At 40.7% G+C, this 60,876-nt stretch overlaps 13 protein-coding genes and 1 long non-coding RNA gene across 21 annotated transcripts; 4 read left to right on the forward strand and 10 right to left on the reverse strand.

Annotated features, from left to right (window-relative positions):
- Nucleotides 1-8,456: 8,456 nt before the first annotated feature.
- LOC124188501 (multivesicular body subunit 12B-like) lies at nt 8,457-12,646 on the reverse strand. Its single transcript, XM_046581154.1, has 4 exons — nt 12,174-12,646; nt 11,658-12,107; nt 9,213-11,579; nt 8,457-9,121 (listed from the first exon to the last, which is right to left on the reverse strand). The coding sequence occupies exons 1-3, from the start codon at nt 12,469-12,471 to the stop codon at nt 11,419-11,421; spliced, it is 909 nt and encodes a 302-aa protein (XP_046437110.1). The 5' UTR covers nt 12,472-12,646; the 3' UTR covers nt 8,457-9,121; nt 9,213-11,418.
- Nucleotides 12,647-13,064: 418 nt separating this feature from the next.
- LOC124188444 (ATP-binding cassette sub-family F member 1-like) lies at nt 13,065-16,418 on the forward strand. The gene is made up of 5 exons (XM_046581083.1): nt 13,065-14,541; nt 14,599-14,803; nt 14,870-15,134; nt 15,198-15,792; nt 15,854-16,418. The coding sequence occupies exons 1-5, from the start codon at nt 13,289-13,291 to the stop codon at nt 16,338-16,340; spliced, it is 2,805 nt and encodes a 934-aa protein (XP_046437039.1). The 5' UTR covers nt 13,065-13,288; the 3' UTR covers nt 16,341-16,418.
- LOC124188458 (transcriptional protein SWT1-like) lies at nt 16,357-18,886 on the reverse strand. The gene is made up of 6 exons (XM_046581107.1): nt 17,615-18,886; nt 17,223-17,543; nt 17,069-17,154; nt 16,845-16,988; nt 16,607-16,777; nt 16,357-16,538 (listed from the first exon to the last, which is right to left on the reverse strand). The coding sequence occupies exons 1-6, from the start codon at nt 18,713-18,715 to the stop codon at nt 16,460-16,462; spliced, it is 1,902 nt and encodes a 633-aa protein (XP_046437063.1). The 5' UTR covers nt 18,716-18,886; the 3' UTR covers nt 16,357-16,459.
- A 582-nt stretch (nt 18,887-19,468) lies between these two features.
- LOC124188489 (NAD-dependent protein deacetylase sirtuin-2-like) lies at nt 19,469-21,722 on the reverse strand. 2 transcript variants are annotated; one of them, XM_046581145.1, is made up of 10 exons: nt 21,537-21,722; nt 21,145-21,317; nt 20,988-21,084; nt 20,715-20,921; nt 20,611-20,641; nt 20,411-20,535; nt 20,137-20,326; nt 19,964-20,067; nt 19,811-19,893; nt 19,469-19,748 (listed from the first exon to the last, which is right to left on the reverse strand). In XM_046581145.1, exons 1-10 carry the CDS (start codon nt 21,544-21,546, stop codon nt 19,671-19,673), a joined length of 1,098 nt encoding a protein of 365 aa, XP_046437101.1. In that variant the 5' UTR covers nt 21,547-21,722; the 3' UTR covers nt 19,469-19,670. The 2 variants fall into 2 exon arrangements, with proteins under 2 accessions (XP_046437101.1, XP_046437092.1); XM_046581136.1 differs by lacking the exon at nt 21,537-21,722 and adding an exon at nt 21,411-21,459.
- A 642-nt stretch (nt 21,723-22,364) lies between these two features.
- On the reverse strand, nt 22,365-27,813 carry LOC124188407 (nardilysin-like). Of its 6 annotated transcripts, none has more exons than XM_046581045.1 (17): nt 27,703-27,813; nt 27,533-27,605; nt 27,144-27,402; nt 26,616-27,060; nt 26,377-26,545; nt 25,932-26,317; nt 25,744-25,865; nt 25,334-25,673; nt 25,123-25,252; nt 24,778-25,045; nt 24,565-24,715; nt 24,368-24,501; nt 23,926-24,307; nt 23,715-23,851; nt 22,830-23,037; nt 22,667-22,768; nt 22,365-22,597 (listed from the first exon to the last, which is right to left on the reverse strand). In XM_046581045.1, the coding sequence occupies exons 3-17, from the start codon at nt 27,359-27,361 to the stop codon at nt 22,415-22,417; spliced, it is 3,375 nt and encodes a 1,124-aa protein (XP_046437001.1). In that variant the 5' UTR covers nt 27,362-27,402; nt 27,533-27,605; nt 27,703-27,813; the 3' UTR covers nt 22,365-22,414. The 6 variants fall into 6 exon arrangements, with proteins under 6 accessions (XP_046437001.1, XP_046436972.1, XP_046437019.1 ...); XM_046581016.1 differs by having other exon boundaries at nt 27,144-27,466; XM_046581063.1 differs by having other exon boundaries at nt 27,666-27,804.
- A 1-nt stretch (nt 27,814) lies between these two features.
- LOC124188480 (GPI mannosyltransferase 2-like) lies at nt 27,815-29,646 on the forward strand. The gene is made up of 5 exons (XM_046581126.1): nt 27,815-27,909; nt 28,011-28,109; nt 28,167-29,270; nt 29,348-29,391; nt 29,451-29,646. Exons 2-5 carry the CDS (start codon nt 28,011-28,013, stop codon nt 29,623-29,625), a joined length of 1,422 nt encoding a protein of 473 aa, XP_046437082.1. The 5' UTR covers nt 27,815-27,909; the 3' UTR covers nt 29,626-29,646.
- Nucleotides 29,647-29,789: 143 nt separating this feature from the next.
- LOC124188452 lies at nt 29,790-33,699 on the reverse strand. Its single transcript, XM_046581096.1, has 6 exons — nt 32,702-33,699; nt 31,573-32,495; nt 31,211-31,504; nt 30,957-31,146; nt 30,176-30,881; nt 29,790-30,110 (listed from the first exon to the last, which is right to left on the reverse strand). Exons 1-6 carry the CDS (start codon nt 33,123-33,125, stop codon nt 29,852-29,854), a joined length of 2,796 nt encoding a protein of 931 aa, XP_046437052.1. The 5' UTR covers nt 33,126-33,699; the 3' UTR covers nt 29,790-29,851.
- A 388-nt stretch (nt 33,700-34,087) lies between these two features.
- On the reverse strand, nt 34,088-35,497 carry LOC124188510. Its single transcript, XM_046581183.1, has 4 exons — nt 34,826-35,497; nt 34,534-34,753; nt 34,377-34,464; nt 34,088-34,306 (listed from the first exon to the last, which is right to left on the reverse strand). Exons 1-4 carry the CDS (start codon nt 35,295-35,297, stop codon nt 34,265-34,267), a joined length of 822 nt encoding a protein of 273 aa, XP_046437139.1. The 5' UTR covers nt 35,298-35,497; the 3' UTR covers nt 34,088-34,264.
- A 346-nt stretch (nt 35,498-35,843) lies between these two features.
- On the forward strand, nt 35,844-36,280 carry LOC124188519. Its single transcript, XR_006872384.1, has 3 exons — nt 35,844-35,983; nt 36,059-36,144; nt 36,205-36,280. It is a non-coding gene; the product is annotated as an uncharacterized LOC124188519 (long non-coding RNA).
- Nucleotides 36,281-37,084: 804 nt separating this feature from the next.
- Nucleotides 37,085-38,138, reverse strand: LOC124188511 (multivesicular body subunit 12B-like). The gene is made up of 3 exons (XM_046581198.1): nt 37,826-38,138; nt 37,310-37,759; nt 37,085-37,228 (listed from the first exon to the last, which is right to left on the reverse strand). The coding sequence occupies exons 1-3, from the start codon at nt 38,121-38,123 to the stop codon at nt 37,188-37,190; spliced, it is 789 nt and encodes a 262-aa protein (XP_046437154.1). The 5' UTR covers nt 38,124-38,138; the 3' UTR covers nt 37,085-37,187.
- A 389-nt stretch (nt 38,139-38,527) lies between these two features.
- Nucleotides 38,528-40,351, reverse strand: LOC124188509 (clathrin heavy chain 1-like). Its single transcript, XM_046581167.1, has 5 exons — nt 40,190-40,351; nt 39,502-39,709; nt 39,003-39,433; nt 38,820-38,943; nt 38,528-38,700 (listed from the first exon to the last, which is right to left on the reverse strand). Exons 1-5 carry the CDS (start codon nt 40,229-40,231, stop codon nt 38,639-38,641), a joined length of 867 nt encoding a protein of 288 aa, XP_046437123.1. The 5' UTR covers nt 40,232-40,351; the 3' UTR covers nt 38,528-38,638.
- Nucleotides 40,352-42,179: 1,828 nt separating this feature from the next.
- On the forward strand, nt 42,180-43,879 carry LOC124188471 (GPI mannosyltransferase 2-like). Its single transcript, XM_046581115.1, has 4 exons — nt 42,180-42,333; nt 42,397-43,500; nt 43,578-43,621; nt 43,681-43,879. The coding sequence occupies exons 1-4, from the start codon at nt 42,199-42,201 to the stop codon at nt 43,853-43,855; spliced, it is 1,458 nt and encodes a 485-aa protein (XP_046437071.1). The 5' UTR covers nt 42,180-42,198; the 3' UTR covers nt 43,856-43,879.
- Nucleotides 43,880-44,015: 136 nt separating this feature from the next.
- Nucleotides 44,016-47,687, reverse strand: LOC124188435. Its single transcript, XM_046581071.1, has 6 exons — nt 46,935-47,687; nt 45,806-46,728; nt 45,444-45,737; nt 45,190-45,379; nt 44,409-45,114; nt 44,016-44,343 (listed from the first exon to the last, which is right to left on the reverse strand). The coding sequence occupies exons 1-6, from the start codon at nt 47,512-47,514 to the stop codon at nt 44,082-44,084; spliced, it is 2,955 nt and encodes a 984-aa protein (XP_046437027.1). The 5' UTR covers nt 47,515-47,687; the 3' UTR covers nt 44,016-44,081.
- A 1,949-nt stretch (nt 47,688-49,636) lies between these two features.
- On the reverse strand, nt 49,637-59,064 carry LOC124208534. Of its 2 annotated transcripts, none has more exons than XM_046606384.1 (7): nt 58,648-59,064; nt 55,755-55,939; nt 55,363-55,662; nt 52,325-52,451; nt 51,904-52,034; nt 50,716-51,021; nt 49,637-50,627 (listed from the first exon to the last, which is right to left on the reverse strand). In XM_046606384.1, the coding sequence occupies exons 2-7, from the start codon at nt 55,791-55,793 to the stop codon at nt 50,331-50,333; spliced, it is 1,200 nt and encodes a 399-aa protein (XP_046462340.1). In that variant the 5' UTR covers nt 55,794-55,939; nt 58,648-59,064; the 3' UTR covers nt 49,637-50,330. The 2 variants fall into 2 exon arrangements, with proteins under 2 accessions (XP_046462340.1, XP_046462414.1); XM_046606458.1 differs by having other exon boundaries at nt 55,755-55,933; nt 58,644-59,064.
- Nucleotides 59,065-60,876: the final 1,812 nt, after the last annotated feature.

Raw genomic sequence — 60,876 nt, forward strand, 5'->3', positions numbered from 1 at the left:
TATTACGTTTCACGACGTTCGTCGAGGTCGGTCGTCGAGTACGAGAAATCGTCCTGTTGTACCGGGTCATCAACGGCATCTATGCTCTGGCCTTGGGTCCTAAAGAGCAGCTCACCGAACTGCTATTTATGGTGTTTTAGGCAACACGAACAAGAATAAGAAATGTTCGAATTCTAAAAATAGCTAATCAAGTTTTTATACTCCCCTAATCTACATAAAACTGGATTTCCAACTGAATCCTGAATCCGGATTTCGACCTTCGCTATAATTCATTTAGAAACCACGTCATCAAACTCCTTTAAACGCTAGTTGTTATGTATGTGCATTCCATTCACAGATTTTTTTTCAATATTTTTTTAATTTCTTTCTATAGACTTTACTTTGGTTTCAATGAAACTCGACTCTAAAATCATAAATTGCATAGTCCGGGAGGCGAACAAGTCATCCTCCTTCCAAACAGCCACACTAATATTTAACATTTCCAACCCACGGACATTTCAAAAGAAAGCTATATAGGAATGAAAATAAAGAAACACAATGGAATAACAGTAGACGACATTTCCAATGAAAACATTCAAATCACAAAAGCTGAGCCACTCAATATAATTCAAACCGTCATGAAGGCGGATGATATGCTTATATATATAGGCAGGCTATATCCGTTACTGGCATGTTTGTGCATGCCATTGGTATAACCTTCTGAAAAGATGATAAGCGATCGGACCAATCGCAGCCGCAAACCCATTCAAAAGGAGAGAGGGGCTGCAGCGAAACACAAATCAATGAAGGAAATCGATATACCCGCAAACGGAGCCGATATATCTCTCAAGGGAAATGGACGAGGATGAAGTGCTCTCGGATGTGCTGGTGCCACAGAATATCTAAAATTATGTACCGGGAGAGTTGAGCAGTAGCTATAGAGAAATAATAACAATCTACAATATTTTGCAGCATCACCTTAATCGGTCCAAGATTTTTTTTTGGTCTATTATGCGTGATACAAACACGTTTGTGTAAATTCGTCAGGAAGCCTATCGTTCATTGCACAAAGAGGAGGCCGGCATAAACACACTTGATAATAGCTTGCCCCCTTTTACCATTAGTCAAACAAATCAGACAATTGGCTATAATATTCCTTAAAATGTTTATACTACAGACATTTTGTATGCTTACATTTGATGGAATCGCGAAAGATTGAACAAAATGGGGCGAATTTTGAATTTATTTCGCTGCCATATAGCAGGATTGCAGCCACAACGAAAATTCTGCTTGGGCTGAAGCTAAGAAAATCTCAGCTGGGATAGACGTTTAGTAACGCAATTCAATAATACATACACATATATATGTATAGTAGGTACGAACGGAGATGGAAAATTATTAAGGGATAAATCGGAAATTGTAAACGCATTATTACCACTTCTATAACATATAGATATAAAGGTAAACCTTGACCTGATGGAAGAACTCGTTTTCTTAAAAAAATAACCTTCGGTCATCCAACTCCTGGAGACAACCGTCTAAAACAAACGTGTTTTTACACCAGGAAAAAGACCGAAGGACGAACGTGGATCATGACCGGACAAACCCACATGCAAGTTCAGCCAACTTCAAGTCTACTTTTGGCCTTTTGCTAATTATTTTAGACAGATGGAATCGCATAAGATTCATTCAAAATGTATTTATTTACAAGAAAATACGATGTTTGTTGTAGCCTATAATATACATTTTAAAATCCTATGCAAATCAAAAGAAACTATATGGAACCGACACTTGAATAAATTTGGCTTCGTATAAAATATTCTTGCCCTATGTTATAGAGGTCAGCGAGCTCATAGCTGCTCATAGCAACATCTCCCAGTTATTATCTCAATAGCAGGTTTGGTAGCCCCGAGATGCCACCCACTGTGGACCCTGTCACTTGTCCGTCATTTGAAAAGTAACCAAATAAAGGTAGGAGAATACAAGCATGGCATTCTAATGAACGGTTATCTCTTACATACGGGCAATGATTTCGATTCCTTTTCCCGCCTTTTCCGGCGATTTTTAATTGTAGAAATGAAATGACTTTGATTTATTCGACTTCATTATCAACAGGTTGTCCAGTAGGTTAGAACCTTTTTCAAATGTAGTAGGCACCAACGGAACTTTCGAGTAGGACATTCCCGCGACCTCAGGAACCATTAATTATGAAATTATCCAATGTAAGATTAACTTAATTTCGATTCATGGAGATAACAAAATGGCAAAATGGAAATCAATAATGTGAAAACATATCGACTCAAACCAATAATGCCCTCGTGAGTATACTAAATGTTAGATTCACATAGCAACTTCTTTGCATGTGCAGTAATGGTTCGCCTTTTATTTGATTTAGTTTGCCACTGACATGACACCCCAGCCAACCGACGGAAGGCTCGTGCAGGGTACACTCTATACACTTCGCCGAAATTCATTTAACCATTGATAATTATTTGGATGATGCGAAGAATGTCAATTGGAATTCTGCCATGTGGAACAAATACTTTTGACGACATTTCAATTGCCATGATTGTATAACCGCAGTATAATCTTCTGATAAAAGATGATAAACGATCCGACCAATCGCGGCCGTATGTCCATTCAAAAGGAGAGAGAGGATGCAGTGAAACACAAATCAATGAATGAAATCGATACACCCGCAAACGGACCCAAACGGAGCCGATATACCTCTCAATGGAAATGGACGAGGATGTTGGTATATGTGCTAGGGCGACGGAATAACATTATTTTGTACCGGAAGAGTTGAACAGTAGAGAAAATGATAACAATAAAAAATATTTTGCTTGCGTAAACTAACGCAGGCATAGGCCCTATTATATATGGATACTATACAGGTGTGAAATTGAACTGTATGCTATTAATATGCGCATTTACGTGCATGCTGGGTTCTTTTTTCACCCGACCTAATTTAATCTGGGCAGGAGAATAGAAGACATTCGATCTTGTCATCCAGTACCCGCCCAAATCCTGTCCGTATTCGATCTGTACGTATAGGCTATATTCCTTTTGAACGGGCTCCAAATTGGCGACCATCCAATAAAATGACTAATGCTTGTTTTTATTTATATTCCAATTCAATTGAGCAAAGAATTGGGAGCAGTCACTCCTTTTCTTTCTTTTTTTTTCACTTTTTTAAGGCGCAAAAAGTCCCCTTTTATTTTTTCCCATCAAGATTTCATACGTACATGCGCAAATATTGGTACACCCTGTACATTGTACAATCACGTCCTGTAGGCTCCGGCGATGATCTAGAGACGATCAATTATAATGTGAAGGACTTGTCCATCTAAAGCAAAACGTGACTTGACTCGGATTTAGACGCGGCCAGACGTCGACGTCTTTCTCTCATCACCAATAGCGACCAATACCAAGTGAAAAGAACTTTTCGCCTTTGTACTCGTTGATCTCCATATAGGGGGTCCTCTTCTTTAAGAATAGCACACATTGTAGGAGACGAGTCGATATCAAGTGAAGACCGTATTCACCCTACGCTAGACGCCTTCAGTTCCATGTATGATCGATCTGACCGTAGCTAGATGTCTCTGGCTGTGTATTACTATTTTTTAAGAAGAACTCTATCCGCTGAAACAGTATACCGCCCAACAGTTAAGTAATGCTGATGCTGCTGCGACAACGAAATGAATAATATAATCGTGAAATTGATTGGCTACTTACTGATGCTGTCAGCGTTGGAGCTCATCTTGAGTCCGATGCCGACCATCAAAACGGCAAGGACGAACAGCGTCGCCCCGACGATCCCGAAGATAAACGTCAGCCGTCTCTTGCGCTCGTCGTCTTCTTCATCGGACTCGGTCCCTCCGTCTTCTCCGAAACTGTCACATACGAATCAATGCAGAATCCAGTTATTCACCAATGAGAACAGTCAAATGCGGCTAATTCTATTTGATTCATAAATAACGCACTGTACTTTTCCCAGGCATCTCAGCGAGCCATGACATATGCAGCAGTGGCTCAACAAAGTTTAATCCACACCAGCAATGATTTAGCAATTCAACTTTTGTGTTGAATTTCGGATGTGAGATTCACGCATAAATCACGAACAATAGGAAATGAGCGTAACGGTTAAAAACTTTAAGCGGAGAAAGCAAAACAACGACAAAGCTTGACGGTGATAAGTTTTTGACCAAACGGCAGGAGCGAAAAATTCGATTGCAGCCATTCTCTCACGCTCTTATACCTATTCACCCCATACCAATTAAGTATCCCACGGTCGTCGTGACCATCTCTACTTTAAACTGACGCTCCTGTTCAACTTCTTCAATTGATATGCTACATTCAATTAGTGATGTGGAGAAACTTTGATCTGCCCTTTCATCTCAACTCGGAGAATTTCCTCAAAAAAATCAGCGAAGTGAATAACTTATCTCGAATAAGAGCCTTTGATGATTTTCTCATTCCGTTCGGAAGCGGAAAAATCGCCCGTCGAAAACGCATCATTAAAGAAAATTTCCTATTATTAAAGAACCGTAAAGAACACAACACAAAGAACCATAGACCGTTCTCCTTTCCCTTTTCAGTTCAATTGTTCCATCGAATCCCTTTTGTTCAATTAAACTGGTGCTGAATATTTCATCGTAGATCATTTTCTCCGCCAGCAAGCATATCTTGAATATTGACGGTAATACTTGGAAGCTTGCTGCTGATATTTTATTAAGACTTCCCAATAAGACTTCTGTCTGATTATATACCTGGCCCACCCCAATTCTAGATTGAATTCGTCAGATTCCGATCCGCTTTTTTAATGCCAGGTATAACTTATTATTGTCATTCGATGTACCGTCAACGAATTATTTTTCAAGCGCTACACAGCCGCCAGCGTAATTAAATTTTGACGATTGGGACGATTATGCTCTGGAATCAATACATGAGGCATTGAGACGATTATTAGAATATCAATACGCAATTGACTATGCTGCGCCCTGGATGATGGCATTCCTAAGATGATCAATCCATATGATTGCGCTATGTTATACCGTTGAATGCTGTTGGGAGACAACATCTGGTGGTTGCATGCCAAAGCAATGTCCTACGACGCGAGACGGCATTGTTGTCAGGGGGACGTGACTTTTCATGACGTATAACTGTGAGTGCTCATTCAGAGTATCATTAACCTATAAATAATACTAGAGCTTACATACACGGCTGATCCTCCTGATTTGAAATCATCAAAATCGATAGCATAATATATGCGCCCGAAAATCGAATGGTAGGTTACCTGAGTTGTTTGGACAGTGCTGCTGGTTTCTCCAACGGTATGCCGGCCTGATTTGTCTTCTTCTTGATTGGTTGTTGCCCGACGTTGCCTAGCTGCGATTGCACTGACGCTTTTGATGATCTTCTCTCTTGCTGCTTCAGTTTATTGCGCAATAAACCTCCAGCCGAAGTGTCACCGTTGGTGGCCAGCGAACTGCTGCTGCTACTACCAGCCGCACTTTTCTTGCGATTCGAATTATTTGACTGGGCGGCAGACGACGATGAGCGACGCACGGCTTGAACCGAGCCGGCCGACGCCACTGACGGTGTTGTTGATTTCGTCGACGGACGTTTGCCTCCTGCCGTCGTGCCGCTGCCGAGTGTCGATCCAGTTGATGCCGACCGCCGACGACGTGGCGGATGTTGTTGTCCCGTCACCGCAACAACAGGAGAAGCAGCAACAGCGTCAATCTTGAGCTCCTGACGTCCGTTAGCCTCGCCAAGTGCCGGCGATGAGTCGGTCTGTTGAGCAACGGCGGATGATTTCATTGTGGCCACGTGAGAGAGAATTAAGCGCACTCAGCTATCAAATTGACCGACGTGGGTGGTGAGAGGAGGATGAGCGTGACTCGTGATGCAACACACACAAGAAACAACACAAGAACAGCGGCCGCGAGGAGCTGAATAGGTCAGAAGCAGATCAAGTCCTGAGGATTACTGCCGGTGGTGCCGTGGAGCGCCAACTGGCTCCTGGGTTTCCCTGACTAACTGCGCTGTGCTGCTCCTGTTTCTATTCCCAATATCAGCACGTTGCATCTGCACGCAGCAGCATGTATATATAATGGCGAAAGAAGCAGCAGCAGCCGATTCTCCTCCACCGCCACACACACATCGTACGTAGTATCTGTACGTTATAGGTCTCGCAAACAAGGATGACGCCCCTAGTGCCGCCCGTGCACACCTTTTTCAAATCTTCAATCCCACAGGCCGGTATGTACTGTATAGCGCCTAGCTTCTTCTCTTTCCCAACGAGCGGATGGCAGTCACAGTCTGTGTGTGAGTTATACACGCAGCCAGCAGCAGCCATGTCCTCATTGTTTATGTGGAGTAGACGAACAAAAAAAAGGGGGGGGTGAGGACATTAAGGGGAGGCAACAATAGATTTCTTGTGGCACGAATCGATGGATTCACGCCATCTGTGCGGTATTTCGTCCCCGCCGCTCTAAAGCTCTTTGCCTTGACGACGCCAAGCCCAACGGCTGTTGATGGCTTCGCATCAGGTATATTGTCTCTCTTCTTAGACGAGCTGCTGCTGCTGGTGGTGGTGGTGGTGGCTAATAGGTCCGTCCTAAGGCGCAGTGTCTGCGGGCAATGAAATTGCGCCGTGGCGCAAAAGAAAAGACGGAGAGACACAAAGGGCTCAGCAAAGAAGAACGAAAGAGTCACAACAAGTCTGGCATCACTCGTTTGAGTGTTTATGGTCGAAAGGAGGAAAGAAGAAGCTCTAAGGGAGGAGGAGCGCAGTTGGAAATATATCCACCCCGGGTGCTGTATAGTCGATACAAACAAAACAAAGTCTTCTTACTATATATGTTGTTGCCTCTGCTGATGTTGCTGCGCCGCTGGATGCTGCTGCAGCGCAGAGAAGACTTTGCAATAAGCTCCAGGTTCTCTCCTCTTCGCTCCTGGCAAAAGGGAAACAATACCGGCCCCCTTTTTTCTTCTTCTCTTTCCGACGGCGTTTATTTGTCTGGAAGTAAAGCGAAACACACACAAATACGGCAAACCAAAGTTCAATTAGATATATACAACTATACACTGCAATCCAACTAGAATACTTTTGATATATATAAACAAAGGCTTGAGGCTCTTGTTGCCGAGATGTGATATTTCTATGTGTGTTTATATCTCATTGGATGTTCCATGCAGCCACAACTGCACTGGCAACAAGCGAGCGCAAAGAAAAGTGGCTGCCGTGAGTCAACAACCACCGCGCAGCTCTTTCTTCTTCCGTACGCATGCTGCTGCTGGATCATATCCAGCCAAACATTGTACAAACCTGTACAGCTGGGCGAGTAGGTGTGTACGTACCTATTAATAAGGAACCGGGAGCAACAGCATCAAACAATAACCATTCGCTGACGGATGTGACATTCTGCGAGTAAACGAAACGAAGCGGGAACCCGCGGGAACCCGTCGCCTTTCAAACGAGAGAAGCCCCAGCCGGGCGTCCTGGCCCAGCCAAAATAGTCTTGGACTATTATTATTAAAAAACATTTGTGTTGCCTTTCCCATCGAGCGATGGCTTGTGAAGCCAACGTGCAACGCAAACAAACGGAGCGGGGAAATGTATAGACTCGAAACTGCAGGTCCACGTGACGCGACGAAAGCCCGTCGACATCGACTGAGAATTACTTGAGAATTACTAAGGACAAATAACAAGCACCGCTGCTGGGCAGCTGATGCCCGTTGACAGATCCCGATCATCTCTCTTCGTCAGTCTCCTATATGGAGGCGATAAGAGCAGCTAGCAGGTTAGATTCACCAACCAGAATAGACGACACAGTCTACACAATAGGACACGTCACCGTCCAGCGCATGTTTTTGATATACACAAAGGTGAGTAAGAGCTTTTCTATGTTGCAAGCCAAATATACGTCTCGTCTGATACGCCGTATATACCGTGATTCGTGGTTTTCCCAAGGATTTTACCTGTAACACAAAGCCATATGACTGTAGTTTACTTAGAACTTACTTAATCGCCGTATACGCTTATAACATATTCTGGCTAAATACTGTTATATCGTCAGTGTCGTGCTCGTCCTAGATGCTGGATTCTTAATTCTCTCCGTTCACTGCGGAAGTGGCATGAGCTAAATCCTGCACTGGTGGAATAACATGATGGATAATTAATTATGTATACGAGTAATACGACGAGAGACATCGTTTCTATTTTCATATCCACAGAATATTTTGACAGAGTTCCTGGTATGAATAATCTATATTATTTTGGAATGACAGATAATGTATCCTATGACTGTGTAATTACTTCTGTACTAAAATATAGGTTTTAACGAACTACGAATGCAGTTTCTCATGCGCCAAGGATTTGCTTATTCATCGGCTGCTTCAGTGTAATTACAAATGCCAAACTTATTTTTTCGGTCGGAATAGCAAACAAGTAGAGCGGCAATCCATCCAAATACAACGTGAATTTTTTATTTGACAAAAGAATTTCGAAAGAGAATATGCAACAATTTCAACATTATAATGTGAGGATCGCGAGATTCAGATCAATTTAACCCAAGAATCCGTTGGCAAAAGGGTAAGCTTGACCAAAGTATCCAGGGTATCCGGTGAAAGGAGCGGTGTAAGGAGTGACGAATCGGGAACCAGTGAAGGGAGCAACTGGGGTAGTGTAGGTAGGAAATGGGGCAGGGTAAACGGCGTTATCGGGCTGTCCGTCCTGGTTCAAGTCAACGCTACTGTAAGCGAAATCGTTGAGGAACTCGGAGGGTTTGTGGACGGCAACTTGGCGTTTAGCGCGGGTGGTCTTGGCGGGAGCGGCGTTGGCGACGACGGCGGTCGCAGCCTGGGCGAATGGGTAGGTGAACGGAGCCTGGGCAAATGGGTAAGTGAACGGAGCGCCGTAAGGGTAGGGGAATCCAGTGCGGTAGTTCAAACCGGTGTAGGGGTAGTAGTTGGGCAACAGAGCGGGAGCTGTGGGGTAGACTGGGACATCAGGTTGGCCGTCCTGGTTCAAATCAACGCTCTTCGAGTACAAGTCACTCAGAAATTGAGAGTGGTATAGAGACGACCCTGGGCTAACGTATTGGGCGGAGGCGCAAGCCAAGAAGAAGCTGATGATCTGTCAATCAAATTGAAATGGATCAGTTAAATTGATTTGCAGAATATGGGAGTGTTGACAAGATTTGAATAGAGACAAAACAAGAACTTACCAAGAATTTCATGTTGTGGGATAATGCTTGTACTGGACAGACGTTGTTGTGAACAAGTGAAGAGTTAGGAGTTGGTTCCTTCTTTTATATCGTTCAAAATTAGCCAGTGGGCAATTGGACAACTCCCTTCTGGATCTCATTTGAAGGAAAACTTCCGCGTATTTTTTGCTGTATACATTTCACGGTCAACTGGAACAACTAATCTTTTCACTAGAGGATCGAAATAACCTTCAAATCTCGTTTGACTAGTTACACAAAAACCAAATCCTCTCGTTTCGTGCATGTTTCGTCTTGTATTGGACCACACCTATTTCTATTAAGCTCACTACTTGACTTAAGAATTTTGTTTGAATCCGGAAAAATCTAGAATTCAGGTGCACAAGGATTAACGAACCTATAAAATTGTACAGCGAAATATGGTCAAACGAGGCTGAATAATGGGTGTGGTTCGTGGCAAAAGGAAGAAATCACCAATGATCAACGAAGACCCATACAGAGAAAGGTTTCAAACACGCATTGTCAGTTTGAAGGTTGTTACTATTCAGGTAAAGGGCGATTTATTTCTATTTCGTTTGAATTCTGATGAAAATCTAAGCTACAATTCGTTCCTATGCACGCCAGCAATATGTCATACATAGCGAAAGTTGGATGGTTCCATTAACAATCACGATTGCTTCTTATGATGAAGTGATTTTTTTTTAAATTCTAAATCTCAAAACTTTATTCGAATCTCTTCTCATTTAAAAATTTTTTGTTCGCTACAATTCTTGTGGTCCTTATACGAATTCGTCGAAAAGAAATGGGGAAAAAAAAACAGGAAACCGGACGGTATACGTTGTACCGGTACTTGATTTCTGTACTTTGGCGACAGTAGACGGGCCGACTTTTTGGCTGTGATTCAAGAACACTCGTCTCCTTTGTCTATCGGTAGGTAGAAGAAAAATGCCAAACACTTGCTTACGACAGGAAGGATTCTAAAGGGAAGCATTGGTCCGGCTATAATCACTTCTACGGTCCATTTTGGTAAAGAAAAAAAAAAAGCATTGAGGGTTGCCAGACATTCAGCTGTGGTGACCTTATCGGTTGCCCCTTTATGATAGAAATAATGAAAAACCAATCGGTGCCGTATAGTCGATAGCAGATGGGACACAGTTTAATGGAAAACCATTCATCAGTGGCTGTCCATGAGACTAAATAAATAATCCTACATCCCAACTCCCATTATATTCCTGCAATAACGATTATCGTTACGTCTTATTTATGACTGCAGCTCCGCCCTCAATCGATCCTTCGAACATTAAAGAGGAGGTGGACATTCAACTACTTCCTGGAATCTCTCGCCAAGTCATCATCTTCGTGGGTTGTAAACGTTCGGCAAAGTGAACTCGCTCGTCATTTTCGGTCACTGCAAAAATTGGCCTAATCGATTATTTCGCTGGTGCAATTGTCGAGACAAGACAGAATCGACCAATTTAAAAAAAAAAATTCCTACAATACTATAGCCCATACTCTTCAATCTGTGATGTTTATCGTACCTCAACCAGATGCTATTGGTTTTCAGGATCTTGTATACAAAGTATGTTCAATTCAGTGTCGTACAAAGTTTCTAAAGAAACAAGGCGTTAGGAGGCTAAATGGGAGTAAACAATCGAATAAGGGTTGTATTGAGGTTGCACAATTGTGATATGTTAAACACAACAGAGCAAACAGAAGTGCGTTAGAAATTCGAACGAAAAGATCAACACTTTTGGGACACTGCGTTAGGCGTCCAAAAGCAAATGTGCGTATCTCTGCCATACGAGGCAAGAAAGATTTGGCAAATACAGAATTGAACCGTAATCCTAGAACATCTCGAATAATTCGTTGACTCGTTCTAAGAAACATACGTTGTTGGGACTTTTTTTGTTTCTGGTGGGAAAGTAGAAGCAAATTTAAAGGATAAGTAGTATTTTGGAGAGAGAAAAAGATCTTCATAAACATATGAAAGAAAGATAAGCACAGGATCTACTTGCGAGCTTACTTCAGAAAACAAACTACCTGAAAAAGAGGTATTCACGCTATAGAGCCTTTTCATGATTGGTTATTTCTATGCGAATAATTGTTGGAAACAGAAAATAATATGTGGTGAGTTATCACTGAATAGAACCAAGGAACACGCAAAGAGAGCCAGGAAGAGGTCATAACAGATACTGCTAACAGACGCTTGTCACAATCGCAGCATTGCTTCCCTCTCTGTGGCGAAAGAATATTGGTACTCAGCGTTGAGCTCTTGAGCTGTTTTGTGGGGTTTCATACCGACGTTCATCCTTGATAAATTTGATCCGCATTGCACTCGGGGTCCTAGCGAGAAAGGAACTCCTTCCAGGCCTGAATAAAAGATAAAATGTGCTTATGTCAAGCAACTGTTTGATTCAATAAAATAATTTAAAAAAATTTATTTCTGACCTGTGAAACCTGATAGTGTAGACGATGACATGACAATAAGATGATTCTTTGTGGCTGGGTTGTCATCTGGTGAGGGCTTATCATTGTTGAGAGGAGGTAATGGAGCAGGTCTTACTGGAGATTTGATTTGGGGATTGGCATTGGAAGAATTTTTTGTGTAGGGTGTAGGAGAAACAACTGGTGTAGATGAAGTGAAACCTGAATTTGTTGTGGGTTTAAGGTTGACTGCTGGTAGGGATGGAAGAACTCGATTCAACATTGGATTTGAATTTGAAGGTAGGGGAGCAGATTTGTAACACAGCACCAATCCATTGATTTCTCCACCCATGGTAAAACCTTCAGGAGCTTTCTTTGATTTACTTAGTATGATGATGTCAGTAATGGCAAGAAAGACTGAATTTTTCTCGCTCAGTCTGTAGGTTAATTGCCGCTTCCTCCAAGCTCTTTGCTCTGCAAACAAATATGTTGTTAGAAAACCATCAAAGAATTTCTAATTTCTAGTTCTTAGTTTCTTACCAGCCCCATAAGTTTTCGACAACAAGACATACCCATTGGGGGGAGCATCTTTGTCATTGATTACACACAATGAATCAATAACAAATCCAGAAGGACCTTCTGTCTTTGACAAGCATAGATAACGTGTGATCCTTTTACCAAAAAAACCATCTTTCCATAAATCTGCATCCAAATCTTGATCGTGCGATTTGGCTACAACTGTGTAGCCAAGAGGACATTTTGACGGATCTTCGACAACACAAAGTGCCGTCACTGGACGGTCATCTGGTAAAGGTAGGGTATTATAAAGTTCCTTCATTCTAGCCAGTTACTTTAAGCCTCAATGAAATAAGAGAAGAACAATGATTTCGACAACACTTTTCTTGAGCTCGATGATTCACAAAGGAAAGGCCTCCTTGAGACTTGCGGCCTTGAATTTTACATTTAACACCTAATAGAGGTACCATCAATGGGCAAGTCTAGATTACGACACTGATTTATTTTGAAAACTACGCCACCTACAGTGTGGTACAACATTTTTAAAATTTGCTACTATTCTAGTTTGTAGTTTCTTCCCTCGTATAGGATTAGCATTTAACATGAATTGAATGAATATTTAAGTAAAAAACATAAATTTAGAATATCATTTCTTTATAAAACTAACGAAATAAATTGTTGCGGCTATCAGCCACCAGGGAATGACAAAAAGGGAATCTTTCTTTTCCTAATGTTTTCTATGTTGAAAACTTGAAATGTTGATTAAATATAAAATATTTAAATGGGTTTAAAAAGAAACTTAGGTAATGAAATGATTGTTTTTTATAAAACGAAACAATTGTAATTGTATGTGACTTTGACTTGTTGAATTTTCAAAAACTACGTTTCTGACTCTTCTTTTCCCGGGTCAGAAGGTGCTCTATTATGAAGCGGTAAGAGACAAGATCGGCACAACGATCAAGTTGTCCAAAACTAGTCTGCACTCTGAAGTTAGACCATATGCTCAGCAGCATACCCTTGCCGACAGAAGTAGAAAGTGACTTGTTAAAAAAGAAGTTGTTGCGGTTTTTATTTAATTTGTATTAAAATTTAAAATTTTCCTGTTAATCATCAAGTTAGATAAAACTTTATAAATTAAAATGCCTCCTAAGAAAGGAAAAGGTAAGAAAACTGACGACTGGCCCAGTGATGACGACGTGGTTGACCCGATTAAGGCTGCGAAAAGTGGGAAAAAAACTGGGACTGACCAAGAAGAAACCAAGGTGCCAGCAAAATCCAAAAGCAAGAAAATGAGAAGCCTAAAAGCTGATCTTGAACCAAGTGATGATGAGGGTCCAACACTGCCTAAGCCATCTAAAACGGAAGCTCCTGTTCAGCCTGCCAAAGCTGCTGGCAAAAAAAAAGGTAAAGGCAAAAAAGATGATGATGGCTGGAACAGTGATCAAGATGCACAAGCTGTTATTGATCTAAAAAATATCAAAGCTGATGATTATGAAGATGTCAAGCCCAAAACCAAAAGCAAAGTTAAAGCAAAGAAAAAGAAGGCAAATTTTGAGAACAGCGAAGGTGAGGACTCTTCCAATGAACAGAAGAAAGTTCCAGAAGATGACGATGATGATGAGGAAGAAGTAAAACCCAAAACTCAAGAAAAAAATAAAAAGAGTAATAAGAAAAAGAATGCAAAAGAAGACAGTGATGATGAAGAGTCTTCTAACAACAAATTTATGGAAATTCAACAAGAGAGTGAAGATAATGCTAGTGATGTTGAAGATCTGGGTCCAAAATCTAAAAGCAAAAATAAAAAATCTAAGAAAAAAACAGCAGAAAAAGAAAGTAGTAACAATGATGAAGATTCTTCCAGTGAGCAACCCCAAGCAAGTCAAGTAGAAGTGAAAATGGAAGAAGAAATTTCTATTGTCGAAGATTCTAAAACAAAATCTAAGAGTAAATCCAAGCAGAAGAAATCTGCTAAAACAGAAGATGTTGAAGAAAAACAGCTAGAACTGAAGATGGAAGAACTAGCAGTGAAAGAAGATCAAGACAACATAAGTAATTCTGATGAAAACAGTGATAATGAAAAACAACCTGAAAAGAAGCAAGAAGAAAAAGTGAAACTATCTCACAAAGATAAGAAGAAACTAAAGAAACAGATGGAATATGACAAACAAATGGATGTCATCACCCGTAAAGGAGGTCTGGGGCACAGTGAGTTGGGAGACAATTTCACCATCTCTCAAGTTCAACAATCTGACAAGAAGTTGGCCCAGTTGGAGAATGCTGTTGACATCAAAGTTGAAAACTTTAGCATATCAGCCAAAGGAAAGAGTTTATTTTCAAATGCTAGCCTGCTCATTGCTCAGGGCAGAAGATACGGACTTGTTGGGCCTAATGGGTAAGTCATTTATTTATAAATTTTCTTTGCCATAAATAACTAATGTTTGTTTTACAGTCATGGAAAAACGACCCTGTTGCGTCATATAGTTTCCAGAGCTCTGCAGATTCCTCCTTCTATTGATGTTCTGTTATGTGAGCAAGAAGTAGTCGCAGATGACACTCCTGCAGTACAGGCTATTCTAAAAGCTGATATCAAGAGAACAACATTACTTGAAGAAGCTGAAAAGCTTGAAAAAGAACAACGCAAGGGAAATCTGAAGGTACTTTTTTTTCATTAAATAGTTCGCTATTACAATTTTTCTAACCCACATTTAAAATTTTTATAGGTCACTGAACGATTAAATCAAGTGTATGAAGAATTAAGGGCCATTGGTGCTGATGCAGCTGAACCCAAAGCTCGACGAATTTTGGCAGGTCTTGGGTTCACTGCTGAGATGCAGAACCGGCCCACCAAAAACTTCAGCGGTGGTTGGCGGATGCGTGTTTCCCTTGGTCGAGCACTATATTTGGAGCCTACTCTTCTCATGTTGGATGAACCTACCAATCATTTGGATTTGAATGCTGTTATTTGGTTAGACAATTATCTTCAAGGTAATAGTCAGTTAACTGTCATGCAACAAGGCCATCAGTAATTCATCATTCGATTTTGAACAGGTTGGAAGAAAACCTTGCTCATCGTATCTCACGACCAGTCTTTCTTAGATAATGTCTGTACAGATATTATTCACTTGGACATGGAAAAACTCTTCTACTATAAAGGAAACTATTCCATGTTTAAGAAAATGCACTTGCAGAAACGAAAGGAGCAAATCAAAGATTATGAAAAGCAAGAGAAGAGGCTGAAGGAACTGAAATCCCAGGGTCAGTCGAAGAAGGCCGCCGAGAAGAAACAAAAAGAGGCTTTAACGAAAAAGCAAGAGAAAAATAGAGCCAAGCTACAGAAGAATGAAGATGACTCCACTGGCCCAGTTGAGCTGATGCAGAGACCTAGGGAATATGTTGTCAAATTTCGTTTCCCTGAACCTCCGCCATTGCAGCCACCTGTTTTGGGAATTCATAACGTCACTTTTGGCTATGATGCACATAGGCCACTGTTTAAAACTTGTGATTTTGGTATCGACATGGAGTCTCGAGTAGCTATTGTTGGTCCTAATGGTGTTGGAAAATCTACATTCTTGAAACTCTTGGTCGGCGAGTTGTCACCTCAACAAGGAGAGCAAAGGAAAAATCATCGATTGCGAATCGGAAGGTAATTAGCTGCACGCTTGTTTATTTAAGAAATGCATTATTGATCGGAAATATTTTCACAGATTTGACCAGCATTCCGGAGAACACTTGACTGCCGAGGAAACCCCAGCCGAGTATTTGATGCGATTATTCAATTTGCCTTATGAAAAAGCCCGAAAGCAATTGGGTTCCTTTGGATTGGCCTCTCATGCTCACACCATTAAAAACATGGATCTCTCTGGAGGTCAAAAGGCCCGTGTCGCCCTAGCGGAGCTCTGCTTGAATGCTCCGGATGTGTTGATTTTGGATGAACCGACAAATAATTTGGACATCGAATCTATCGACGCTCTGGCCGAAGCCATGAACGACTACAAAGGTGGCGTCATCATCGTCTCTCACGACGAACGGTTGATTCGTGAAACGAATTGTCAACTCTGGGTCATTGAAGACCAGACGATTAACGAAATTGAAGGTGGATTTGACGATTACCGAAGGGAATTACTCGACAGTCTAGGAGAAGTCATCAACAATCCTAGCGTTGCAGCGAAACTGGCAAATGAAAACTTGTAAAAATTGAGCACTAACATCAGATTTTGACTTCGTGTAATCTGCTCGCTGGATTGAGAATAAACATAAAAGAGAAATGTACAAGAATATTGACTTGAATTTTCTATATAAATTTAAGGCGCTTATTGAAATTTGAAAGAAATGGAATGCAAAACTTGAATATAAACTCGTAGTTGATCCAATCCTATTTCCATCTTCTCCCTGCAAACAAACATAAAATAAAATTTAATGTTTTTATTTAAAAAAAAAAATGCTTTACAACGTTTCACCTGTGCTGTGCATTTGATGCAAAACGCGTCAAGGCGCGACTCAAGTAAGTTGGCGTAGTTGTTTTCTTTAGTTCTAATCCTAGCTCACTCGTGGATAAAATAAGGCAATTTGATATCTCTAGCGAACTGTTTTCTTTTGCGACAGAAGAACCGTTGCTATTTTGGAAAAACCTGCATGTAAGAACCTCTGAGTTAAAGAAGGAAAAAAAAAAGGCTTATTAAAAAAAGAGAACCTGACCTTAACATGGCGCTCTCCATACTACACAGTAAGGGCATTAACATCCGAAATCCATTTGTTGCTTCTTGGAGTGAAGGGGTACATGCGCCGGGTATATATTGCAGACCATGATGAGGTAGGCCAACCGCATCAGCCAAAGTTCCGCTTTTAAACAAACGAAGAGAGAAAAACAGTCAAGTAATTCCCTATTTGTTACGAAACAGGTAACGAATTTCTTTGTTTACCAAATAAAGTTGAATCGATCCCACAGGCGAGTAAACAGATCCAAAATGAAAACATCGTCAAGGTCTGCGTTGTGATTTGATACATTCTACGGCGGCAAAGGTGGAAAAAAGATTACATTTCTACAACTAGTCTTGAAAAAATTAAGCTTCTTACCTTAATTCCTTCAATAGCCTTCTCCAGAGAATAGTAAAACTGCTTTCTTGTTCTTTGGATCAATTGCAATATACAAATGCCCGATTGTGCAATAGTTTCACGGTCCTTCTTCTCTAAAACATTTTGTGCTCTGAACCGTTTCCACAAGTTAGAGAGATGTTCCATTTTCTCGCGCATGTCTCTAGGATAGACGTATCCAAAAACAGCTATCCAATGTTTTTCCACGCAGCGAAAAATATCTGCAAGTTTCCATGGAGGTTTCACAATAATAACCTGGAGCCAAATGTCTTCGTAGACGTGTTTCATCTCAAACTCAATTATCTATAAAATATAAAATATTCAAGTGATGTCTCATAATCATAAAAAAACACGCCAAAATATTTTTTTTTTACCTGACTAAAAGAATCAACAATAGATTTTTCAAACTGCTGCAAAAATGTGGTGGCACAGATCAATTCCTTTTCTTTGAAACACTCCTGATAAGCCTGATGGTTTGGTGTCGAAGGTGTTTGGCTTGAAGAGACTTCAGGAATAGGCTTTAAATCTGTCACACTCACACAATTATTTGGGATTAGGGGTGACACACAAGGTGGTTTCTGAACAATGTGTAGAGGTAGCTGTTGGATAAAATTATCTGATTGGAATGGTTGAATTCCATTGGCAGATGCTTTGGCACAAAATAGTATGTCATTTGACAAAAGAGTGATATCTGACCCAATTTCTTTTTTAAGGTACAAACACCATTGAAGGATTTTGTCATCAGCATTCTCATCTGGCAGTAGATTTATGCAACTTTTGAACTCTTCGAGAGTTTGAGTTCTAAAGAAAGCATTCTTTTTGCTGATTTGCTCAAAGATGAATGTTCCGGCTTTCCTGGCCATAATTTCCAGTTTCACTTTATTCTCTCTGTTGGTTTTCATGAAATCTAGTTCTTGCAAAACCATCCATGGCACCAAGATCTGAACTTTTGAACAAAACTCTTCCTTTTCTACCAACATTTGCACAATAGGCAAATGTAACAGGAAAATATTTGTATCAATAACAACATGAAGAGCAGCACTAGCACTAGTAATTGACGAGAATTTTTCAGATGGGCTGGCAATAGGATGAAAAGTGGTTCTAGTAGTAAAATCCCTTCGAATTTCATGGAGAGTATCAATTACTTCTTTCTCTGTTATAGGTTCCCAATCCATTACATCTTCGCCGGTGCTGGAAGTAGAAGGCTTCTCATTTAGATTTTCAGGAGTTTTCTGTGGTTCACTATTGTGTTGGAACTTAGGAGATCTTGATTTGTGTTGAGAAGAAGTTACACATTTCTGCTGTTTGGAGGGTGATGGCCTTTCTGAAGAGATGAGACTTCTAAGGCCATCCGAATTAGATCCGTTATTATTCAATAACGTAGCCGTAGTTTTCAACTTTTTCTTCTTCTGAACGATTGATTTATCCTTGATTTTCGGTGGATTACCTTCCTTCGAATTCTTTTCCTTGCCCATACCGTAAAACAATTTTCCCAAACAAGTGTCCCATTAAAAATCGTAATAAAAGAATACTACTGTATATAACATGTAAACAGCTAAGCTTATGTGGGAAGCGTAGAAACTTGTCTTTTCGTTTCTCTATTTTGGTTTTGTTCGTCTGTACTCTGTAGCTCTTTACAGTGCTGCCAGCCTACCGCTATCATGGACTACTCATTACTCAAGCTCAAGCTATTTTTAGCGCCTTTTTTAACAGTTTTATAAAGAAATTAATCAATCCAACTTGATCAAATGTTTTAAGTCTTCTAAGCACCCATTAATAAAATTTGTAACTTATAAAATATTTGCGTTTTAATTTTGGCCCTAGCCCACCATTGAGGGGCCAGGGCCAGAGCTATAGAATACTAGCTAAGAATGGAATAACATAGAATAATATCAGAATATCATATCAACATAATATCAATATAATATCATATAGAATATAGCTATAGAATACCATAGCTATAGTATTCTATAGCTCTGGCCAGGGCGCAGGGGGGGAAAGGGAGACACTGGGATCTGGGTCCTGGAAGAGATCGTTGGTTTTCTTTTCTCGCCGAATTTCTTTCTATCGTCAATCGATAAAATGTAATTTTTACACTGTTGATTAAAATAATTGATAAAATCATTTAAGTGTTTCCTATCGATTTGTTTGTATATGAATGGAATGATTGGAAAACTGGAAATGTAGCAAATGAAAAGTTTTAACTTATAAATGATAGCAGAAAACACTTTAAGATCAACTATTCTTTAATCGGATATATAGGATTGAACACTCTGTAAAGCATTGGAATTTTCAATTTTAACTACTCATTTTAAGGGCGTGAGATTCTCGCAAGTAAGTCGTAAGCATATTCAACACAAAACAAATTTGATACTTTCACGAGACGTTTATAAGTCTTTTGTTACGAGACTATTAATGCCGCGTCTATTATTAGGTACTTTCAGTAGCACCTGTTTCTACCGAATCTTCGCTTTCACATCCATTTTCAATCAATGAATTTAGTTCATCCTTCGAGAAAAAAAAATTTTTGATTTAGGATAAAGTAAAAAAAAAAGTTATCACTTAAATACCTTCCAACCAAGTTTTTCTGCAAATAGAAAGCATCCTTCGTCACAATCACCAAGCCAAGCAACGTCACGGAAATTGTCAGCTCCTAAAATTTATCATAATAAAGAATAAAATATCTTGCATGATAATGATAACCAATCAATCAATTGACTCACCATGAAACTGCAACCCACAACTGAAACCAAGAACAACCATAACAGGGTCTTCATTTCCCGCTTCCTCGAAATTTATCAGAAGACGCGGGCATCTAGGCGGAACACTAAAAATAATTCAAACATTAAGTTAGAATCAATACCGACCATAGAACACGTGCGACGTTTGTTTATACCGATCGACAAGAGATGCAAAGGGCTGAACAACTAGTGAAGTTCCTAATATAATCAGTAGATCACAATTCGGAAAATCTTCTTCCACCAATCGAAAGCGTTCAGGAAGCGGTTCGCCAAAAAACACTGCATCTGGCTTTACAACAGCTTTACATTGTTCACAGCGAGGCACAACATCAGAAAGAATTTTTTCTACCAAAACCAAAATTGATTTGTGAGTTTTCATGAAAAATTATATGGAAATAAAGCCTTAGAAATACATGACATTTTGTTTACCTGTCATCCATTTTCGGTCGTATTCCTTACGACATTCAGGATTGATACAGCGTGATGTGTGGAGCGTACCGTGAGCTTCAACTAATTTTTCTGCAGGAATCCCAGCAACTCTTTCTAAGGCATCACTGAAAATATATACGTGCGTTGTGATTATTTAAATGTAAAACATGCGCAATTAAAATAGTTACAAGAGTCCTTACACATTTTGAGTATAATGTCTCAATAGGAGTCCTAAAAATGAATAAATTTAAAATGTTAATATGGTAAAATATATTCTGAAAAACAAACCATTTCTTTTTACAACCTTTTTTGTTAAGTAATCTAAGAAAATAATGGCATGGAGTAGGTTCAAATGTTTTGGGGTAGAGTTCTTTTGCCATAGCAAAAAAAGGCTCTGGATGTTTTCTGAAATATTCAATTTCAAATATAGCTTCAGGATAGGGTAAATCAAATCCACACAGCTTGCTGTAAAGGCCACTTGTTGGGCTACGGAAGTCAGGAATGCCAGCAGCTGCAAACACATTTCATTATAAATAATTTTTAGTGTAAGTTAAAAAATGAAAAGCCATTATATTACAAGTTGAAATGCCTGCCCCTGCCATTGTAATGATATTTTGTACATTTCCACTTTTGATATAGTCAACAATTCCATCTAAGTCCAAAGTACGGAGAACCTACAAAACAGTTTTTTCCGTTTAATCTCCACTTTGAATATTTGTTCATTTTTTTTTTACCTTCGGTTTTTCCATTAAATCCTTGTTTCCAAGTCCTAGAGCCAGTTTGTCAGAGAACCATTTACGTAAGTTATCCATTTCTTTGTCTTCTACTCCAGCAGATAGTCTCTGGTGGTTATCATTAGTACATCCTTTCCCTTTGACTGTCTTATCTTTGGTCGTAAGATTTGAATCTGTAAGAAAAAAAGAAATGAAATACTTAATCTTGTGCAATGCTAGTTTCTTTCAAGCTCATGATATTAACTACAGATAACAAGACCAAATACATATTGCTTGTTTTATCAGTTCTTTCAATGCCATACTAGACCACTGCCTTTTCTTTGGTGTTCATATCAATATTTTAATTTCGTAACACAAGTTACAGACGATTCGCTGAAAACTATCAAATGTACCTTTCGACATCTAAAATGTTGTTTGGAATAAAAAATTTGAAATACGGTGGGATGAAATGTACCAGCTATTTTTTATTATTATTTGTTAAATATAGAATTGCTTGTCTACGATTGTTTTCCGTTTTGCACAAAATCCAAGCTTGACAGGACACAACACATGGAGTCATTGACCAACATTAAAATAGACAGCCATCTATCCATTTATACGTGAACTATTTTCCCTTTCGCCAGCGGATTCTCTCCTGACTCCTGAGCTGAGATTGAGATGCGAGGTTTTTAAAAAACTAAATAAACTTCTTATGGACATGCTGATCATGATCAAATCAATAAAAAAAAATTAAGTTGATGAACCACGATTGTCCTGACTCCTGACGTTGTCTTTTGCATAAGAGTTTACCAGTCGATATTAGTATTGGTAGTCGATATTACTATTGTTAAATAAAAACCTAAAACTGATTAATTATACTCATGACTGTCGTCATAATATAAGAAGATTATGAAAAAATCTTAAATCTACTAACCTGAATGCGTTGCTTGGTCCGAGTAGTGTCACCGTAAAAATCATGTATGTCTTCCCTTACATAAAAATTTTCTTTAAGTTAAATATCTTCCTATGGACCTAATCCTAGCGAAAATTTACAAATCGTCCGCAGATTTCACCTTAGCATTTCTAATCGTCTAGGAGTTCCAAAACACACAAGCAAACATTGAACACACGTAAAGTTCAATAGGTAACGGTCATCTTATTAACTAATGGGAACCGTCAGCATGTAAGGCAAATAAATGTAACAGTAAAATTATCAAAAAAGTTTACAACAAAAATCATGATTCAAGGTTTTAGTACCCATTTATTGGCTTAAAATTGTTGAATCACGCGTTTACTTGGCGGTAGTTGGTAGACCATTAAAAGTCTTCAATGGTGGGAAAATCATCGCAGTTTGCCTTAGCTCATTTAAATCTTCAATAAAGCTACAATTCAAGTCATTCTCAGCCAGGAAACGTAATTTAATCTTCTCGTCTTTTGGATTCTGACTGACATTTTTCTTATCGTTACCAATGACCTGTGAACCAATATACAAACACATAAGTCGTAAATAAGAAGAGGAATTATTCGTTTTCTAAGGATTTACCTGCATCGATAATTTTCTTCGCTGAGAATCTTTCAACGGTAAACCGCACAGCTGGAAGAAAGATCGGATTTCATCTAAGCTGACTAGCGGCAAATGTTCAATCTAATGTGAAATAACCAAAAATGTGTATAACAGTTATATTTCGACTTTATAACTAATGAACCTCTTGCTGTAAACGATCAAAGAGATATTCTTCGTTAAGGATTTCGTTCCAGTTACGTGAAACCTCCTCGTCAAGTGACACATCTGGAACCTGCTTTAATTTTATTAGGGATTGCACACGGGTTTGTAATTCGGTTTCGGTCATAGCTTCCAAATTGAGGTTGAATTGGTTTAAAAATGCTTCTATCCTGGCATCCACATGTGAGGCACTGTGAAGAGATAATTATACAAATACGAATTCCTATTAAAATGAATCGTCCAAATAAATTTTTATGCCTAAAATATAATCACAGTTAAATGCGACAACAGTACGTTTTGCAAGAGCAGATAGTCAATGAGACAATGACCGATCGATAAGGCGGATAAGAGAGGCTTCTCTCGGCCTTAGCCTTCAAACTATTTTAGGTGTGCTAGATTCTAGGGTGGTTGGACTAGTTTCTGTCGACCCAGTAAGTAGGACTCTCCGTGTAGTGACCCTCATACGGAACTTCCCCCGTTGTTCAATGACTCTCAGTCTCTCTGCAAACCTAGCCGTCGACGACTGGCCTTCAAGTGGAGCTGGTCTGACCTCCATATCAGCTCGACTCCTCGCTACCCCTTGGCAAGAGAGTTTGGCGGCCAAATAATGTCCTTGAATTGATTCAACCTCCCACCGAGCATGTCGCTCTAGTCCCCTAACCGGCCTACACGCACGCAACGCGTTGGCCTCGTAGTCCCGTCTCCCAAACGATAATGACACGTAACTTGATACAATTTCTTTGCGATGGGAATGGAATATAAAATATGACATTTCGAAATTCACGAGACGATCCCTCGTTAAAATAGAAAATGATAATATAACGAAATAAAGGTACTGCGGTAGTTCATTAAATTTATAGTACTGTACCTGAACTTGTCAGCCTGAAAATCGACGGTAACAGAAAACCCTAAAACACCGAAAGTATTCCGAAGAGTGGCATATACGTTGTATCCTAGTTGTTCGCGGGTCCGAAGAATGTCAAACACTGGCTCTTCCATGAGATTCTGTTTCATACAACAAATAAATAAACACAAATAAAAAATGTGTTACAACAAAATAGTCTTATATGGTGACATACGACGATGATTTCCATGATCGCGGTCTGATGCATATTCGTGGGTCCTACTTGATAGTAGTTAACAACCACGGAATTAGAATCTGTGGGATGGAAACTAGCCAGTCGGCAGCATTTATTGCCCAACGGTACTTGACATATTCTAATCGGTGATAAAGCGCCATCGCTTAATCGTCCATTCGCCTGTAGATTTCTTTTGAAACTGAGAGCCACTTCCAAAGCTTGTTCATTCGAATAATTTCCCTGAACAAGACACTCTAAATTGAAACTCGCTTTAAGCCGAGTTGAAAAGAGCTTCAGATCATCTAAAGTCAAATCCTTCACTTCTTCTGACTTTTCTAACACCGACCAATGAGAGGTGTGCAGCAAAGTTAAGCGTGCATCCCTGTAAAAAAAAGAATTAGAAATGGTAGGTAATTTTCTAAATAAAGAACAAAGTGTTTACGTAATGAGCTTAGAAGGCTTGATACAAAAATTTTTGTATGCCTTTTCTTGCTGTTCTCGTAAGGCTTCGAAAACCTCATCTACAACGTCTTGTTCAAATCTAACAAACTGTTCTACAATTGCACTGATCAGCAACTAAAAAAAAAAGAAGAATTAATAAGAGCAACAATTACAGTGTTTTCATACTATTATTCTCACATGAAGTTTGTGATTGAATCCGGAAACTTTTATGACTAGACCTCTGTCATAGTGATGAATAGCTAGTTCCAACTGAGCTACTAATGCATCATACACTTTTTCCATTAATTGATGCTTGAGTATTTTGGCTAATATCTCTAAAAGAACAGCGCTATAAATTAAGAAGTAATAAATTAATATAGAGTAAAATGTTAGTTTTTTATCATTTCGTACTTTCGAGCACAATCAGTAGATAAGGGCGTCACGAGATAAAAGTTCAAAACTGCTTTTGGTATGCGGAATTTACTGTCTGGGCGGTACCACAAGGAGAACCCTTCTTCTGTGCAGTGAATCTTGGTAGGAACGGAAATTGATGCAGCAATGGAAGAAGGTTCAACAAGTGAAAAATCAGAAGCCAAGAATGGATTTGGTTCTGGAATAGCGAACGGCAACTCGCCCTCCAATGCTCGAGACCAAATTTGCTTCCAGTCATCAGGAATGTCTGTAAGAATAGATTATTTTGTGAAAATTAGATTACTTAGACATCATTAGAATATGTAAATTAGTTAAATTGGTTACCTTTTGCTTCGTAGCGGGTTTGAAACCAAGGTTCAATGTCGCAGCAAACATCCGCGTTTTCGAAATCTTTAGATAATATCATGATATTGACATTATCCATTCGTAGAGCGTTCATACATTCAGAAATTACCTAATAAAATTTAATCGTAATTGAAAATGTGCACCGCAATGGAATTAAAAATTATGCTAAAATAATTCTATACTAACATACATCACTTTTGTAATCGAATATGAGTGCGTCTCCAGTAATATAATCGATAGGAGCATATTTGTGCATGTGTTCGCTTAACGTTTCCACATTTTCAACTGGGGGGCTGTCCTCTGCGTAACGGAAACTAAGATCTTCGATAGTTTGAATTTCCCGCCAGATCCGTTCTTCAGGTCCTTGGTTCCTCAACATGTGTATATACTGAAAAACTGCAGCTATAACCTGCTCGATTTCTGCCATGCCTCGTTCTGTCAAACTAATATTGATGCTAAACAATGCGTAGGTCGAGTTGTGGTCAGAACCGCTTTCATCATTTCCACTAGCCAGGTCTAAGGCCCAAACCCTGTCGATTTCAAATTTCAGTTCAGCATGGATTAATTAATTAATTTTACCGTGATTTTTTAAATTCTTACTTGCGTCGTAAATATGCCAACAAGCTGCCTCGACCTTCATGTCCAATAAGCCACGATAAATAGCCCAGTGGTTTGATCCGATAATTTTCCAATTGAGAAGGTAATGCCCACGACAAACAAACCTGAGAAAAGTAAATACAGTCACTTATTTTAAATCAAATTTAATTGATAAATTAACTGCTACAAACCTGGTGTACATCTTTCACTGGGACTACCTTCAATACGCGTTTAAAACGTGGAGTATCAAAAGGGAAACCTAAATCCTTAAAGTTTGGTGGACAGGCAGGCTGGCTATTTGTAGAAGGGATTCCTTGAAAGATGGATACCGCCCATTCCTCTAACTGATTTAATTCGTGTTTTGATTGTAAGACCAAAGTCATTCGATTTGCTGTATAATGTTCTTGCCAGAACAAGCGAAGACGACGATTTAGTTCCGTGCCATCCGGATCCCCAGCTAAGTTAAGTGTAGATGAGTTTCCCCAAGTGAAGTTGGCCATGGGATGTCCGTCTTTTGCTAGACTAGCGAATAGCTGCTGCTTTCGACATGAGTCTGAGGGTAAAGCCATCTGAAACTCTATTAACATAAACATATGAGGGAGAACTGTACAAGTGAAATAAAACACAATAAAGTACCGCTGTCAATCGCCTCTTTTTCGCGTTTCATGCTGTTTGGTAACAGTAAAGGTGAAGCAAAAAATTCAGCAAATATCTCTAAAGCCTGGTGGAAATAACGCTGGTGAATTTCGAATTCAAAAGTAGTAGTCTCGTAATCCGTTGAAGCGTTGGAACCTCCACCATATGTCTACCATGTCAAACGGGAATTTTGTTATCCAATGGCATTTAATTTAATTTATTTATAGAAATTTTAATACCTTCAGAAATTCATCAAAAGCATTCTCCTCTGGATATTTACTGCTACCCATGAAAACCATGTGTTCGAGGAAATGTGCCAATCCAGGTAAATCTGGAGGATCAGAGAAACTGCCAATGTTAACGCATAATGCAGCAGCTGCCATACGTTCTCCTTCTTTGATTTGTTTCGACTTCCGTGTTAAACCACTATCGACACCATTCGATTCTGTCGAGTCTGGGTCCATTTCAGATTCTTCGTCTGTTTCGCTTTCACTCCCTCCTTCTTCTTCTTCGCATTCTTCGTCAACCTCTTCTTCTTCACCCTCGTCTTCGGAATCTTCTTCTCCAGCTGAACTGTAAGCCATGTTATCAACTCCCTTTGATGATTCAATATCTGGCTCAGTTTCACTAATGTTGGGATCAGAAATCAATAATACTCTCATTCCATTGGTCAGCTGAAGCACTCTAAGAAAATGATATTGCGTTATTTCTTGAAGGCATGGGAAATTCACATTTTGATGTAGTAAAAAATATGACATTATACTGACCTATATTCCTTTTTGTCATTTTGTGATTTCACAGGGTTAGGCAAGTAAATAACTTTGCCGATACACAATTTCTTCTCTGTTCCCAATTTATCCATTTGAACTGGGGTTTGTGTTAAATTAGAAAACTTTCTTTTCCTAGCTAATGATGGAGCGGATGGAAGTGATACTTTAGAAATCCTTAGATTCTTCACTTTCCTTTTGCCTGAACTAGCAGACATGCAGAAGTATTTTATTGGCTGGCTTAAAATTTGATGAATAGCTGTGAAAACAAAATAATTTATTTTCATATAAGGGGTTTCTCTGCCAATTGGAGCTTTTCCCACCTAAAAATACATACACAATTAATTCACTATTCAATCATGTCTTATAACAAATTCAGTAATACATACCAAAAAGCAAAATATATTCCTTGATCAATAATCAGAACGTCTAGACAGGAGTTAACGACGGCAGTGTAATGATCTAGTTTCAAGTAAACAAATTTAAGAACGCAAATGCAACTGGTATTATTACTTAGCCCACCTGAGTTAAAATATTGACAAATAAATTTGAAACTTACTTTATTGAACAATAAATGTAACCATGGTGTAACAAATAACACTTTCGAAAACAATTTCACTGTTCAACTTCAGACCTTCAGATCGCTTTTCGTCTGTTCGGTGTCCACGTGTGACGTCAAAGAACTGCAACACCTTCCAAACAATTAATTTTTATAAAATCATTTCAAACGTCAACTAGGTAACAATTTTTAACAACTAAGAATTTTGTAATAAATATTTGCATTCTTTTTTTGTACAATTAGTAATTTAAAAAAAATGTCTAATTTATTCCATGTCACTTCGCAAATTGGCAATCTTCAATGTAAAGATGTCAGCGCTTGGTTCAAAAGTAAACAAAAATGTACTCCACGATATTCCATTTATTAAACCTATGCTGTACATTCGTTTGCTATTGGTGATTCTACAGGTGATTTAGTATTCTCTTTTTTATTTGCATTCTATAAATTATTAATTCTTCTTGTAGGTTATTTTCAACCATCTCATACCTGACCATCAATCAGATGGATTTCAATCCCCTTACAAGCTGATTCCTACCAACTCTACATTGTTAGATACAATTGTAGACTACACATTGGGTGGATTTGCACGCTGGGACGGGCAATATTTTCTCCATATTTCAACTCTAGGTTACACCCATGAAAATTGCCTTGCATTCTTCCCTGCTTATCCCCTTCTTTTACGTTTCACATCAGTTTGTCTTTCATTCCTTAGTTGCCACACACTAACTTACTGGAATTCCACATTACTTGGCAGTATTATTATAAATACTGTTTGTTTTATAATTGCTGCATATTTTTTATTCTTGATTACGGATAAGTTGTTTAATAACTCAAATTTTGCCCTTCAAACATGGAAACTATTTTGCATTTCACCTGCAACCATATTTTTCCTGGCGCCCTATTCTGAATCCCTCTTTAGTGCCCTTACTTTTGGTGGTATTTACAACTGCATTGAGTACAAGTTTCTTACAGCTAGCATTTTCTTTGCTGGTTCAGGTCTCACTAGATCTAATGGTCTTGTAAACATTGGATTTTTGCTTTATTTTGCTGTAAAGAAAACCTTCAGTACCAAATGGAAAGGTGTGCCAACTTTAGTTGCCAGAATATTAATTTCAGTCATAATAACTGTTTTTCCATTTCTCTGTTATCAGTACTATGCTTTTACACTTTTTTGTTTCCACAAACCTCATCGTCTTCCAACGGTTATTCACAATTACTTGGTGGACAGAAATTTTACTGTTCGTGGAGAAAGAATCCCACATTGGTGCGAACAGAGCATTCCTTTTTCATATTCGGTTATCCAATCCCAATATTGGAATGTAGGATTCTTACGCTATTTTGAGTGGAAACAACTACCAAATTTTCTCCTGGCTGCACCCATTCTATGTCTGGTCTTTCTTTATTCACTGAAGTATTTCAAACAAAACTTTCACATTGTGTCGCGTTACAATTCATTCACAAGTGGCCAATCACAAATAAGTCATCCCATTTTCCGTCCTGCTGCCGGTGTGTTTGCCGCTCATTCCATATTTCTGGGCCTTTTCACTTTTTTCTTCGCTCATGTTCAGGTATAACCTTAAACAAAAGCAAATTCCGAATTTAAGAAACTGGAAACAAATAATTCATTATTTCAACATTTATTTAGATCTCCACTCGTTTGATTGGATCTTCATGTCCAGCAGTCTACTGGTCAGTTAATTATTTTAAAAAGATTAATAAATTCAATTATACGATCATTAACCACGTAGGATGATGACTTGGATGATGGATGGAAAATTGGCTAGCAAACGGAACTTAATGGAACAATGGAACCCGCTTCGACAGAAAAATCTTTCCACTACAGGAAAATGTGTACGTTTCTATTGTTTGTCGTACGTGGTTATTGGAACTGTCATGTTTGTCAATCACCTACCTTGGACTTAAATAATAAACTTATTGCGTAGAGAATGATCATTTAACACCTATGTTTTTTGTGCTGATTTCTAAAAAACGACAGTAGTATGTGCCAGCGAAAAAGATTAGAGTGCGAACCTTCTTCTATCGTGCAAATTGCAATTAAGTTCTAATCAACCTCGAAACCAAATAGAAAATTATTAGTAAAATCTATTACGCTTCAAGTTTATACAAAGGAAAACACATGACCGTCAGCTTAAAAGTTATTGGCCAGACGAATGGCAGATGTGGTGGAAAGAACCAAGTCGAGTGTAGGCAATCGAATTGTTGGAGCTTCCATTCGTGAACGCTGTTTGCGACGTCGTTTAACTACGGAACGTTCTAAATCGGAGCGCACGAACGACCGGAGGTAAGGCAGGACGTCGGCTGAATGACTGCGACGATTTAGCAAAACACTTCTTGGTATTGAGCACTGAAGTACAACTTGATTTGCACTCTTTGTCACTTTGTCGTACCTGCATCCGAAAATAAACAAACATTTATATTTGGCCAGCAAGAAATCCAAAATGTTAATCCATACTGTAATTCCGCCAAGAAGTCTTGAGGAGACGTTTGCGTCATGTGACTCAAATCTTTCTCCATTAGTTGACTGCATCGATCAGACATAAACTGCTGGATTTCATACAACAAACTCTCGTCGTTCCAAGATAAATCATCCCTGGCAAGACATGAACTGAACAGTTCCTTGCCAGAGCGGAATTCCAGGCATCGAGCGAGGCGCGTCAAATCTCCATTCGCTCCTTCCTTCTTTGATGATGATGTCTCATCGACTTGTATTGTTTCTTCGGCACTGTCGGGATCAACAAGGCTATCGTTCGAGAGAATTCGTGAGAACCTTTTCTTCGTCTTCCTCTTGACAATAAGAACAGAATCGGAATCCGCATCATAAGTGAACCGCGAAGACCTCGGGGCAGAAGCGTAGGGCCACTCGCAGAGTTTCCCGAAAATAGGAAGTTCAATAAGCTGAATTGGGCTGGAGTCTGAGGAATTGCTGGAAGGTTTCCAAATCCTACTTCCATTATTGCTGTCTTCTTCGTCATTCTTAAGCTGCAATTGATTAAAGTTCAACTTTAACCGCAACGGATGAGACTGCAAGAGGAACTGTAAATTCAGCAAAAGGGAGCGAAGATCGAGGTCTAATTCACCTCGGCTTCCCACCCAATCGGCCATTGCTTTCCATTCCAGGGGATAGCCTTCAGCTAGACACACGCTCCACAAATAACCACCTATCATTGATTTTTGGAAAACGAGAATCAAATATAAAAATCCGTTTCTAAACCTTTTCAAGATAGAAAACTTACAGGCAGTCGACTGATCTGGACTCAAGAAATAGAAAATATCAAAATAGCTTTTAATTTTGTCCTGAATTTGTGTCAAAGCTCGTTCCTCGGTCGAGCCTAGTGTCAGGACAATGGGCCGCTTGCTGGTCTGGATCAATGTAGTCAAAGCGTTGTAGAAAGATTCATCTTCCATTTCGAAAACAATATCAACCTGAAATAACAACCAAGAGTTGAGTAGATAACAACATGAAACCCTAGAAATATTTCGCAATTACATCTTCGAAAAGTACGAGAGATAAGGCCGTTTTAATTTCTGTGCGGGCAGGTTTGGGTGCAGCTTTAGCGCCACCGAAAAACATTTTGCCCATACTGCTACTGACGGCATTGCTGTTATTGTTAAGCGAGTGTGACTGGGTAGCCTCGTGAAGGTGTGAAAGAAGAGTCTTGCCGTTTCTCCTCGAGGATGCATTGACTTCCAAAACGTTGTACCCCAACTCTTCAGCCAAGGCGTAAACGGTGGCCGTCTTCCCGCAACCGGCAGGTCCCACCAAGAGAACACAATTACAGAGCTGTGGAAATAAAAGAAAGCCGTCAGAAATGGCGAAACAATAAACAATAAATAAAAACAATTGATTACTTCCTCTTCTTCTGGGTTCCAACTTGAATTCGATTTTTCATCAACGACGGCATCCTCCGAGTCCGTGCAGTCCGACTCTATCCTCTTCCTCTTTCCAACCTTTTTCGAGACTTTCTTGGGCGGAGCAGCGACTTCCTCGCCTGCTCTTAGTTTCCACTGATTTAACCAATTCTTCAACTGTTGGGAGGACATGCGGTTATTGGCTAAGATGTCAGCCGATTGCTTGGGAGCGTAGGCATCTGTCCACGGCAAGTCTCTGTCGCCATCCCTTTCCATGTTTGCTCTGGGAAGCAAAGTTCGGAGAGTTCGGAAGAAAGGAAAGGATAGAGAATGGTCTTCTTTCATCCGAGTGATCCACTCTTTACAAAAACGCCACTCGAGATAAGATGCTTGTTTGGGGGATATCGATCGATTGCAAGCCGAGTTGATACTACCAGGATTCGAGTTCAAGCTCGATGCAAAAGTTGTGGGTCGATTGATCTTCTTCGAATGTGGAAGGCTTTTCCGCAACACAAGCGATTCGGGATAGGGAAGTCGCCACGGCTGAGAGCCGGCCTGTGTTACGTGACTAATTTTGGGGAAAATCTCAACTGGGCGCTGCTCAAGGGCTGCCAATGCAGCGGTTTGCTGCTTCAGCACCTCTGGAACGCCACTAAACAGGAACTCTTGCTTTGCTTTTTTCACAGCTCGCGCTTCCTCTTCCCACTTTTTCTTGAGGAAAATCGGAGCGATATCTTCAGAAAGGATCACCAATTCATCCTCACTGTTGGCTTTTCCCTTCATTTCTCCTTTTTTACGTTTTTTCTTTGAGATTTGTTTAGGTTCAACCAGCTCCTCTTCAGGCTCGTCTCGCAGAGCAACCGGTTTGACGCGTATTCTTGTGCTGCGTCTCGGTCCTTCTTTGGAGTCGCTCTCCTGGTCGTCTGAAAACAAAAAATTCGTGATGAAGTTAAATGGAGTTACAAGAAACTTGAGACGATTCAGCTGCATGTTCTACCACCATTTCAGAGATCAAAGTATTAAACTTCATTACAGTCTACTTCTCTAGGAAGGCCTCTCAGTGCTTCACTCTCATCACTACAAATCTTGATTACATGTAAAACATTGACAACTAGACTATCATCATTACCATCGGAGACCTTGACATTGCCTGAAAGGCAAATTTTCATCTTCCACTGTGAATTTCGTGTTTGGGGCTGTACTGGATCTGGATTCTTGACGTCAACCATCACTTCAGGACTTGGACTGGATTCCGTCATCAGCTCTTCAGACGAAACAAGCTCTATTGTGTCAGCCAGGGCACTTGGAATGCCAATCTTTCGTTTCTTCTTTCTCTGCACCTTCTTGACAGCAGCAGGAGCTTTACAGCCCTTCTTTTGAGGGGATTCCAAAATTTCTCGTGACAAATAATTTGGTTTATTATTACTTTTCCACGTAAGGCTGATTGTTTGAGAAGTTTTTTGTTTGATGAGAGCGAAGCGAAAAAGAGCAGGGGAAGAGGTTAAGAAAGGAAAATTGCTTTCAGCACATGGCAAAAGTGAAATTCCAAACATTATTCCTATTTTCGACTAAGAAATATTGCTTTCTGTAAAATTGCAAAAATAGGACTAGTTATGTCTCTGTGCCATCTTTTTAAATTACCGAATCGGGTTTGATCGTACGGGAAGTTGAAAGACTTTTTCCATATCCTTTTAAAATTTGAACTAAAGCTGATGGATTTGAATAAAAAAAAAACACGATTTAAAATTACAACGATACCTAGTATCGTATCGCCCAACGAAAGGGAGGGTTACATTTTAGTAATTAAATTACACAGAGACATCACTAGTCCAAGACTAGCGAGACGACTAGTAGACTAAAACTTTTTAAAGTTTGGTGAAAAGTTAATTCAGATTTCCTTTCCTCACGTTATCAACACTGACACACAGTCCTTGAATTCAACATTCGTGGCTTGAAAGAACAGAAATTAAGTTTAAAACCAATCAAGGTTTAGTTTTCAAGAACCATTTGAATTCCTTTCTTTGTAACTAAGGTTTAAACTGTAAAGTATTTAGTTGCATTGCTCTAAATTATCAACACTGACACACAGCCCTTGGATTCCAGCATTTTTCTCGAATGAAGAAAAGAAAAATTAAGACAATTGGCGGATGCTGAAGCGGTGTTGAAAGATTGTAAAGCTGTTGCTGCCAAAAGGAGGCGCCAAAGTAGCCTACAAGGTTGGAAAACTTGAGAATTCCAGAAGAGCTAATAATTGAGACAGTAAGTTTTATCACTTTTTTATACTTATACACTAATACTTAATTTTTTAAATATAGACAGCAGGAATTATTTGCCAAAGCCAGAGAAGAACAAGCTGCTGATGAGCAGCAACAGTGGCTACAACTTCAAGCAGAGGCTCAAATGTCCTTGCAGCAACAACAGGGAGATGTTCCTTCAAATTCAGAAGATGGAGAATACTCTTAAAAGATTGTTTGTGAAATTTGATTCAATACATACAAAATTTTATTTCTAGAAAGAGCTTAATGAAGTGTATTATTTGAAATATTTCTACTGTTTTCTTAATTATTATTTATCAGTACCATCCTAACATTCTTTACTTTTGTACTTGAAACATTATTTATACAACTCAGATACCTCATATTTGGAAAGAATTTAACTGCATGACTTATTGCATAATTAACAAGATATTTTTTCATTTGGAATGCTGGGCGAGGAGACTAAGATATTTTGCTTTCTGTAAAATTGCAAAAACATTGTTAGACCATATCTTAAAAACAGGAAAACAAATAAACTATACGACTTACTGTTTCATCTACCCCCGTAGTCGAAGTAGGATAACTCGAACTACTCTTTAACTTTTTCTGTTTTACAAGTTGCTTAGCTTTATCTAAACTGAATCCGCGAAAGAAGAATTAATTATTGTGTAGATAATAAAATTAATAAAATATAAAAAAGACATACTTTTCTAATCGGTCAATCAGATCATACAGGCGTGGTTTGCACAACGATAGGAATTCGTTTTCATCACTGGATGCAAACACGGTGGCGTAGACTTTTTCTGCCCCTTGGAAGCCTTCGCTCCTTAAACTGCGTTCTTTTTGGGTCAATCTATGTAGCTCATTAGAGTTACGTATGGTGACCAGGTGGATATGATCTGGATCTTCGGCAATGTTCATCGTAGCTGAAAACAAAAAAGTTTCCAGTTATGCTAAGAAACAGTAAAAACAAGTAAGGTCGTACAGTATAAACTTACATTTCATGCTGAGCTTCAGATCTTGGACAGAGCTACTGAAAGGCATACGAATGGACACAGGTAAGTGAACCTCTCTTGCATCCACATCCACCATAAAAATCTTGGCATTCAGACTGCCGGTCTGCAACTCACATGCAAGCACAATTTCACACGCAGTGGTGAGCAGCAAATCCTTTTCATACAGCAGTTTTTCACGGACTAAAGGATCAGCCACACCGAGTACTATCTGGTCCCGTAAGACCGAATCAACACCAGTACCATAGCCACATGTCTTCACTAGACCACGAAGATCAATTAACCACGAATCAAAAGTTTCACCAGGGAGTTGATGACGACGCAGGAATTTAAAACGCTCGAAAACTTCACTGCGTCGGGGCTCAAAATGGGCAGTGAATTTGTCTAACACCGGCTGGGCCACCAAATCACTGGCCCCGAAAGAAAAAGGTTCAGGAGCTCTCAACGAAGACGACATTTCAATAAAATGGTGCAAGACAAATGGATGCACGAGATAAAGACGGATGCAGTTCAACAACACGGAGGATGCGTTCGATGAAGAAGGATGCAGTTCAATACTCACAAACCACGCGGTTACGACTCAAAACCGTCGAGTTGTGAGATCCCACTTCTGACACCATGTAATAAAGACAAGTGTGTCGAAGACTGCTGTCTGACTGTTGGGCTCTGCATAGCGGGGATATGCCACTCTCAAGGTGGCGCGGCATCTAGCGGTCATCGTTAGATATCACAACAGCAATCACTTGTGCATTACACATTTCAGCCAAATCACACGGGAGCGACTGATTTCGATATTCGATCTGCTGAGTCAACAACTCAACATCTAAAAACTGGTCGAGGAAATCTACTAATCTAGTGAGTTCCATTCACGCTGCGCTAAACCTTACAAAAAGAGGCAATATTAAAATTTTTTTATGTAAACGTATAAATATAAACGCTTTTTATTTTGTATCTTTAGGTTACATTTGGTTCGGTCCATATGAAATGCTTACTGGAAGTAATTTTGGTGAATTATCGTCTCAACCAAGCTTATAATGGAACGCATGAATGCTCCTTCTTGATAACTGACAAGAGTTACTTAACTGTAGAATACGGGCTAGCCTTTGCTAAGAATTCGTCACTTACTCCAATTTTCAATCAAGCGTAATGACCATTCTACCTGTTTTGAAATAATACGAATGATAAAAATTAATTATTTTGTGATGACTCATATTATAGAATAAGGTTAATTGATCAGTCAGGAATTCTAGAGTTTTCACGACGGGCTAGTTTTACTGGCAAAAACCCGTGTTCCATAGGCAATGGTATATAACTTATTCATGTCATGTGACTGATGAGTATAGTATGCCCTATCCATATCCTAGGTTATACGTCAAGAGCGATGCAGCTTGGCGACTTCCCCGGACTATTTTACATAACCTTAATTGGATTATCTACCGCTACCGTTACCTTTATTTGGGAGAGGATCCCAAAGTATTTCAAATCGTGGCGTAAGAAGACAACGAATGCGGCTGCAGTTTCTCCCGTTTCTGCCGTCTGCAAACCAGTGGTCCCCAATCAGAAAATTTCGAATACAATACCTATCAACTGGAATTGGAAATCGAGAAATTAACAGAGGAGATTGATCGAATGCTTTTAACTGACAAGGATATTCGAGGTATTCTGAACGAATTATTTTATACCAAATTATTGTTAGTACATTGTCTCCATGGGCGATTGCGCATATTAAATTTGAATTTGGTAGTGTTTAACAAGAGTACGACATTGTCCCAATTTCGTCTTCTTCATCGAACAAAGTGCTTATCATAGTCACAGGCATGGCGGACAGATAAAGCCTTCGTTGGCTCCTCTAATTGTTTACCTTAATAGTTCGATAAAAAAGTCCGCGCTCCCGATTGTCCTACTCACATGCAAAATGTCAACTTTAGTGGCTTCATTACTTGAGCATGACTACGCCTAATCGTGAGAAAACGTCCAGCTTAGTCTAATAATTTATTATTTAAAACATATGAATCAATAAATATCACATATAAATAGAAATATCGATTTAAAAAAATGGGTAGGAGGTTCGTAAGGTAAAGGGGTGTTGTAGGCAAGGTAGTGGGTTTGAAAATTTTCTCGTTAGTGGGGTCTTGCTGTTGTGTGATTAAGGTAGAAGGTCGATATAAAACGTTGACGTTGACATTCTGCAATGTTCCCATATATGCCGAACCACGAGATGAGTTCCTAGATAAGCAGCTGGGAAGAGTACAGTAATCAATCAGGCATTGAATGCCCAACGAAGTGATCATGTAAATGACGGCCAGGGAGAAAATTGCCAGACGGAAGTCGAACACGGGCGGGATTTTCACCCCATGTAGAATTTAAGGAAAGGAACTCCTTCCAGGCCTGAATAAAAGATAAATTGTGCTTATGTCAAGCAACTGTTTGATTCCATAAAATAAAATAAAATAAAAATTTATTTCTAACCTGTGAAACCTGATAGTGTAGACGTTGATATGACAATAAGATGATTCTTTGTGGCTGGGTTGTCATCTGGTGAGGGCTTATCATTGTTGAGAGGAGGTAATGGAGCAGGTCTTACTGGAGATTTGATTTGGGGATTGGCATTGGAAGAATTTTTTGTGTAGGGTGTAGGAGAAACAACTGGTGTAGATGAAGTGAAACCTGAATTTGTTGTGGGTTTAAGGTTGACTGCTGGTAGGGATGGAAGAACTCGATTCAACATTGGATTTGAATTTGAAGGTAGGGGAGCAGATTTGTAACACAGCACCAATCCATTGATTTCTCCACCCATGGTAAAACCTTCAGGAGCTTTCTTTGATTTACTTAGTATGATGATGTCAGTAATGGCAAGAAAGACTGAATTTTTCTCGCTCAGTCTGTAGGTTAATTGCCGCTTCCTCCAAGCTCTTTGCTCTGCAAACAAATATGTTGTTAGAAAACCATCAAAGAATTTCTAATTTCTAGTTCTTAGTTTCTTACCAGCCCCATAAGTTTTCGACAACAAGACATACCCATTGGGGGGAGCATCTTTGTCATTGATTACACACAATGAATCAATAACAAATCCAGAAGGACCTTCTGTCTTTGACAAGCATAGATAACGTGTGATCCTTTTACCAAAAAAACCATCTTTCCATAAATCTGCATCCAAATCTTGATCGTGCGATTTGGCTACAACTGTGTAGCCAAGAGGACATTTTGACGGATCTTCGACAACACAAAGTGCCGTCACTGGACGGTCATCTGGTAAAGGTAGGGTATTATAAAGTACCTTCATTCTAGCCAGTTACTTTAAGCCTCAATGAAATAAGAAAAGAACAATGATTTCGACAACACTTTTCTTGAGCTCGATGATTCACAAAGGAAAGGCCTCCTTGAGACTTGCGACCTTGAATTTTACATTTAACACCTAATAGAGGTACCATCAATGGGCAAGTCTAGATTAGCTATAAATTCTATTACGCTAGCTACGATTCTATAAACGGAAATCTAGAAGGAAGACAGCTTGGGCACGCTCAGCTAGTTGTGCAGCAACTAACATGTTACATTATACTGTATGAGTTGCTGCACAACTGGCTGAGCGTGAAGCACGATTGAATGAGAACGAATTGAGACTTCGTCAGATGCAAGAACAACTGGCATCGTCACCGGGCATCATTTGGGTCAATCGCAAAGGCCAAGTATGTTTGAGATTGACCCCAAATGATACCCGAAGAGAGCTCGTGTGGGGCGGTGACGAATACAGTTTCTGCCGAAATTCGGTTCATGTAGATACAGGTACCAGTCTCCATGTCATACAAATGAATGTAGCCATACTTTGTAATCAAATACAGTACGTCGTGTTTCGGGCTGACCTAAAAACAACACCATTTAACAATAAACACACTGTCAAAGTACATTCGATCGTTTTTCACAAACGTTTCTATTGCGGCGCACAAAATTATTCATTTTTAAAATGGAAATAAGAGTTTACCTGCATAGTAGTGCATAGCTACGGGAAAGTCGTTCTGGGCTTCGGGTGGGAAGAAAACATCGACATTTTTCTTCGCAAAAGGCTGATTTTCGGTTGGCGGCGTTCCTACTTCACTGATATGCAACTGCGAGGAAATTTAAAGATTGAAACTAATCGAAATGACGACAATGGTTAAATGTTTACCTTTCCGCCCTGAGCACTTCTGACTGCGTAGCAAAACAGGGTAGAGAGTTCAGGATTTCCCTCCATTTTGAACTGTGAGAAGGCAGCAGCGTGACCTTCGATAGGTTCGCTGACTTTTCTTTCGACAGAGTAAAGTTGCATTGCTCCAACGACGCGATTTTGGTGGGTGGATTGGCCAATAAGAAGTAGCCACGTTTGCTTGGCGTCCGTTCTATAGTTGATAATTTGACAGCCTGTCAAACTGGAGTGGCGGTCAAACATTTTCAGCGGAAGAGAAAGCCACTCCATGGACCAATGGTAGACGGCACCCTCGGTGACTAAGACAATGGTATTTACAGAAATCCACTTCCAAAACACCACATCTTCCGTCATGGTGTGAACCCTCATCATTGACTCGGTTCCAATACAGAAAATCTGAAGGGTTCTTCCAGCTAATAAAAGTCAACATATAAAAACGATCACACACCCATCATGCTATTACATAATCAAGAACACTTACCCTTTAGAGCAATCACTTTGCAGGCTGGATTCATGATGGCTGAATCTGCAGTGAATGGCCTTCTGATGGGGTTTGTTGGATCATGCAAGTTAATGATGACCACCTGTGCTGTTTCTCCCACCTTCTCTCGGACACAGATGAATTTGTCCGACTCCATGGTGAGAGTGCTGAATCCGATGTTGGCAGCATTGATCCTTATACTTGTGAGCTGTGTAAATTGAGAAAAAAGAAGCACTGATAAATGTGGGATCGGGAAACAAAACACTTCCTTGCAAATAACAAGTATTAATTATGGAAACCTTACATATGCAGACAACCTTAATTACAGCTTTAAAATGCAAGTGGTCATTCTTCAAGCCACACATAATAAATTGGAAAATTTTTTGTGAAATCATGTTCTCGTTTATCATGGCTGAAAACTATTGATTGGGAAAGGTGTGAGTATGACTTGGCAAGTATATGTCACTTGATACCCATTGCAACAGTTATTAAACGATATACTTGTTTCATACTTGAAACGAAACCAAAAAAGCAGGTGCGTCATTTAAACCATCTTATAGGACCGGAAAAACCGTACAATCCGTTAAAAAAATGAATTGCCGGTGTGAGTCATTGGCCGGCCACATTCAGGCTGTCAAACCCATAAACGTTTTTACTTAAACAATGATCAAAATTGAGGTATAAATACCTGTAGATGCTCTTGAAACTTGATGGGTAACATCTGAGCCATTATGACGGTCTGATGGTCTAATCTAAGGTACAAACTCTTCTAGATCGGGACTTTTTTCCAAATAGCCTCCCTCCTGAGAAACCGAACTGATAGACAGCTGTCACACAAGTTGCATTCCTTCATGCATTCCGCATGTTGCGGATGCCAAATGCCAACGCAAGTCAGAATTTTGTGTATTCATCCGCTAGTCAGCTGCCACCGCCGCCATCTTTTCCAAAAATAATTTTCAAAATGTGCATTTAAGTACAAATAGATGCTTATGAATATGCGTTAAATGACTAGTTAACTCATGGAATTGTTTCCAATTCCGATATTTTCAATAAAATATAACGCATTGCGACTTTTATTCTGGATCTATCTTGCGCGTGAATTTGATATTGGAACCGCCCCCTTTCGTGAAGTTACTATATGGCGGGACGTGGACATAGGGAAATTTAAATGTTCAAAATCATTACGCCCCCCTTTTAGAAAAAAAGCCTAATATAATTCTGAGAAAATTAAATGTGCAATCGAAATTATAGAACCGATTTTAATATTAGCATGATGATCTATTTCACCACGTTACGCACATCGCACAGCAGATTATTAATCACTCACCAAAACGAGATAGCAAAAAGAGGAAAGGAAAAATGTAACCAACAAAAGAAATATAGAGAAAAATGAGTGAAACTAATCGTATATAAGAAGTTTGTATGTGTGTGTGTGGACTGTATTTTTTTTGTTTTTTTGTTTTCTTAATATTGTGGTCAGCCTGGCTTTTCTTATCGGTCATCCTCATCATCGTCATCTTCGATAATTCCCAATCGTTTGCAACGGATTTAACCGAATCGGTAACTTCTTCCTGGACCAGATTAAAGGACATGGCCAGCAGAGCGATACCGAAGAGCAGGTAAAGTGAGCAGAGGGCAATGCTGATCTCGACGTTTTCTTTGACGTTTTGCGCTGGAACAAAGTCGCCAAAACCGATTGTGGTCAGAGTGATGAAACAGAAATAAGCCGAGTCCAGGAAGGACCACTGCTCCCATCCGCTGAAGAGGCCGCCAAAGATGTAACCGACCACCAGTAAAATGCTCAATCAGATGGGCACCGGTTTGTTGTGATGGACATCTTCTTCTTCTTCCGAGTCGATGTAGTCATCCTCGTAGACGTAATCGTCATCGTAGTCGACTTCTTCCTGCTCCGTCAGTCGGCTGAGACGATTACTGCCGCCGCCGCTGCCGCTGCCAGCTCCAGACGTTCCAGCTACGTGCGTGCGTCATTGTTACGTCACCAAAATGGGAGGATCGATAAAAGGCATCGAGTCACAACCCACCCACCCACAGAAGAAAGAAAGAAAGAAAGAAAGGAAAAAAAGGAAAAACTAGATTAGATGAAAAACCGCCTTAATTCTTTTCTGGCAGTTCTCGACACTCTAACTAAGATAGAGACGTCGTCTCGGTCTTTGATCTGAATCACAGGCCTGTTAGAGATCGTGACTAATTTTGTGTAACTCGTGAGACATAGTCATCCATCAAAATAATTTATTTTGATTAAGGACTATTTGAAGAAACGAATTTAAATTCTGCCGCTAAGCTGCAACGCTACCGAATTTCAGAAAATTGTACCGAATTGTACCATACACCTTGAGTCATCTAGCGTGTAAAATTGCAAACAAATTGAATATACTTGTGGAACAGAATACTTATGATAATACAGTTTTTTATGTGAAAAATTTGACTGGGGTTTTGCTTTTAAAAAACAATATTCACCACCAAAACATATTCAATACCAACTTTTTACTAATGCGATTCCGTCATAGCGCTACGCACCCAAGGCCCAACTGCAACACCTTCCAAAATTAATTAATTTTTATAAAAAATTTCAAACGTCAACTATAAAAACTTTTAACAACTAAGAATTTTTAAATAAAATTTGTATTCTTTTTTTGTACAATTAGTAATTTAAAAAAAAAATGTCTAATTTATTCCATGTCACTTCGCAAATTGGCAATCTTCAATATAAAGATGTCAGCGCTTGGTTCAAAAGTAAACAAAAATGTACTCCACGATATTCCATTTATTAAACCTATGCTGTACATTCGTTTGCTATTGGTGATTCTACAGGTGATTTAGTATTCTCTTTTTTATTTGCATTCTATGACCATAAATTATTAATTCTTCTTGTAGGTTATTTTCAACCATCTCATACCTGACCATCAATCAGATGGATTTCAATCCCCTTACAAGCTTCTTCCTACCAACTCTACATTGTTAGATACAATTGTAGACTACACATTGGGTGGATTTGCACGCTGGGACGGGCAATATTTTCTCCATATTTCAACTCTAGGTTACACCCATGAAAATTGCCTTGCATTCTTCCCTGCTTATCCCCTTCTTTTACGTTTCACATCAGTTTGTCTTTCATTCCTTAGTTGCCACACACTAACTTACTGGAATTCCACATTACTTGGCAGTATTATTATAAATACTGTTTGTTTTATAATTGCTGCATATTTTTTATTCTTGATTACGGATAAGTTGTTTAATAACTCAAATTTTGCCCTTCAAACATGGAAACTATTTTGCATTTCACCTGCAACCATATTTTTCTTGGCGCCCTATTCTGAATCCCTCTTTAGTGCCCTTACTTTTGGTGGTATTTACAACTGCATTGAGTACAAGTTTCTTACAGCTAGCATTTTCTTTGCTGGTTCAGGTCTCACTAGATCTAATGGTCTTGTAAACATTGGATTTTTGCTTTATTTTGCTGTAAAGAAAACCTTCAGTACCAAATGGAAAGGTGTGCCAACTTTAGTTGCCAAAATAGTAATTTCAGTCATAACAACTGTTTTTCCATTTCTCTGTTATCAGTACTATGCTTTTACACTTTTTTGTTTCCACAAACCTCATCGTCTTCCAACGGTTATTCACAATTACTTGGTGGACAGAAATGTTACTGTTCGTGGAGAAAGAATCCCACAGTGGTGCGAACAGAGCATTCCTTTTTCATATTCGGTTATCCAATCCCAATATTGGAATGTAGGATTCTTACGCTATTTTGAGTGGAAACAACTACCAAATTTTCTCCTGGCTGCGCCCATTCTATCTCTGGTCTTTCTTTATTTACTGATGTATGTCAAACAAAACTTTCACATTGTGTCGCGTTACAATTCATTCACAAGTGGCCAATCACAAATAAGTCATCCCATTTTCCGTCCTGCTGCCGGTGTGTTTGCCGCTCATTCCATATTTCTGGGCCTTTTCACTTTTTTCTTCGCTCATGTTCAGGTATAACCTTAAACAAAAGCAAATTCCGAATTTCAGAAACTGGAAACAAATAATTCATTACCTCAACATTTATTTAGATCTCCACTCGTTTGATTGGGTCGTCATGTCCAGCAGTCTACTGGTCAGTTAATAATTTTAAAAAGATTAATAAATTCAATTATACGATCATTAACCACGTAGGATGATGACTTGGATGATGGATGGAAAATTGGCTAGCAAATGGAACTTAATGGAACAATGGAACCCGCTTCGACAGAAAAATCTTTCCACTGCAGGAAAATGTGTACGTTTCTATTGTTTGTCATACGTGGTTATTGGAACTGTCATGTTTGTCAATCACCTACCTTGGACTTAAATAATAAACTTATTGCGTAGAGAATGATCATTTAACACATATGTTTTTTGTGCTGATTTCTTAAAAACGACAGTAGTATGTGCCAGCGAAAAAGATTAGAGTGCGAACCTTCTTCTATCGTGCAAATTGCAATTAAGTTCTAATCAACCTCGAAACCAAATAGAAAATTATTAGTAAAATCTATTACGCTTCAAGTTTATACAAAGGAAAACACATGACCGTCAGCTTAAAAAAAGTTATTGGCCAGACGAATGGCAGATGTGGTGGAAAGAACCAAGTCGAGTGTAGGCAATCGAATTGTTGGAGCTTCCATTCGTGAACGCTGTTTGCGACGTCGTTTAACTACGCAACGTTCTAAATCGGAGCGCACGAACGACCGGAGGTAAGGCAGGACGTCGGCTGAATGACTGCGACGATTTAGCAAAACACTTCTTGGTATTGAGCACTGAAGTACAACTTGATTTGCACTCTTTGTCACTTTGTCGTACCTGCATCCGAAAATAAACAAACATTTATATTTGGCCAGCAAGAAATCCAAAATGTTAATCCATACTGTAATTCCGCCAAGAAGTCTTGAGGAGACGTTTGCGTCATGTGACTCAAATCTTTCTCCATTAGTTGACTGCATCGATCAGACATAAACTGCTGGATTTCATACAACAAACTCTCGTCGTTCCAAGATAAATCATCCCTGGCGAGACATGAACTGAACAGTTCCTTGCCAGAGCGGAATTCCAGGCATCGAGCGAGGCGCGTCAAATCTCCATTCGCTCCTTCCTTCTTTGATGATGATGTCTCATCGACTTGTATTGTTTCTTCGGCACTGTCGGGATCAACAAGGCTATCGTTCGAGAGAATTCGTGAGAACCTTTTCTTCGTCTTCCTCTTGACAATGAGAACAGAATCGGAATCCGCATCATAAGTGAACCGCGAAGACCTCGGGGCAGAAGCGTAGGGCCACTCGCAGAGTTTCCCGAAAATAGGAAGTTCAATAAGCTGAATTGGGCTGGAGTCTGAGGAATTGCTGGAAGGTTTCCAAATCCTACTTCCATTATTGCTGTCTTCTTCGTCATTCTTAAGCTGCAATTGATTAAAGTTCAACTTTAACCGCAACGGATGAGACTGCAAGAGGAACTGTAAATTCAGCAAAAGGGAGCGAAGATCGAGGTCTAATTCACCTCGGCTTCCCACCCAATCGGCCAGTGCTTTCCATTCCAGGGGATAGCCTTCAGCTAGACACACGCTCCACAAATAACCACCTATCATTGATTTTTGGAAAACGAGAATCAAATATAAAAATCCGTTTCTAAACCTTTTCAAGATAGAAAACTTACAGGCAGTCGACTGATCTGGACTCAAGAAATAGAAAATATCAAAATAGCTTTTAATTTTGTCCTGAATTTGTGTCAAAGCTCGTTCCTCGGTCGAGCCTAGTGTCAGGACAATGGGCCGCTTGCTGGTCTGGATCAATGTAGTCAAAGCGTTGTAGAAAGATTCATCTTCCATTTCGAAAACAATATCAACCTGAAATTACAACCAAGAGTTGAGTAGATAACAACATGAAACCCTAGAAATATTTCGCAATTACATCTTCGAAAAGTACGAGAGATAAGGCCGTTTTAATTTCTGTGCGGGCAGGTTTGGGTGCAGCTTTAGCGCCACCGAAAAACATTTTGCCCATACTGCTACTGACGGCATTGCTGTTATTGTTAAGCGAGTGTGACTGGGTAGCCTCGTGAAGGTGTGAAAGAAGAGTCTTGCCGTTTCTCCTCGAGGATGCATTGACTTCCAAAACGTTGTACCCCAACTCTTCAGCCAAGGCGTAAACGGTGGCCGTCTTCCCGCAACCGGCAGGTCCCACCAAGAGAACACAATTACAGAGCTGTGGAAATAAAAGAAAGCCGTCAGAAATGGCGAAACAATAAACAATAAATAAAAACAATTGATTACTTCCTCTTCTTCTGGGTTCCAACTTGAATTCGATTTTTCATCAACGACGGCATCCTCCGAGTCCGTGCAGTCCGACTCTATCCTCTTCCTCTTTCCAACCTTTTTCGAGACTTTCTTGGGCGGAGCAGCGACTTCCTCGCCTGCTCTTAGTTTCCACTGATTTAACCAATTCTTCAACTGTTGGGAGGACATGCGGTTATTGGCTAAGATGTCAGCCGATTGCTTGGGAGCGTAGGCATCTGTCCACGGCAAGTCTCTGTCGCCATCCCTTTCCATGTTTGCTCTGGGAAGCAAAGTTCGGAGAGTTCGGAAGAAAGGAAAGGATAGAGAATGGTCTTCTTTCATCCGAGTGATCCACTCTTTACAAAAACGCCACTCGAGATAAGATGCTTGTTTGGGGGATATCGATCGATTGCAAGCCGAGTTGATACTACCAGGATTCGAGTTCAAGCTCGATGCAAAAGTTGTGGGTCGATTGATCTTCTTCGAATGTGGAAGGCTTTTCCGCAACACAAGCGATTCGGGATAGGGAAGTCGCCACGGCTGAGAGCCGGCCTGTGTTACGTGACTAATTTTGGGGAAAATCTCAACTGGGCGCTGCTCAAGGGCTGCCAATGCAGCGGTTTGCTGCTTCAGCACCTCTGGAACGCCACTAAACAGGAACTCTTGCTTTGCTTTTTTCACAGCTCGCGCTTCCTCTTCCCACTTTTTCTTGAGGAAAATCGGAGCGATATCTTCAGAAAGGATCACCAATTCATCCTCACTGTTGGCTTTTCCCTTCATTTCTCCTTTTTTACGTTTTTTCTTTGAGATTTGTTTAGGTTCAACCAGCTCCTCTTCAGGCTCGTCTCGCAGAGCAACCGGTTTGACGCGTATTCTTGTGCTGCGTCTCGGTCCTTCTTTGGAGTCGCTCTCCTGGTCGTCTGAAAACAAAAAATTCGTGATGAAGTTAAATGGAGTTACAAGAAACTTGAGACGATTCAGCTGCATGTTCTACCACCATTTCAGAGATCAAAGTATTAAACTTCATTACAGTCTACTTCTCTAGGAAGGCCTCTCAGTGCTTCACTCTCATCACTACAAATCTTGATTACATGTAAAACATTGACAACTAGACTATCATCATTACCATCGGAGACCTTGACATTGCCTGAAAGGCAAATTTTCATCTTCCACTGTGAATTTCGTGTTTGGGGCTGTACTGGATCTGGATTCTTGACGTCAACCATCACTTCAGGACTTGGACTGGATTCCGTCATCAGCTCTTCAGACGAAACAAGCTCTATTGTGTCAGCCAGGGCACTTGGAATGCCAATCTTTCGTTTCTTCTTTCTCTGCACCTTCTTGACAGCAGCAGGAGCTTTACAGCCCTTCTTTTGGGGGGATCCATGAACTTGGACTTGCACTGTCATTACGCAAGGCTTTTTGTGCTTTCTTGTGACAGCTTGCCTGTCAACAGGAGAAAAGTACTTTGTGATGGAGTTGCCATACTGAGGTGGCAAAATGGTATCATTCTCAAAGTCGTCATCGTCGTCGTCGACAGCAACGGAGCTAATTTTCGCAGTCCGGGGACGTTTAGTAACACTTTGAACGGCAGTTTCGACTCCGTCTCTCGGGACGTCGTCGGCAGCAAGAGAACTTGTCAGTTCGTCTGGCGGCTTAATTGTGACATTGGGACTGAAATAGTGCATCAAATTACGATTAGACATGGCGTACTGAAATGGAAAATCGATTGGGCCACAAGTTAAGGGCAGGATTTCATGATGGAGAAAACAATAAAAAAAAAAGTGCTACGATAAAGTTTAACAAGGCTCGCACAAGGAACAATGGCCCAAGGAAAAATCAACAGAAGAAGTCCCGCTCTATCTGCGTTACGCTGTTGCCATGTGTGTAATAAGCTGGTGCGGATGAATTTCTAATTTTCTACACTTCTTTTTTTTTGTTTGTTTTTAACATGGTTTTAATGTGTGAATTAAAAAGGTTTTTCAATTCATCCTTAAAATTAGGGCGAAGTGATCCATTGACGTTTCACTCGTTTTTCGTTTGTTAATTAGCTCTATCATTTGGTTAAAACGTCAAAAGTTATTAAACATTTTACTATGTGAAGCCGTATTATAATAATGTGACCTTCGGATTACGGATTCACAGTTCAGTATCGGGTTCTCTGCAAATTTAATAATAAGTTTCCTAGCAAGGCCTTGTTTACAAAAATGGATTTTCTTCAATAACTTGGTTTTCTTCCTTGCTTTTCCGAATAATTGAGAGAGAGAGAGAGAACGCCAAACTGCTAGACTATGCATCTCTGCTGAAGTTTGTCCTCATTTTCCATTTCATCAAAGGAGAAGACGATTTCTTCATTATAAGAAGCAAACGACTTTCATCATGGAAAATAAAGCGTCAAGTGAAGCGTCTGCTGTGCACAATGAGACTTTTGAAATCTTTTTTTTTCCCACCCTCGTCAAGAAGAAACGGACCTTGAGAGATGACGTGATTCGCGTCAATCAACATTAGTTGGAGTCAGATTGTTAAGTTAACGAATCTAAAATCTGTGTCTGTCGATTGAAAATTTAGGAAATAAAATGAAAATAGGTTTGAAACCAATTTATAAAAGAAGCTGCTGCCGGAACGAAAGGATGTGCGACATTCAGGCCCGGTCATTCAGGCCCGCGTCTTTCAGGCCCACCTTTTTTTTACGTGCCTTTCAGGCCCAATTTTGACGTCATTCAGGCCCAAGTTTTTTTTTAAAATAAAATCATGGAAACTTTTTCATTTTCGTTCGCAATAAAACGTCAACGTTCGGGGGACAGGTGGGTGAGTCGAATAAGGCGCCGCTTCGTGATCTGTAGTCACACATAAGGTATCCGAGTTCGACTCCCATGGTGAGCATAGTTGCTCCCACACCTGGGCACTACCACTACACGTATACAGTTCACACGCTACTACACACAACACTTACAGATCCACAAACATAACGCCGGATGAACGAACCAAAATGTGTCAAAAAGCAAGCTCGCTGCAGTTTTCTCATCAATTTGGTGTACAAATGGGTTTCAGCACTATCGCGTAGAATTCCAAAATTAAATTGGATTTATGCATAAGGATTTAGAGAAAACTATTTTATCCCTGAAAAGGATTTTTACCTAGGAGCAGAAAATTCTTCATATCTTATTTGCTCAATAGCTGACTGACCCATTTCGGTAAGGTTTAAAGATGAAGCTGAAGCCTCCAAGGGGTCGCGTCTCTCGCAGACCGTCGTCACCATGTCGGCGCGCTGCTCCTCCAGCAGAGCCTCCTGCGTCTGGGCGGCAACTTGGAGCGACTCGGTCGTCAAGTGGGCGTGGCTCAGCAGGGCCCCGTCCGAGTGATCAGAGTGTTTGCCCCAATCCGTTCTATATTAACGCGTCTATTAGGACATGATTTAACATGGAATCGAACCTCTTCCAGCTGAACTATAAGTCGCATCTTATACCACTGAACCAACTAAATTTACTTCAGATCAGAATTTATATCAAAGAATATGTCTCTAAAATTTTTTTCGTTACTTTGCCTGACGTACGCAAATTGTAAGCCTACTACACGCAAATTGGGAAAAAACCTGAAAATTTTTCGTACATGTTGAAACCCTCGAATAAAGTTAACAAAAACCATAAGAAAAATGAATAACTCATAGTGATCTGATCTAAAAGTAATTTTATGATATGATAATGAGCATTCCTCCATTTCAGCTCTGAATATAATTTTCATTGCTTCCCCATCTAAGAAAGAAAAAGAAATAAGCTCTGAATTGTGCTCTGACGCGGGCCTGAATGATCGGGCCTGAATGTCGCACATCCGAACGAAATGCGGTGTATACAGGATTACAGTGATATGCGCAATAATCAATAATAATATATATAAATACCTTACTGCATATACACATGATACACAACAGCATGCAATAATCGTAGTTGTCTTTTTTCTTTGGTTGTTTAATATACGCGAATCATCGAGAACAAAGAAGATGGAAACAATTTTCTTCCGTCTAAGCTTGAAAGCATTTCCTTTGGATATTTCAATTTGAATTCTGCTGTTTTTTTTTTTAAGAAAAAAGCTGTTTGGTTTTTCGTGGATAAGAATAGAGTAAAACGACATGCTGGGGTACATATCGGTGGCTGATATAAGTAGGGGATAACGACGTGGGGAGAGTATATAGTATACCGGTGGCATATCCCAGTGGGGGGGAAGGAATGATGAAGAGATTACCGAGGGGAAATAATTAAGTCTGTAATAGAATATATAACATTCAAACCAAATCGACGTCGCCATCGTCTGCCAAGTGCGGATGAGGAGGGAGGGGGGTAATAACGGGAGTCTCGTCGATCAAAAACCGTCTGCGTGTGCGCGCGTAGTGTAATGAATTGGAGAGAGAGAAATGAAAATGCGACACACAAAAGAGTTGGACTTTTTTGTGTGGCATCGACATTGGGTTTGGGGTTTTGGCGCTGGTTGTTTTTCAAAATGAGGAATTGGGGTCGTTGCATCGTTTTTATGAAACGGTACAGGAATTGCGCTTGGCAAAGCTGCTGGTGCCAGTAGGTGACGAGCTGACGGAGGAATTATTAGCGGCGGAAGTGGCGGCGACGGCGGCGGCGGCTGCCGCTGCTGCTGCGGCCACGTTCGATCCGTGAAGCGACAAATGGTGTCCCAATTGGGGATGTGGGTGGTTGCCGCTGCTGGTCCCCGGCGGGATGAGGGTCCGGGCCGGCAGCGACTGACGTCGTTTGCGGACCGCCGGGCTGAGTGCGATCCGCGATTTGGCCTGAACAAACAACTCCTGGAACACCTAAAATACCGAGAATCAATCGAGAAACAATTATTATTTAATCGCCCAGTCAAAGCGAAGGGGGTAGTGCGGATGGATGGGCGCGCACCTGGACGACATTGATGTTGTTTTTGGCCGAGGCTGGAACGAATCCGTGTCCCCAATCGCAGGTGACGAGCGACTCGACCATTTCTTGGCAGAGGAAATTGCCTCCGTCGCTGGCGGCCCGGCTGTCAGGTGCACTACCGCTGCCGCTGCCGCTGGCCCGTTGATGATTTTCGCTCTTGTCGTCGTCAGTCTGCGGTTCGGATGAAACGGATCCGGAGCGGATCAGGTCCGTCTTGTTGAGGACGACAACAACCGGACAGGACGGCCCTTTGACTTCCAAAATTTGCGATCGACAATGTTCCGCTTCCTGAATTGCAATTCATATTCAAATGCCGCCATAATTATAAAATTTTCGTGTTTCACATAGACAAGGGAATGTAAATGTATATGATCCGGATCTGGTTGGCGGATTATAAACGTGACGAATAATAAGAGCCATCATTAGAAATGCAGGTCGTATCGGACAGCGGGAATGGACGGTAAGTAGCCTATATAACTATAGAGAAAACAAACTACCCGCGCGCTGGCCCTAATACTACTACCACAATGTCCAGCATATCTAATCCCCGCACACATACAATTCCCTGAGCGATGGACGTGGAGTCTAATAAAATGTGGATGTCTATTTTGCTTATTCCACCGGAGCATCGATGAATTGTTGATGAGAGGAAGGAAACGAAGATCGGAACCCATCCACCTCCTCCACCTCCTACGGTAGAAATGGGACACACGCCGGTTGATGATGAGTCGGAGGGCTTTGTGTGTGTTTGTAGATAGAGACGGCCAGCCGGGATGCTTTTATATATATTTGTTATCTGCTGCTGGAAGAATCAATAGGAAAGAGAGACGAGGCTGCTGCATGTGTCGTGGACGCTGCCGTCCAACGTGAACTGGAGCGTGAAGCTTCGCCCGGCATCGATTTTCATCTCGGCTGCCGAGTAGAAACACCGTCCGGGGGAGGAGGAGGGAACAAAAAAAGACGAGAAGAGAGAAAAACGATATCTGTGCGGAGGAGGAGGAGGTGAATGCAAAAAAATAAAACAAAAGAGAGCTAAACAAAGTTGTACATCCAGCCAGAGCTGCTGGCCTGATTGATCAACTTGCGATTTAATATTTTCTATCGTCGGTTAATCCGGCGTGGTCGGATGTCAAAAAGGAAGAGGGAATAAAGAAGCGAATGTAACGAGACCTCGAGAGACGAAGGATCGTCGGAAGCGCAGACCAGGACGAAACCATCAGCCGATTTGATGGCCAGCGTTCGCATGGCCGGGAAAACGTAACTGCCGCCCGTGTCCAGAATGTCCAAACGGAGATCCAGGCCTGTGTGGTACGGTGGTGCATGCATCCGGGACAATGGTGTCAAACACCAAACAAAAAATAAGAAAATAAAAGAAGAGGGGGCAGGAAAATATAGGAAAACGATTAGGAATAAATTACGGTTATACAATATATAGTAGCCTACATAGTATAGTATAGAATAGGGTATAGTATAGGCTGTGTGGGGAGGGTGGACGATATTGCGGAGGCCTATATATTTATTGGTCGGCAGCCAATGGCAGCTGTCCAGCAAGTAGCGATATAAATAATGGGCCAGCCAGCAATATGTATACCTTGACAGTCGAGCTCGACGGTGTGCATGTCCTCGACGGTGGGCCGGTAGCGAGGGCTGTAAGCCGCGTAGAGGAACTGGCCGACTAACGAAGTTTTGCCCGCCCGCGCCGAACCCATTACCACCACCTACATGTAACACAGCAGCAGAACGGGAGGGGTTAAATAAAAGAAAAGACATAAAAGTATATCACGTCAAATCCACCCCACTACAATGTATGAGGACACACGCAATAAAAGTGTAGTACGTTGTCGCTCATCCAATTTTCTCACCAGCACCAATTTCCATCGCCTGAATTTATTGTCTCGTGGCGTTCAAAAATAAACTATTGTTGTTGTTGGTTGTTGTACTATATCGACTCTCTGTCATTCCGTCTGTCTTTACTTTTGGCCTTTTACTTGTAATAATGTTTTATTCGGCTATTTCCGACGAGATCAAATCAGATAATCAACATATTAAATTTGGGTCTGTTTCTTATTCCCCGCCTCCATCAATAAGATGTGGATCTAGTTAATTGCTTTCCCCTTGTGCTTAGAGATGTGGGCGCCGGGCCAACCACTTCCAACATATTTGCGGTTGTCCACTTTCGATTCCCCCTCCCAGCAGTCGTTATGACGTCACCGGTCATAACGAAGCCGCGACCATAACGGGAGTAGATCTACAGAAGGTATTGGATATAATAACGGAACAAGAAGAAGATTTGATGATGGATTTTGAGCAAATGGAATCAACCCAAAACCAATATACCATAGCCAGTATGTTGTTGTGATGCTGCGAGATATAGTATACAGCGACGTATAGCCGGCAGAGCATAAAATTTATCGACACGTGATGGAAGCCGGCCAGCAAAGAGAAGAGTGCCGGTAACGTAATATAACCCGTTGCCACGGCAACCGGAAGCATCTCGTTTCGCCATCAGCATCACGGCATCAGCCCAGCCTCCTGACGGACAGAGTTATACCAGAGAGACACGTGATGCTGATGGTGAACTTATTTTGAATCGATGCGTGACGACGTCACGTCGTTCCCCTTATTGCACACACAATCCAAATGCACAGTATGTAGTATCTCGTCCTCCCAATCAGGATCGCTTTCCTGGATCCGCTCCTTTTTTTGTCGACACGGAAAAGCTTCCAGCAGCAGCTCATTGATTCCAACGACTTTTTCTTTTATGCTTTTTGCTTTTCGTCGACTTTTCTATAAGGTGCGCGTTTATTCACCGTTTACATATAACTGCAAGGTGTTGACTCTCACCCGGCGACGTCGTCGTCGTTCAAATGGACAAGTTGACGTCGTCTGCATGACGGAGTCAACCCCCACAAACTTGAAACGAAGCGGCAAATAATAAATCAAACAACCAACTCACGTCCGCACATCCATCCATCCATCTAGCTGGATATCCTATATACAAGTATGTATGGAGACGCTGCTCTGCAGCATGAGATGGACATGTGCCAATGGATTCACGCACGTGTCACTAATACCTTGGAAAGCCTCAGGCAACCATAGACGGCCGGGATTCTTTTTTAATAATTGACGTGGGCGTCGAGAAATGTCAATACACTACTAGTCGATTCTTTATTATTCTCATCAGACAAAATGGGCTCAAGTATATATCCGGCTAAGTTTGACCCAGGACGTGTACATATGATGACTAGGAAGTTATATATTTCCGATTATAGCCTATTATATATTTAACGGCCAATAGTTGTATTGCCCGGGCAACAAGGTCCGCAATTGCCAATTTGGCAATTCTCTCTGCTGACCGGCTGTTTGTGGGCTGGGCTGAACTGGGCCGCACACAATAAAAAAAACCTTGGGACTGATTATATCGACGGAACTGATGATGGGCCAACAACAACACCGAATACAACAACAACAACAAAAGAAGATATCCATGGAGACGGGCCTGCTGTTGTTGCTGATTTCTCACCCGCGGTCTCTAGCGACTATAGGCCGCCCGTCTACATATAATCAGTTTCCCTGATTCTATTATCTCCAAACTATAATCAGGTCTAACGTGGTTACACACATACAGACTACACCAGTATTATTCCGATGCGGAATTAATGATGGAAACGACCAAACAGTTGCAGGGCCTGATTATTTGCCTCTCATCTTTTTGTTTTATCCACGTTACGTCACGTAATAATAATAATAAATGCAGCGCGATTTAATGAGTTCTGGGAATGCCGGTATAGTAGTTCTTGAGAAAAACTACAACAACAGAATTCACTTATTGGCTATTACACGCTGCTGCAGGCGAAATACGATGTCACGTAATCATAGCAAAGTGTTGTGTCAACCACTTTGATGGGAATGGAATTGAAACATGCGGTTGGATGTCGACAGTTTTGATTGCCAAATGCATCGACACACACACACATCATGTTTGGCGGTTATCGACTCTCGTTGATATGCGCGGGAAATGATCCACGGCACAACTTTGATGAGATTTGGAAGATGAAACTGCGCCGCATTCGGCAATCAAAGATGAATGATCCAATATCCCTCACAGTCGTCTATGGCCCAGTTCCCCTCCATTTCGACCTTGTCGGATGTAAATCTGGATCTCTTTATTTCGCTTGGATGGGCAGTGACGTTTTCAATATCGAAATGATCCATCGACAAAGATAAACGTCGGCGTCTACTATATAGCTATTAGATGAGACTAGCTGCTGCTGGTTATATCTTCACACTACTATATCGACTGCTGCTGCTGCTACTAGAGGGTAACCAACAGTAACGGAATCTTCTCATTTCATCCGCTGCTGGATGCTTTGTCGACTTTTCCCCCCGGCCAGCTCTTTTTATTGCCAAATTTGTATCGGTATCAAATTTTTTCATTTCGGGTTCAATCTTGATATGTGACCAGTTGGCATTTCACCGGGCCCCTTAATATGATTGTCTTTTCCAAGGAAAAATGATTTCCATTTGCCGGAAGGCGGCAGCCAGGCAAATATCAAAGAAGCGAATGCAATTGATGTGTAACTATGACGAGTGCTGCTGCGGTTATATAGTCTATATACCGTACAGTACCTTGTAATGAGATTTGACAGGAGTTGTGGGAGCCGGTGGCGCTAGATTCCTGCCGGATGCTGGCTTGACTGCTGCGCTGCTGCTGCTGCCGGACAAGGCCGGCTCGGTGGAAAGGGGACGGCGCCGTCGGCTTTGCCGATGGGACGGTGTCCCGCATCGACCGGCCGCTTCTTCCAACGACGACGACGTACCGTCAACCGACTGCTGCTGCTGCTGCTGCTGGTGGCAATTGGGTTGCTGGCCATTGCTGCCCAGCGGCTCCTCCTCGCTGGTTGGCGACTGCACCACGCATAGCGCTTGCTGATTTCAAAAGCCGGAACAAACAAAAATTCCATTTTCAATTTGATCTCATAATTTTGAATTTCAAATGAAAAATGGAAACTGATTATTACCAGTGAAAATCGACGCCTTTGTGAGTGGCCTCCCTTCATTTCGTATAGGGAATCCAATGCGGCCGGCTCTGAATCAATAACACTGTTACCGATGATATAGGCGTGTGTTATGGAATAGATGTGAAATCAAAGAGGTAGCAGCAATACCCGCGTTGCCTGGCAACCGATTTTTTCAGCTGCTGTTCCTGCCGACGGAAAAGAAATCAAATCGATTATGCATATACACACATTTGGCGAATATCTTTAATTCTAATAGCGGAATGATTTTGTCACACTTCATTATGGTTAAGTCACGGTGACATCGCCGGCAAATGGACTCGGCTCCGTCGTGTTGCACAAAACACTGCTCGTTATTACCAGCTGAATAATAAAGCAGCGCCATTATATTCCGTATTCCGGCTCAAAGCTTCTTATGTGTTTACACAAAAAGTTACCCGCAGACCAGCTCTATAGCAATGACGAAGAAACTGCCAAATATTTGATAGCCGCGATCCCTTAGCTTCTTAATGGCGCGCGCAAGGGAGAGCCAATTGAAAATTTAATCACTGGAAGAAAACAGCATGCATATCTCTAATATAGTATCGACCTTTTTAAATTCTTTTTCTTGATAGCAGCAGGGTCCTCCAACTTTGGTTAGATCCTCAAAGTTTTTAATCCAAACTTTTTTTCTTCCGCTCCTGCGTCACCTTTATATTTTGAAATAGGAGAATAATAATAATAATGTGCGTCCTCGACCCCGTTTCGTTGTTATTGACTTTTTTCTTCTTGTTTTTCTTTCTTTCAAGTTTTCCAGGCCAGGTGGATGTTGTGTGCTGCGCTCTCTTGCATCCCGCGTCTTGCACGAAATAATTGGGAAGCTCACGGGTTCATTATAAAAATGGGATACGTTGATTTCGACAACTATGACTATGCGCTAGACTCTCGGGTTTCCTCTTGCATTTCACTCTCGCTCGAAGCAATTTAAAGCGTTTGATTACATCCAAAGGCGTTCGTCATTTATTCCGTGACCTCCGTGCCATCACGAGGATCGCATGTTCCGGCGATTGGCTAACGTCCAACAACAATGACATCACCATACTACATAATATATGTAGCGCCGGTATATAGTGCCAACTCTATATATATATTTATTGATACATGCCATGGCAACAACTGTCACACATTTGAATTTTCCCGATCGATCGGATTGGTTTTGATCATCAGGAATGAACCGTATCAACTTTCCGGTCGGGAAGTCTTTTGAAGTGAAACTGCGGTGGATAACATACGTACCCCCGGCGTATTCCCTTTGAAATCGGGAGGGAAAAAATAAATCGCGAACGCGTTTATAATCAAAAGAATATCGGACAGAAATAAAAAAAAGAAACAGGCGGCGGCCTGCAGAGCAATTATCAACATTTCCCTGTAGGGCATTTCATTTGATGAGAGATGCATCGATTCGGATATGAAATCGATGAAACTGATGAAATGCTTTTTTCTCCGCTCATCTTTTTATGTTATACGGGAAGCAATCAACTAGAGAGAGATGGGAGATGGGAGAGAAGACCGCAAACATTTTGCGCTATGCACACAAGAAAAAATATGAAAAAAAGGGGGGTCGAAACTTTGTGGTTTCAATAATATCTCTGTCATCGTCGTCGCTGTCATTCCTGCTGCAACAAAAGTAGATCGAGAAAGAGACAATAAAGCAGCTAGCATCTATTATAAAGAAGAACTAGAGTGTAGCCATTTCAAAAGAGAGACTCTCTCTCTCTCTCTCTCTCTCTCTCTCGCTCCATTTTGTATTGGAGGCGACGTCTATTTCTGCTGATGCTGTGCCCCTTTTTTCTCATATGTTGACAAAAATTGTGGAATACAAGAGACGAGCCCAGCAGCGAATATAATGGCACGTGCTGCTGCTGCTGCTGCTGGCCTTTGCTGCTGCTCATTTCAGAGCCTCGCTCTAATGAAAAGGTAAGAAAAGAAGAAGAAAAAGGGGGGCACTGACTGAACTGCGCCATCTCTTTAACCCCGGCGAAACAAAAGATTTCCTTTATCCGAAAAAAAGGACGTGATCTCGTACGTGTGTAATATAGGTATAGTAGCTATATAGTAGAACGGCTGGTATATCTGGAGGAATCGCATTATATCCCTTGGAAATGATGTCAGCAGCGTAACCTTTTCTTCTTTTATTTTTATTTTTTTTTTAACCCAAAGTGTCGCTTTTGGGTGACATTGGCTGGCGATATTTTGTCATTTGGCAAAGAAAAAGCTTAAAGTTCCCAGTGGAGGACACTCCCGTCCGTCAAACGTTATATACAAGCTGGAAAAAGAATAAAATATAAAATCTCAGCGTAGACTTGACACACTTTCAATATGTGTGCACACTTGTGTATATAAGTCTACGTATATATGGAGACGAGAGATCGCCCTCCTGCTGCTGGGCTATTCCTGGAAACTAGATAGATCCCATCCAATCCACTTTATGTCTATACGGCGCGAGATATACGAAAAATTCAATCAGTTTGGCTCTCCATCTTGTAATACATTCACCTTTATAGCTATACATAGTGTTTTAGAATATAACACAACTCTCTTCTCTTATATGTTATACAAAGCGTGCTGGCCTTTTATATACGACCCAACAATGTCCAACCATGTACAAATATTAAAAAGACTTTCTCTCTCCACATTGATAGATCTGCATTTGCAGGGAGGAGAATAATCCGCGGGGCATTTGAATTCTAAAACAAACACGGCAAAATGAAGCGATAAACAAATTTAAAAAATAATCCAGTTCACGGCCCAGCATCGATCGACATTGTCCAGCAGAATATTCACTTGAATTGAAAACGAACCAACGGCCAGCTGCAGAGAAATAAGAGACAGACATGTAGTAGTAATCATAACTTACCTAGAGATTTGGAATTTGCTGGTGTATTGAATTTTGTGTAGGACTAGCACATCCGGGTAGCAGGAACGACGGAAGTTGAGAGCAGCCGGCCGAAATGAAACCGGACCGACTAGTGTGTAAACACACGCACGGATGAGGCGAATGCTGTGCCAATGATGAGCAGATTCACGTCAAATGTGTTGCTGTGGCCTGTCTCGGGTCCAAAACATTCAACGGACTGCACCCACTTGTATTAGAGTCTCTGCTGGCCGATGCTCATTTGTGTTTTGTTCGATTCAAGAATAGTCAAGTCAGTCAAATGTTTCTATTTATGCGCCGCGATGCTACTGTTATATGTGAAAGATGCGGCTGGTGATGTTTCCGCTCGTCTTCGTATGTTTCACCTTCACTGGCTGCGTGACAACTGACCGACGTTTCGCCCCCGTTCCGCCCTCATATAGCCAAACACACAGCAGCAGCAGCCCCAGCAGCCCCGTGCACAGCACTCAGTGCTGCGTGAACGGGAGCCGAACAGGCTGCGTGGACGCCTGGTTCGTCGTTTGTGCATTCGCCAGTTGGTGATGCGAGTTGGTGAGCGAGAGAATATAATAAGAGAGAAGGGGAAAATATGTTGGCCGGGAATAAAGTGTCGATTAAAAGTCCCTGCGTGCAGCTGTGTATTATAATGCCGTCCGAGAAACGTGTCATCACTCACGCTATGACGTGGGAAAACAATAAATATCGTCGCCTGTTTATGTGCCGCCGTGCAGGTAGGCGGCGCACGACTCCATCATTTCACCACGTGACCGTTCTTTATCGATGGCGTGAGAAACGTGAGCATCATCTATGATTGGCACATTTCTCCCAGATTCACCGGAATCCCATCTCATCCTTTCCACCCAATTAAACGGAATTCGGCGGAAAAATTGGATCCTTATAATACATATCCAGCAGACAATCTAATAATAACCTTTTCACGCGCGCGTGATGTGATCTATATAAAATTACCGATAAAGTCGTCCTGAACGACGTCAGTTGAATCCTTGCATCTATTCGAGGATATATAGACGTAGAGTTGGCAAAGGAAAATATTCGATATCGAATATATACAAATGTCGGATTCCTGTTGGCATTATCTGACAGATATAAAGGAGCCCTACAAGCGAAACCGGCCGGAAACCGGACAATCTACGTAGGATATAGAAATGCTTATACATGCCGTTGTGCTCGCTACATGCTGTATAGATGTATATATACTTAGATGCGCAGTTTATAATATATACGGCAGAATATGTATATTGGTATGATGGCGACGCTGACATTAAAGGGAATCCCCTTCCTGCTGCTGGCCCGTTGACTATTACATTTATTTACTATGGATTCCCCTGCCAAAAAACAAGTGCAGGGGGCATCGGGGACTTTTCACGGTACATGGCGCGGTAGGATATGGTCGTCCTGCCTTATACCATGTATACATAACACGACGACAAATGATACTCGTCTAGAATACATTCAACTCAGAAATTCCCTATATGTAACGTCGTTGTCGATGACGGCCCAGCCATTACGTAAGGCTTTTTTATAGTAACAATCCAGTCGTTTCCAGCAGCACAGTCTACATTTCGAGCTGATCAAATCGGCTCGTAATAATTAAAGACGCAAAACGGAAAGGGTTGATACTCATCAATCTATTTCTTCCATCTATAAACATCGCCCGCTATGTGTATAATAAACTATACAGGAGTTTTATTTGCGATGCGACTAACAGATAAATCTAGGAATGGCGATACTAGATTGCATAATATATCCCGTGAATGTATACGCAAGACGTTGATAGATGTATCACGGATCATTCCACGTGGAATACATTGAGACTCTCGGAAGTGGGTCCCAATCGGATCGGGACCCAAAATCCCTTTCTTCTTTCTCTCTTTCTATACAACTCCAAAGTCGAAAAAAGGAAAAGAATATATCTTTTGCATCTTTTATGATGTGTCCCCCGAAATGTGTTTTGTAACTATTGATTTCAACTGGAAAGTCTATAGCGCGACGTGATGTGTGGACGACCCCAAAAGCATCGACGAAAAGAAGAAAAAGAAGAATAAGAAGAGATGATATGTCTCCTTTATTATTAGTGTAGAATTTCACACACACATCTCGGCATCGATCTGCAGCTCGTCACAATCGATGGCGCAGTTCTTCTCCTTCTCCGCATTTCATTTTGATATATTCACGGCAATCTTTCAGCGC

This window comes from Daphnia pulex, chromosome 1 (genome assembly GCF_021134715.1).
Source record: "Daphnia pulex isolate KAP4 chromosome 1, ASM2113471v1".
Taxonomy (NCBI): domain Eukaryota; kingdom Metazoa; phylum Arthropoda; class Branchiopoda; order Diplostraca; family Daphniidae; genus Daphnia; species Daphnia pulex.

What these genes read in the sequence shown, in the direction of transcription:
- LOC124188511 (XM_046581198.1), bottom strand. Translation starts at nt 38,123, where the DNA reads ATGAAGGTACTTTATAATACCCTACCTTTACCAGATGACCGTCCAGTG. An exon ending in GTCGAAAACTTATGGGGCTG is followed by an intron (nt 37,760 to 37,825) that starts GTAAGAAACTAA and finishes ATTTGTTTGCAG; the next exon opens with AGCAAAGAGCTTGGAGGAAG. An exon ending in TACACTATCAGGTTTCACAG is followed by an intron (nt 37,229 to 37,309) that starts GTTAGAAATAAA and finishes TCTTTTATTCAG; the next exon opens with GCCTGGAAGGAGTTCCTTTC.
- LOC124188471 (XM_046581115.1), top strand. Translation starts at nt 42,199, where the DNA reads ATGTCACTTCGCAAATTGGCAATCTTCAATATAAAGATGTCAGCGCTT. An exon ending in TGCTATTGGTGATTCTACAG is followed by an intron (nt 42,334 to 42,396) that starts GTGATTTAGTAT and finishes TTCTTCTTGTAG; the next exon opens with GTTATTTTCAACCATCTCAT. An exon ending in TCATGTCCAGCAGTCTACTG is followed by an intron (nt 43,622 to 43,680) that starts GTCAGTTAATAA and finishes TTAACCACGTAG; the next exon opens with GATGATGACTTGGATGATGG.
- LOC124188435 (XM_046581071.1), bottom strand. Translation starts at nt 47,514, where the DNA reads ATGTCTAATCGTAATTTGATGCACTATTTCAGTCCCAATGTCACAATT. An exon ending in CAATGTCAAGGTCTCCGATG is followed by an intron (nt 46,729 to 46,934) that starts GTAATGATGATA and finishes TTTTGTTTTCAG; the next exon opens with ACGACCAGGAGAGCGACTCC. An exon ending in TCCAGATCAGTCGACTGCCT is followed by an intron (nt 45,115 to 45,189) that starts GTAAGTTTTCTA and finishes AATCAATGATAG; the next exon opens with GTGGTTATTTGTGGAGCGTG.
- LOC124188509 (XM_046581167.1), bottom strand. Translation starts at nt 40,231, where the DNA reads ATGGCTCAGATGTTACCCATCAAGTTTCAAGAGCATCTACAG. An exon ending in AGTTTCAAGAGCATCTACAG is followed by an intron (nt 39,710 to 40,189) that starts GTATTTATACCT and finishes CAATTTACACAG; the next exon opens with CTCACAAGTATAAGGATCAA. An exon ending in CAAAGTGATTGCTCTAAAGG is followed by an intron (nt 39,434 to 39,501) that starts GTAAGTGTTCTT and finishes GACTTTTATTAG; the next exon opens with CTGGAAGAACCCTTCAGATT.
- LOC124188444 (XM_046581083.1), top strand. Translation starts at nt 13,289, where the DNA reads ATGCCTCCTAAGAAAGGAAAAGGTAAGAAAACTGACGACTGGCCCAGT. An exon ending in GGACTTGTTGGGCCTAATGG is followed by an intron (nt 14,542 to 14,598) that starts GTAAGTCATTTA and finishes TTTGTTTTACAG; the next exon opens with TCATGGAAAAACGACCCTGT. An exon ending in GTTAGACAATTATCTTCAAG is followed by an intron (nt 15,135 to 15,197) that starts GTAATAGTCAGT and finishes GATTTTGAACAG; the next exon opens with GTTGGAAGAAAACCTTGCTC.
- LOC124188407 (XM_046581016.1), bottom strand. Translation starts at nt 27,430, where the DNA reads ATGAAAATAAATTATTTTGTTTTCACAGCTATTCATCAAATTTTAAGC. An exon ending in TTGGCATATTTACGACGCAA is followed by an intron (nt 25,674 to 25,743) that starts GTAAGAATTTAA and finishes TGAAATCGACAG; the next exon opens with GGTTTGGGCCTTAGACCTGG. An exon ending in TTGATCGTTTACAGCAAGAG is followed by an intron (nt 22,769 to 22,829) that starts GTTCATTAGTTA and finishes ATTTCACATTAG; the next exon opens with ATTGAACATTTGCCGCTAGT.
- LOC124188458 (XM_046581107.1), bottom strand. Translation starts at nt 18,715, where the DNA reads ATGGGCAAGGAAAAGAATTCGAAGGAAGGTAATCCACCGAAAATCAAG. An exon ending in AGGCTATTGAAGGAATTAAG is followed by an intron (nt 17,155 to 17,222) that starts GTAAGAAGCTTA and finishes TTGCCGCCGTAG; the next exon opens with AATGTATCAAATCACAACGC. An exon ending in ATGGAGAGCGCCATGTTAAG is followed by an intron (nt 16,778 to 16,844) that starts GTCAGGTTCTCT and finishes TCTTACATGCAG; the next exon opens with GTTTTTCCAAAATAGCAACG.
- LOC124188480 (XM_046581126.1), top strand. Translation starts at nt 28,011, where the DNA reads ATGTCAGCGCTTGGTTCAAAAGTAAACAAAAATGTACTCCACGATATT. An exon ending in TGCTATTGGTGATTCTACAG is followed by an intron (nt 28,110 to 28,166) that starts GTGATTTAGTAT and finishes TTCTTCTTGTAG; the next exon opens with GTTATTTTCAACCATCTCAT. An exon ending in TTTTCTTCGCTCATGTTCAG is followed by an intron (nt 29,271 to 29,347) that starts GTATAACCTTAA and finishes ACATTTATTTAG; the next exon opens with ATCTCCACTCGTTTGATTGG.
- LOC124188452 (XM_046581096.1), bottom strand. Translation starts at nt 33,125, where the DNA reads ATGTTTGGAATTTCACTTTTGCCATGTGCTGAAAGCAATTTTCCTTTC. An exon ending in GGAACCCAGAAGAAGAGGAA is followed by an intron (nt 31,505 to 31,572) that starts GTAATCAATTGT and finishes TTATTTCCACAG; the next exon opens with CTCTGTAATTGTGTTCTCTT. An exon ending in CTCTCGTACTTTTCGAAGAT is followed by an intron (nt 31,147 to 31,210) that starts GTAATTGCGAAA and finishes TTGTTATTTCAG; the next exon opens with GTTGATATTGTTTTCGAAAT.
- LOC124188489 (XM_046581136.1), bottom strand. Translation starts at nt 21,444, where the DNA reads ATGGCATTGAAAGAACTGATAAAACAAGCAATAT. An exon ending in TTTGCATCTCTTGTCGATCG is followed by an intron (nt 20,068 to 20,136) that starts GTATAAACAAAC and finishes AATTATTTTTAG; the next exon opens with TGTTCCGCCTAGATGCCCGC. An exon ending in CAGAAAAACTTGGTTGGAAG is followed by an intron (nt 19,749 to 19,810) that starts GTATTTAAGTGA and finishes TTTTTCTCGAAG; the next exon opens with GATGAACTAAATTCATTGAT.
- LOC124188510 (XM_046581183.1), bottom strand. Translation starts at nt 35,297, where the DNA reads ATGTCGTCTTCGTTGAGAGCTCCTGAACCTTTTTCTTTCGGGGCCAGT. An exon ending in TCTGAAGCTCAGCATGAAAT is followed by an intron (nt 34,754 to 34,825) that starts GTAAGTTTATAC and finishes TTTTGTTTTCAG; the next exon opens with CTACGATGAACATTGCCGAA. An exon ending in CTACGGGGGTAGATGAAACA is followed by an intron (nt 34,307 to 34,376) that starts GTAAGTCGTATA and finishes GCAATTTTACAG; the next exon opens with AAAGCAAAATATCTTAGTCT.
- LOC124208534 (XM_046606384.1), bottom strand. Translation starts at nt 55,793, where the DNA reads ATGAAGGGAGGCCACTCACAAAGGCGTCGATTTTCACTG. An exon ending in CTGTCAAATCTCATTACAAG is followed by an intron (nt 52,452 to 55,362) that starts GTACTGTACGGT and finishes TGTTACATGTAG; the next exon opens with GTGGTGGTAATGGGTTCGGC. An exon ending in ACAACATCAATGTCGTCCAG is followed by an intron (nt 50,628 to 50,715) that starts GTGCGCGCCCAT and finishes TCGGTATTTTAG; the next exon opens with GTGTTCCAGGAGTTGTTTGT.
- LOC124188501 (XM_046581154.1), bottom strand. Translation starts at nt 12,471, where the DNA reads ATGAAGGAACTTTATAATACCCTACCTTTACCAGATGACCGTCCAGTG. An exon ending in GTCGAAAACTTATGGGGCTG is followed by an intron (nt 12,108 to 12,173) that starts GTAAGAAACTAA and finishes ATTTGTTTGCAG; the next exon opens with AGCAAAGAGCTTGGAGGAAG. An exon ending in TACACTATCAGGTTTCACAG is followed by an intron (nt 11,580 to 11,657) that starts GTCAGAAATAAA and finishes TCTTTTATTCAG; the next exon opens with GCCTGGAAGGAGTTCCTTTC.